Source organism: Lycorma delicatula, chromosome 6, assembly GCF_047948215.1.
Source record: "Lycorma delicatula isolate Av1 chromosome 6, ASM4794821v1, whole genome shotgun sequence".
NCBI lineage: Eukaryota > Metazoa > Arthropoda > Insecta > Hemiptera > Fulgoridae > Lycorma > Lycorma delicatula.
This window is the reverse complement of record NC_134460.1, coordinates 130996452-131068540: the sequence shown is the minus strand read 5'-3', so window position 1 is coordinate 131068540 and position 72089 is coordinate 130996452.

The following is a 72089-nucleotide window of genomic DNA, read 5'->3' as shown; positions in this document are numbered from 1 at the left end:
ACTGCGTATAAAAAATAAACGAGTCGATTCTTCAATGTAACATCAATGAATGTTTGTCAAACATCCATGAGTTCAATTTGTATATGTCTTCAAGAAACACATTTCCGCCTAGATGAAAATATTTCTCTTAAAAAGATATAATATTTCTCGGCAAATTCAACCGCTAAATATAAGAGTTAGAGGTGGAGTAGCCATATTTGCGTCGACTAGAGCTACACCTGAAGCGTTTGAAATAAATACAAAACTGCAAGCAGTCGCAATCAGAGTGAAGCGCCCGCTGTAGATTACTATCCGCAGCATATACTTACCGAATTATGATTAGAAGGAGGATGGCCTAACACGATTAATTTCTCAGCTTTCCCCACTACTGACTTCAACGCACACAATCCTTTTTTGGGGTTGGATTGAGCAGAACCTTGGAGGAGAAAATTGGAAAGGTTCCTTTTAAATTCTAACTTTATTATTTTAAATGATGGCTCCCGAACATTTTTGACGTCAGAGAATGATTGACATCTTTTATAAATTTAACTTTTATAAGTGCTTCGATTGCACCGAAATACTTTTTTGAAATGTTACGAGATATTTACAGAAGAGATCATTTTTCGATGCAAATTACAACTGATGTACAAGAAAATTATATCCCATCTCCAAAATACGGCTGTTTGATAAGTCAAATTGGACGAGCTTCAATGCTAATACGATATTCCCTAAAACAAATGGATTTATCAAAACCGACATCGAAGTTATATCGAATTTGTCTCGACATCAACATATATTCCCAGAACATCCAGAAAACTCAAGAAACCACCCATTCCATGATGGAATGATGAAATAAGTGAAGCTATAAAAAGAAACAAAAAAGCATACAAGATCTTCTGTAAAGCTTTCAAGAAACGTTCAACATTAGAAAATCTGATTGCCTTTAAAAACACATGGCCTATGGAAAAAGACGTATGACAGATAACGATCCTGAAAAAACGATCCTGGAAAAAATACGTGACCATCCATTAACAGAAACACGACTGCATCAGACATTTGGAAGAAAGTGAAAGCTATCTGTGAGCATATAAAGTTTACTCCCATAATTTGCTTTCATTACGAAAATGAAATTATAGATACTCCAAACGAAATTGGTGAATTGCTAGTCAACAAATTCGAAGAAACCAGACAAATGGCTAATTGAGATGAATTTTTTAAAAGTTAAAAAACAGGAGGGTCAGCTAAATTTTGGAACTAAATTGAATTTTTCATATAATGTACCATTCAAAATAGAAGGACTGAAAGCGTTGGAGGATACTGACAATACAATTTCTGGTCCAGATGAAATACGTCATGATCAAACAGCTAAGCACCACTGTAAAATTTGGGTTGTTAGAACTATGTAGTAGTAAGATAATAATCTGACCGATCCTAATAGTTACCGTCCTATTTCCTTGACGTGTGTGCTATGAAAAAAAGTTTTGAAAAAATGATAAGACGATCGACTCGTTTGGGTTTTAGGAAGAGTAGATCTTTTATCCTCGCATCAAGCAGGTTTTGACAGCACACTCAACTACTGACCAAATGATCATTACTTCGTTTTACTAGATATTTATAGTTTTTGTCCAGGTTAATAATAAAATGGATTAAAATATTTTTAAATCGTTATTACATTCTGCAAAGTAAAAAATAAATAATTACGAAAGTTATAACTTCAAAATTCTAAAATTGCGTCTTAATAATTCTTAAATAATTAATGTTTTGGAAATGCTTTTTCTTTAATAAAATTAGGATATTCTGAATAAATACCCAAAGTTATCGTAAAAAATTAATTACGGTTAAAATTAGACAAAAAATTGAATAACGGTGTGAAAAAATATATTGACATTGCAGTGAGTCTACAATAAAATTCCAAATTGAATAATTATTCAATCAGAAGAAATAATTTTTTGCCAGACTTTATTTTTACAATTAAGAAAACAATATTTTTAATAAGTTCATTATCATTTACTAGATATAATATTTTTATCTAAATCTTACACATAGATTTTAAACCGACAAAATTTCATTTATTTAAATAGACAATTTTTTTTAACGAAAGTGTTATTAAAAATTATAATAAAATAAAAAATGTTTTAAAGGTATAATATACATTTTTACTGATATAAAAGATCAATTTATACATTTTTTGGTTATACATTTTTTGGTCATACATTTTTACTGATATAAAAGATCAATTGTTAGCTTAACAGTGAGTGTAGTTTAATAAAAATATATATTTAATATTTATTTATTTAATAAAAAATTTGATCTATCCGAGCACTGCAGCTTGGTAAATTTCAGTTAATCCAGGTATTTTACAAATAAGTTGACAGCAATTATATTTATCTTTCAACTCCTTTGGAGTATTTACTGTTGTGATAAATAATACATATTTGATATTATTTCATAAATAATATTACCCAATAAACAATAATTAGTTTATAAACAATAAATTTTGTAACAGAGGTAATGAAATCTGGGAAAAAATTATTTATATAAATAACGTAATTAATTTTATACGTTATAATATTCTACGTTTTGAAACCTTAGCGTTTATAATAATTTCCTTAAACGCAATTGTTTATCACATTTAACAGTGTAATCACACGCATTGTAATCACATTTGGACAAATAAGATGTAAATTTTTAAAGTATAACGCTTAAGAAATTAATTACAAAGTTAATGTAAAATAATTTTATAAATTTTATTATAATTATTTAAAAATTAAGATAGTCAGAAGGACGTCCTTACCGCAGTCTTTAAGCCTGAGGTTGCTTCGCTATCTCCAAAAACTAGATCTGCCTGCCCGGAAGATCCTTGGAAGGAAATAAGATGCGGCACATTCTTGGTTACGCGCATCTCCGGAGATCGTATATTTACCATCTGGGAGTGGTAAACGGGACCCACGTTTCCAATCTACTAGAGACCAATTTAACAAAATGGCTAATAAGTACAATGGGTACACTCTCATCTAAACAGACAGCTCTGTCTCGGCCGATGGTTGTGGCTATTCCCTGACACAGAGATCTTATAAAAGCTTAATGCCTGTTCCTCTGCGTTCTTTTACAATGCAATTTACTACGCCTTGAAACTTACCGAAACCCGTAGTGATGACAACTTCCTAGTAATTACTAACTCTAAGAGTGTACTTGAGTACTTGAGCTGCAGACGTTCTGAATCCATCGTCCAGATTATTCATGATATCCTTTCAAGGATAAATAAGATTGTAGTATTGGTATGAGTTATTCGTGGCATCATCGGAAACGAACGGGCTGATGAGGCTGCCAAGAAAGCGGCAATAAATGGCCTCCGAGTACAATTGACATGTGAGAGAGACTTCATGAGACCTGTCCGTGTAAAATTGCGAGGTCAGTAGAATAAGTTCTGATTGCTGAGTCCTCCCACGACATTACGTAACATCTGGGAGAATGTGCTTGAGAAACCTCTTTCCCCGAGCAACAGAAGAAACCAAGTCATCTTAAGTCAGTGTACTTGGCTCTCTTCAGCAGATCTGTGAGGCGTGCAAGGACAAATGGTCCGTGTACCATCTGCTCTGTGATTGCCCAGTCTTTGGAACCATCCAACAAAACTTAGACTTAGATTCAGAAATGAAAACTCTACTAAACCGGAAAGAAGGTATAAAACGTCTGTTGCGGTTCCTCTCCTTCAGCGGAATGAATAAAATTTAGTGGTTTTTGACTGATTTATGTATCTTAGTTTGAGCTTGTTGTTTATTTTTTGTTGTTCCTGTTTCTTTATGTGTTATTTTAGTCGCCAATGACTGTATATGTTGATGCAAATTAAAATATAAAGCATTAAATTAAATAAAAGCATTAAAAAACAAAAAACACAGTTGTTATTTTAAATTTAAAAAAAGAAATATTTCCATTTATTTATTTTGTAGAATATCTTGGCTTAAAAATGAATAACAAAATTTTATTAAAAAAACAATCTATTATAACAAAATAAATCTCTAATTAAAACATATAAATAGATAAAAAAATAATATTTCCCGACCTTTTATTAACAATGAGGAACTCTCTAAACAAATACTTCATTCAGATTAGAAATTTACTTATATATTATCAACAAAGAGATTAAAGGAAACTATAGAGACCCTTGATCAGAGAAGCATCACACAGTAAAAAATTACTAATTAATGAAAAACGAAAGGTTAAAATCCACATTAATAAATACATAAAAATAATAATTACAAATAATAATATTAACAATAAAAAAAATTACTCTAATGTAATAAATATCTTATACAACTGTAGTCTTAAAAGAAGACTAAATAGTTATTAGACCACTAAAATGTAATAAACAAAAATTATCAATTCATATAGAATAAAATATTAGTTGTGAAATTAAGTCAATTGAAGATTCATCATCCTTTTTACTGACCTTAAACAAGTCAGCAAAAAAAGCAGGTTTATCTGATTACTCATCAACGGAGTAATATGATTAATTTTGTAAAAGGGAGTAATGCAATTTTTAATTATGTCGGAAGATGTTTTAGATTGTTGGGTAATTTATTAAAAAATCTGACAACAAAGTTGTATACTTTAAGAAATTTTGTACTTAAATCTACTATCATGTTGTCAAGAGATGGTGCTCCTTGGATGGCAACAAAGCAATACCAAACAAGAATAAAAATAAGTTATAAAAAATTCAAAAAATTTATATTTTTAAACCTTGATCGGCTCCCCCACTTCTAATATTGCCCCCAAAGTATTTTTTTTATTGGGACACTTGCACTAAGACTAGCTTAGGAAGACATAAAAAATCGGTTTTGATTTCTGGGAAAGGCGAAGAATTTGGAGGCAATTGTTTTCTTAAATGGTAAGATAAGAATATACGCATTTACTGAGCTTAATGTTATTATGCTGACGAAAAGTTTAGAAAATTGACCTTCCAGATATCTATCTCCACTCCTTGGAGATATTGACCTTCGCCAAAACATTGCCCATTATACATGAGGCTCTGTGCCAAATTTCATCAAATTGATTTATCCAGTCAAAAGTTATTAACCTCCAAACACGTCAACACACCTACATATACGTACGAACATTATCCTCTACTCTTTTTGTTTTTTTGTGGTCCGTGGGTTATGAAACATCACGAAATGAAAAAAACTTATACCCTGCATTTTGACTGAATTCATATTTTCCTTCATAGTTCTACAGCTATAATGCCAGGAAAGTATAATGTAAATGGAACTATATAAGGGATTTGTATTATGTATTTTTTAAGAGAGAAATAGTTCTATTTAATGGAAATGAATTTATTTTAATTTAATTTTTTTACTAATAAATTATTAATTTGTTTATAAAAAAATGGAAGAATTTTTCATTTACTATAAAATACAACAAAGTTTGAAAACCTATTTTTTTTACATAAGCTGTCCTAACTTAGTACCAATTTGTAAAACTAAATTTAGGTATTTCGGGACAATTAGTCACAGATGTATATTATACACATAGTTTAATTAGAATTAAAACGTAATTTTAATTCATTTCATAAAAAAATTAATAAAGTATTTTCGTTACATTTTTTTTTTTTAATTTAGTGGACAAGTTCCAATTAAAATCCTTCGCACATGTCATGTAAATCCATCACATTTCACTAAAAACCCCAAAGACTTAAGTTTACGTAATAATGTACTTATGTAAAAAAATAGATTATTAAAACATTTTGAATAATTTTTGTCGTAACTTTTAAAGATTTAACCGTACTATAGTTATTCATTGAAATAAAAATTAAGTTATGAGATGAATTCAATCCAATTCAACGAGAATAGAGTAATATTTCTATTTAATGAAAAAATAACTTTTAGTATTGTTAAATCATTAAGATATATAAAAATTATTTTTACTCAAAATTTAACTATTTACGAGAAGAATAAGAAAATAAATTAAAATTTAGGTATAATGGAAAATATTATATTCTCAGTATTAATTACTTCATAAACAAATGAAATTTCTTTATTATGGAAGTAAAATAAAAAGAGTTAATAAATGTTTACAACAAGAACTCTTTTAATGAATAAAAGCAACAAGGGTAGTATTAATTCTAAAACTTTTATTAAAAAAAAAAAAGAAAAAACATTCATCAGTTAACAAGAAATAATGAGCGAAGATGTGGAGTAAGAAAAAGGGGGAAAATTTTTCAAGTTTTCTTAAAGAAAAATGAAAGGCTGTTTTATGACACGCATGAAAGACCACAGTCAATTAAACATGTTAAATGCAAATTTCTTGTTACTCCTTACTGCTGCTTTAGTTATAATATTCCCTGGATTCGTAGAAGAACCTTGAATTATTATTAAATTGTATAATTAATTAATTCTAAGGAAAAAAGTGCAGGAAAAACTTTTTACTTGGTAGTTTGTTATACTTTGATAGAAGTTCCTTTTTTTCATATACATCCACTTCGAAAATGGTGTGCAAACTGTAAGTTTAATACAGCTAGCTGCTCATTAAAGTCTCTCTAAAGACGAAAAAAAAAAAATAGAATATAAATAAATAAAAATCAAGAATTTGCATACCGGGTATCAATTACTGAGTCTGGGCTAAAGTTTGTTTTAATTTTTTATAACTCATGCAGAATGTTATTTACATAACTTCTGATTTATGGAATTTTAGACTTGTTAAAACAATTAAATTATATGATACTTTCATTTTTAATTGTACATTAACTCCTACGTTAACAAAAAGCAATTACAAAAATTAATTTTATATACTAAAAAATAAAAAGGCATCTACCAGTTTTACAACTGTTCATCTATGCGTAAGCGACCGAAGTAATTATATATTATTTCGGTTGTTCACATATTCACTTAAAATACTTTTGTTTTTAGGATTCAATTCCCTAATACATGCCATCTGTTGTGGATCCTTCAAGTTCTACCGCATATCGCTTTGTTTATCGATAAACCATGCTATTGAAAAAGTTATCATTTAATTATACTTATCGCTCAACTAAAAGGTTTTTTCTGATATTTCAGCCTAAAAATTTAATCGTTAACAATCTATTTCTTTGTTATCATTCGTTTAAATGTGTTTTTGTACTTTTCTATTCGATTAAGTAATTCAACAATTTTTCAGTCGAAAAAATTGCTAATATTATAAGGAAAGATCAAAAAAACCTCTAACCCAAACCTATAACTCAACAGTTTAAACTGCTACTGTAATCTCTGTTTAAAGATAAATTCTGTTTAAAACTATAACGATGTGAATAACAACACTGGAAAACTTAATCACTCACTCGACTGTTACACAGTTACAATTAAGAGATGTCTTTCACTTAAACCCAACAAATGTTTATTGATAAAAATTATTTAAAATCGTAGTCGAATATTAAGTAATAACAAAAATATTTTTGTATTGACTCATATTAGGGCCAAATATTATATAATCTACATTTTAGTACGAGGGTAAGTCAATGTAGTTATAAATTTTATTGCAATAGAAATACGAAACTTAGATGTACATCATTTTTCAACATAGTCCTCTTGCATTTCAACGCACTTTGGTCCATCGTTGCACAAGCTTCCTGATGCCCATATAAAATAAGGTTTTCGGCTGAGCTGCGAGCCAGGAATATACCGCTTCTTTCACTGTTTCGTCTGAGGTAAATCGACGGCCCCTTAATGCCTCTTTGAGTGGACCAAACAAGGGGTAGTCAGAAGGCGCAAGATCAAGACTATACGGAGGATGAGCCAGTACTTCAAAGTCGAGTTTCTGGAGCGTTTCAGCAGGGTGGACAGCAATATGTGGACGGGCACTGTCATGCAACAACACAACATCTTTCGACAGCAGTCCTCGACGTTTGCTTCGAATTGCAGGCTTCAGCTTGGCAGTAAGCATCTCACTGTAACGCGCACTGTTTATTGTCGTGCCCCTTTCCTCATACTTTTCCAATACCGGGCCTTGTGAGTCCCAAAAAACCGTAAGCATCAGTTTTCCTGCGGATGATTGGGTCTTGAACTTTTTTTTTGCAGGGCGAATTTGGATGTTTCCATTCCATACTCTGCCATTTACTCTCCGGTTCGTAATGATGGATCAATGTTTCGTCACCAATGATGATTCTGTCTAAGAAGATGTCCCGTTTGTTACCGTAGCGATCCAAATGTTTTTGGCAGATGTCCAAGCGAGTTTGTTTTGTGAGACTGTGTGAGTTGTTTTGGGACCCATATTGCACAGACTTTATGAAACCCAAGTCTGTTGTGGATGATTTCGTAGGCAGAACCGTGACTAATTTGCAGACGATGTTCCACTTCATCGATAGTTACTCGTCCGTCTAAGAAAACCATGTCACGTGCACGCTCAAAGTTTTCCTCATTTGTGGCGGTAAACGGTCGTCCGGCTGCTTCGTCGTGCGTAACACTTGTGCGACCGTTTTTGAATTTTTCAATCCATTGGTAAATACTCCGTTGCGGCAACACACTGTTCCCGTACTGTAACGAAAGTCTTCAATGAATTTCAGTCCCTGATACACCTTCCGACTACAAAAAACGGATCATTGAACGTTGCTCTTCTTTAGTGCAAACAGAAAGCGGAGCAGCCATGGTTAACGGCAGGGCAACGGTAATAGAACTAACCTAGCACCATCAAACCTACACAGCAATTATCAAACCTACAACAATTAAACCACGCATGCGTCATCTACGCAACACGACAGTACTACCAACAAATAAAAATATAACTAAATTGCGGATAATAATTGACTTACCCTCGTATATCTTCTTTCTGGGAAACAAGATGTTTTAAGCGTTTGGGAACATATTGGAAGCGGGTGCTTTAGTATTTTTCATAAAATCGTAAGTAACATTTCCAGAATGTTAATAGTATAAAATACTACTTTATGAAAAAAGGCCAGTAGGAAACAAAATAGCTGAAAACATCTGTAAAATTCAACATCATAAGAGAATTTTAGTTTCTGATAACCCCCAATATCTTAAAATATTTTTGATATATTTCATTATTATAAAATAAACCATAAAAATAATTCCAAATTTAATCCCTTTTTTTAAATGAAATAAAAAATAAGAAAATCCTTAATTTTTATTTTTTATTTTTGCTTGATCATATCGCCATATAAACTTGAAAAATGTGCGTAAACGTTTTTTAAACTTGAAAAATTTTATAAGGAAATAAAACTTTGTAGCAAATGAAATTTACCATGTCTGACCGGGATTCGAACCCGGGACCTCTGGATGAAAGGCGAAGACTCTACTATTCAGCCACGGAGATTATAATTTTAAAGAATATTTGCTTTTTCATAGGAAAATTAGTGTGCTGTAAAATTAATCGTTTTAATTGTTTGTTGTTAGGAAGAGTGCTCGAGTATAAAACATGCATCTAAACCCTCCAGAAACGTAAAAAATAAACAAGAATAGTATTGGTTGCGAATTTTTTTAACAGAAAGAAACACAAATGTGTAGTAAAATTGAATTAAAGAATTGAAGAAGTGACCAGTGAAGTGCTATGTTTGCAGTGGATTTTTATATGGATATGAAACCTGGACCCTAAGAAAAAGGGAGAAAAACTCTATTAAATTGACAGGCAGTGAAAAATGACTACGTAATAGCGAGTGAGTGAGTGGGAATAAAAAATTCATCTGAATAATTCAGATTAGGAAAGCAATTAACTGGAACTCATATGAGAGAAGCATTGAATAAAACAGTGGAAGAGAAGAGTAATGCAGATTATCTAAAAGGAAATGGGAGTTAAATAAATTAAAACTTTAGCAGAGAATAGATACAGAAATGGTGCAAGGAACCCGCCGTAGGGTAGATAACCATATCATTATAAAATCTCTCCCACTAAGCTCGGAAAAATATGGGAACATAGACTGTACAAATATGGGAAAGTAGGAGAAAAAACCTTCCTCTATATTTCTATATCATACGGAGAAATATGGGAGAGTTTGCAAAACTTCCAAATATCAAGCCTTTCATAATTTTTTTTTTTATTAAGTTTCCTTCTTTGACAATACAATATACAATACAATATAATATACAAACTGAGACTCAAAATTAAGCTAATCGTGAAATTTTGGTTTCTCAGACTTCCTTTTGCAAAAGAGGGGTTTAGAATTTTGAAAATATAGGAAACATATATTGTCGTGCTGAATTTGAAAGTATAGAAGATAGATTCTAAATTTTTTTAATATATCTAAGGAAAAATTTTAATCACCATGCTAAAGACAAAAATCTTCAGTTAAATCTGTTTTTATATTAAGCGTAAAATGTTTACACTTAACAGTCCTTTTTTCCTGGAAAAACTATCTTACATAAATGAAAACAAATGATCTTTGTAACACGAAATTTTAATCAAATATTTTTGTTAGAAACCACCGGTTTTGATTATTTCTTTATTCCTGCTCACTCCAATAAAATTAGAGATAGATATTACTATAATTTAATATTTCTTTAAATTAATAGGGGTAGCAATTTTATTATTACTATTATTTTTAATATTAATATACATTCTTGATAATTTCAGTAGCATTTTAGAGAAAATATGAAGAAACGAACATTTAAAAAATTAGTGGTTGTTGAAATTTTTCTCTTACTGTCTTTTCCAAAGTGCCTAAATTAGATGATAGAAATAACGAAATGTATGATGAACGACTTATGCTGAATGACTTACAACAACTGGTAATATTTAAAAATTCAGATAGAAAATAAAATATATACCTTTAAAATTTAATAACTCCTAACTAAAATTAGAAACAAAAATAATTGTGTCATCTAGTTCGAAAAACATCTCATTTTTGTTAAAATTAGATTAGAACTGGTTAAAGGAAGATATTTTGTAAAAATAAAAAGTTTAATTTATTGGTTCAACACCGCAATCAAAAATAGTTTTTTCCTTCCTTTACGTAGTTTTTAATAAACAATCTTATTAAAAACCGTTTTAAAAACTTTACTGATTTTTTAATTGTAGCATTATTAGCTCTCAACCATGATTTGTATAAAATAGTAAGACTAAATAAATTTATTAATTTTATATCGCTTAGAAATAAATAAAATAAAAATAATAAGTGAAACAACCTGATTTTATAATCCTCAGAAATAATTTCTTTAAAGGGTCAGTAAAAATAAATTTATTATTAGACATTCTAGAAGTATTAAGATTATTAAAATAATGCGTAAATATTTAAAAATATAACAAAATAATAAAATAAAACTTACAAGGCTGATATTCAACTTGATGGAAACAGTACTTTTTCCAAAAGGCAATACTAGATGGTATGGGATAAAATGTTATCACACCTACAAATATGATTTCTAAAAAAATAATAAAATAGAAAATTATAAATAATGATGTAATAAATACAAAATTTATATATAAGTAGAATACTAAATTAACTGATTGATAGGATAAATCCGTTGACTTCCCTTATCATAACTTATTAAATTTATTTAGAAACATTTTAATGTTTAATAAAATCCTAACGAGAAATTGAATATAAAGCTTGTAATAATATTATCTCCCTGTTGGGTTAGTAATATTATTGGAGAAATTATAGAAATCCTGCATGATGTAGAAGGGATCTGAGTTTGAGAGGGGGAGTAAATTTTTTATGCGTTAACAACCCTCAAGCATAAACCTCAATAACTTAATATAACATGTTATGTTTGTTTAACAAATTGTAATAGTAAATCGATTAATCGAAGGGATATATATATCTACCGATATCCTATACTTTATTGCTAAAGTGAATGAAAATAAACTATAATTTTGAAGAATATGGAAATGTTATCTTTTGTACGTGTTTAAAATAGTGTGCGTCATAAGGAGTATTAAAAATTTAATTAATATACAAATTCCATTCTGAAACCAAAGTCATACTATCATGATTACAGAGATGTTACTTACGTATTATTTAAATAAATTTTCAAAAATACTAATATTTATGATAAAAATTTACTAAACTTTTACGGTAAATAAGAAAATTCTTAGAAAAAAATAAAACTCTGAAAAATACTAAAATGAATATTGTTTACAAATTTAAAAAGCAAGAATACTCAAAAGTAATTATTGTTTTTTATTATCCATAACTTACCTTGACTTCGATACTGTTAAATGTATGCCAAAAATGCAAAAAATAATTTTAAAAAGGAATTTAACTATTAATTTCTACTTTTCAGCTATAAAGTTTGTACGCTGTACAGTAAAACTATAAGGGAAAGTTTACTTATCGGATCAAATTTTGCATGTCAAAAAATTTAGATCTTGACATTTTATGACCTCTCTAACTAAAACCACAATTTTACATTAAAAAATTACGGAAGGGCTTTGTGTTTATGTTGGCTCGTTTTTCTTTTGATATCTCCAGACTAGAAAGAAATTTAATGAAATTTTGAACGATGATTTCTCTATATGAGATTTTGATCCCGTTTAATTTTGGTCAAATCGGTCTAGGAGAAAGGGAGATATGACGGACCTTATAAATCTCCAAATGTCACTGTTTTATTTATAGGGAAAATAAATATTTTCGTATAATTAATGCCCTTAGGGTAGCTAAGACGTGTTTTGATAGTGTTTGATTTTATTCAAACCCTATAACAAGGAAGGGGTAAAAAGATTTTTCGTTGATAGTTTCTGGACTAAAAGAAATACTTGTACTATTTAGATAGGATTCCATTATGTTAATATATCACTTTGATTATATTTTAGCAATTTCATTCAGGAATGTTGCATAATAAGCCAAATATTATGCCTTCTATGGACAGTTTGCTTGATTTCTAATTAACCGATTTTATGAAATTTTGATTTTACGATGACTTCTGAATATGGGTACTGATGCCATTCACGATTGGTCAAGGAGGTGAAAAGGTATGGTCACCTTGATCTCAAGATTTTACTCCAAAGAATAGAAAATATTTTTTTATGTAATTCTTATTTACATATTCGCACACTGTTTACCTTAATTTTCATTTTAAGTATTATTCTATCGAAGGCGAAGCTATCGGTAGCTAGAATTGGTGAAATTTCTCGGTTTGCCGAGAAATTTACATTTACAGATTCACGATTATCTGGATCTTCCATCGGTTCGTGAGATTGCAAAACAGCGTAATGTCAAATACCTGCAGAGGCTTGAGAATCATGTAAACCACTTTGCAATTAATCTACTCGATAACAGCAGAGACGTCCGACGGTCGAAACGAGCCCATGTACTCTACTTAGGGTCTGCTTAATAGTTTGGAATCTAACACCGTCAAGTTCAGTGGTGTCGTATCTAATTTATTGTAACTTCTCTTTCTTTTTTATTTGTTATTAATGTTTTTTTTGTGGATTATATGGTGCTGAAATTAATGGTTTGTTATTTATGACTGAGCTTGAAATTTCTTAGTTGACTTTAAGTTTGCTTGCAACTATTTATTGTGTATTATTTATTTTAGGAGTTCCTTAAGGACCTTCTTATCACGTGCTTTTGTCAGGAAACTTACTTATGGCTCCGCAGGAGAGCCGATTGTAATTATAATTGTTATTAAGCAAAAAAAAAAAAAAATGTACTTATTTACATTTACTCGAATCCGTAATATTATTTGAATTTTAGAAGGGATTAGAAGTGTAGATTTAATCAACAGAACATAAAAAATTCGGTTATAATACAACTATCAAGCAGGAAAAGGAATTTTCAGACGGGTCTACAATCAGCTATTCCACTCTCACCAGACCATTCTAAAGTTGCACTGTCACAATTTCTCATATCCTCTAGATTAACCAAAGGGTAAGTGGTTAGGTTAATAACCACATAATAAAAAAAAGAAGGAAATAGTGCTAATGAAAGAGGAGAATAGTGAGAAAACGCGATCCACCCACAAAAATCTATGATATAAAGCAAAGAACCTAATCCAAAGGATAGCGGGAAGACCTCTCACAGATAACGACCAGCCTCCTATCCCATCGATTTTCACTCGGAAAAACACTCGATCCATTCGGAAAATTTTACAGTTACTTAACGTATCCTAACGCCAACTGATGTTATTTGTGGTACCCTGTTCCTCATTACTCTTCAAAATTTCTTCGGTTTAAACATACTTGATTACGGGTTAAATAAACATGATTACTTTAATAATTACCTCCATGATCCATCTTTGTTAAGTCCAGTCAATAAATTTATTTTTAAGAACGTGACTAGTGGATTGTTTGCAGGAACTTAGCATTGTATTTAAGTGTTTAGAGTGGATAACCGATAGACTTGTATTCTTTTATCTTCTAACTTACCTTATGTTTTATATACTTTTACTTCTAAGAGCTTTCTTTCATAAAATATGATCAAAATTTTCATTAAATTTCATTCACGTCATTAAAACACTATTCTCTATACATTAATCCAAGAAGTAGATTGTCAAAATTGCCGAGTGTCTAATGTCAGTATAAAGCTGATAGAAAAGGATTTATGAGGACTATGAACTACTAGATAGTGGATTATCAAACTTTTACTCGAGTTCGATCTCAGAATTTACTATCTCAGTACTACTTACCCATTTCTTTTTAAAACGTTTTAACTTATTGATAAAAGTTAAAAATCTTTAATCATAGTTGTTTACAGTTTATGTTCATATAATATAAATTGCCTATTTTTTTTAAAATTTATTGTTGAAATTAACCTATGTTGAGGCTTATTACTTTCATAAATAGCATATTTCATGTAATAATAGACTGACAGCTACCCTTCTTAATTACTATTATTATTAATAAAGAATTATTTACTTGATTAAAATTCTAGTTAATTAATGTGGCTAAATTATTATTCACTAATTTAAAAATATATTTTAAGAAATATTAACTATAATAGCTGCATCTTAGTTAAATAGCCCTTTCTATGTGACACGTGTTCTGATCCGACACACATAGTTATAATCAACATAAAGAACTAATCCAAACTAAATAAGCATACCAGATATTTTTGAGACTTCCATAATATCATGTGATTTTTAAGAAGAATTATTTGATTGTAATTTCAGCATCGTTAGAGATTATTATTAAATATTTCGACCTATCATAATTTAAAAAAAAATCCAATAAAGGAAATAAATTAAAAAAATAGCGTAAATTATTCTTTAATTGGTTTTGAAATATAAATGAAACAATTTGATCAGATAAATATCATTATACTAGAATTAAAAATATAAGTTATAAAAAAAAGAATTTAGGATGAAGTAAAACGTCCTGAGGGTTCTCTTATAAAAAAGAGGAAATTCTACAGTTGTAAGAATATTATTCCCTAAAGTAAAAATATTAATATAGACCAAAATAAAAAATGGTTGGGGTTAAAAAGAAAATATAAGCGAGATGGATGCACAGATAGATAATAGATGAAGGGGATAGGTTTGATGGAAGGTACGGAGAATATTTTGATGAGGGTGAGTTATGGATAGAGGGTGGAAACTTGTCATAATATAATCTGTAATAGAGAATAGAGAGCCCGCAAGTGTCTATTGAGGGGGTGAATATTAGGCCACTTAACAAAACAACGCTGATTTTAATTAACTAAAACAAAACATGCGATACGATGGGTGGGGAGGTCATTCTATACTGTATATGAGTGCTATGGCTTCGTAAATTAAGCCTCCCCTTCATACCTCCCCATCATTCACCCTATCCCTCTCACTCTATCAATTCAAACCTACTCCTTCCCCCACTCATTGGTTGCTAGCTTAGCTGGGTGATTTAGCGGCTATTGAAAGGCTTAGTTGGTTTGATTGAATACTATATATCTAAATGAAACGTTCTCCCCTCCCCTCTTCTGCATAATATATATCTATATATATACTTCACTCAACACAAAATAACCTTTTATCTAATAATAGTGTTGGCTTAGTTCTATTGTAATAACTGTATTTATTATTGTCAATATTGTAATAATTTTCAAAATTATTAATATTAATTACAGCCTATAATTCAATTACTGTAATTTATTAATTACAAATATGTAATTCTTATGACGAAATATTTAATTAATGTTAGCACACTTAATTAAAATTTAAAAATAATCAATTAATTACATAATGTTGTACTTCTATATTTTATGTACTAATATACTACATTCATAAACCGTATTGTTCCGTGCAGAACTTGATGTTACGTCTATTATTTTCAAATAGTTAGCACAATATGGTCATTATAATTACATCTATGATGATTATCCAATCAGTATGCAGCTTAATACTTCTATTGCCATTATTATTGTTACCTTTTTTTTTATTCTACGAGGTCTTTCGGATTTATCTATTATCGGATATTATTAATACTTACATAAAATTGTTATGACCTTAAAAAGGAATAAAATATAATAAAAAGTAAGAAATTGCTTTCAAAAAAAAAAAATGATATTAAATTAATGTTTAGGTATAATATTTTAAAAATTACATTTAAAATATATGAAAAAATTATGTAACTGAGTCAAAATTTATTACCAAACATTATGGCACGAAAACGGAGGAATTTTAAATACATTACGAGTAAATACGATGCGGTTCCAGATATAGGTAAAATATTTATTCGTTAATATTTATAAATATGAACTGTAATGAATAGTTTATTCTAAATTCTTGAACTCAATGATGTGAACGTGAACCCTCAATTTCACTAACCTCTCCACCTAGTTTAATTAGAATGATAGAATTAAAACCTTGAATAATATAGGATTTAAAATACTAGATAAGTTTCAATAATATTCAATAAAAAGAATTTTATTTTAAATATATTTCATTCAAAAAATATTTGTTAAAAAAATATTTTCTAACCCCAGTCTTTGTACGCATATATTAAATTTCTTATAGTCACAGATTTACTTTTGCAAAAAGCTAATAATTTCGGTTATTTAGTTTATTCTGTAGTAATTCTTTATAATTAAAAAAAAAAAACATTGTAAATTCTATATTAACACTAGTAACTGATTAATTTATGTCACAATGAACCATTAATTAAATTTTTTTTATATATTATTAGAAATTTTAAATATACATCTTCGACGTTAACGGTGCCTTTCCAAATAACTGCCATCTTAACTAAACATTTTTTCCGTATAAATTAATAAAGATAAACTTGAATGATATTTTTCTAATACGTATGTCCCGCATATTGTTTAGTAGTCACACAAAATTTTATTGCTTAACGTATAATATAATCGACACATAAATTTGACATTGCGTCTCGTAGCAATACCGTTTCTTCACTAAAAAGTAGCCGTAACATAATTTACATGATTATACAAAGTGATTCACGAAGAATTTAAAAATCTTTAATAAAATGTTCTGATAATGAAAATAAAGAAGAAAGTTCATATAATTATAAATTCAGAAAGGCTTCATTAGCTAGTGTCGGCTGGAGAAAGATTTCTCCCAATATTTGCGCCTTTGGTAAAATTAAGCCAACCTGTATTTCTTGGAACTCAAATTAAGGAATATATTTAATGATTTTATATGAAATCTGTCCTAAAATTCAAAAAAATAAATCTCAAAAATATACTTTTAGTAGTTTTTGAGAAATCTGAGGTAAAAGATTAGGGTTGAAAAACAGAGTATTTTATGTTTGGCATAAAATAACTTTGTTAAATGGGTAATAAACACACAAACGTTATAAACAAAATTTGTAGAAAATCTGATTATGATTACAATGATATAAAAAGTCTATCGAAAATAAATAAAAACGTAAGAATTTTGAAGCTTATTATAAACTAAACGTATCAAAATGTGGCAGATTTTACCTAGGTATACACCAAACGAAATTTTCAGTATTACGAAAAAATAAGTTTATTTTATTGTTGGTAAGTTGGTTTTATCTTTGTTATTTTTCTAAAATATTTAATTTTTTGTTTCACGGAAATCTTTTTTGGCACCCGTGAAAATATATCACGAATTAAAATCACCAAGAAAATCGGTTAAAACAAAAAAATTAATGCTACAGCTGAGATAACAGGACATTTACTATTTATTTTCAGTAATATTAAGCTTTGTTTTCGATATACTGCCAGAAACAATAAGTATACCATTTTGACATAAGTGCTAATTGCTGCCTAAGCCAAAATTGTTTTTTGTATGTAATAATAGAAAAATAATATAATAATAAATAATAATGTAAAATAGTCAGACATGATAAGGAAAAGACGAATTATATTTTACTCCCATTTGTTTAGAACGAATAACAGTACACTGACTAAATAAATTTTTGATTTCTTCCAAAGTAAAAAAACTAAATGCAAATGGTTCACACAAGTCCAAGAAAACCTAAACTGAAAACCTAAAGAAAACCTAAGAACTGAAAAAATTATAAGAGAAACAGAAATTTTTAAAGAGAATATTAAAACATGAAAATAAAAGGTTCTAAGAAGTGCAACAAAGCTGAACTTTCTGAAGAATGAAGGAAAGAGACATCAGAAAGAAGAAGAGGTACTGGGCAGATAGGAAAACAAAAAAAAGAAACAACCGCAAATAAATAAATGATTTAACGTGTTGCAAGTTGAATTATTATGAGAAAAAAAGAATAGAAAAATAAATTCCAGTGGTATTTATCTCTAAAACTAAAAATTAATAAAATTTTTCTGATACATTTTTCAGCAATATTATGTTGTTTTTTAAAAATATTTTTAATTTAAAAAAAAATAGATGGTCATTTTTACTACAGCGCGTAAAAAATTCCTTTTTTCTTATTTAAATTTGTAGTGAAATTATTCGATCAATTTGTATTCTCTTTCCATCGGCATTATCAAGATTATGTACGTAATAATGTCACTAGATCAAAATACAGAAAGATTTAAATTTTTAATAAAGGTATTTGGTAAAAACGACCATTCAGTTTGACGATATCAAAATTCGTGTTGATTTTTTGTTGTTAGATAGTGTACTCTTCAAAATCAAAGAATTAATTTATTATTTTCTTAATACTTTATGCAAACATTTTTAGAACATATTTTAAATAAAAAATATAATTAATGAAAAATAAATAAAACATTAATGCAAACAATAAACACACATTGTATAATTATAATACTATAGTACATACTACCAAGAAACATGAAAAACAACGATCCACAAAAATATCTGCATAATTAATATATATACTATATTTAAAGATGTAGATGTATGTTAAAACTGGTTATCCACTTTATGCTTGATAACTAGTTAATGTTTACAGTAAACTTTAAACTTTGCCTGCAGTGAAGTGAACATAAGCAAACGGTGCTTAAAGTTTGTTCGCAGCATTAATATCACTAATACTCTGTCGGAGTCCAAAGTAAAGTAATACAAACGTTGTTAACTATCAAATTATTATTATTTCTGTTGGTTACAATAAATTTTATTACTTTGATAATTCATATATAATTATGACTAAAAACTTATGTTAATGTATGAAGAAAAGATTATCTTTATTTTCTAACTGACCTAAAAAAAGAGATGGTTATCTGTTTGACCTGAATGTAGTTTTTAAATAAATAATTTTTTTTTAGTATATCTTCCATTTATTAATTTTTATTATATGAACTTTTTTTATACAGCATTCTTAAATTTCTTTAGATAACTTAAGTAAGAGATTTAAAAAAACATAGTCAATTTATAATTAATCTACAGTTCTTACGATATAGAGATATGCAAACATATTTTATCTACAGTTATATAGATGTATAGTGTACATACTGTCTATACATCTAATCAGGCATACAGACATATGGCCTTTATTTATTTCATATATTTAAAATATTTTTGGAAAATTAATTGAAAGATTAGTAACTTACTGAGTAATTAAAAAAAGTAATTATACATATTTTTACGCTTTAGAGAGAGCCGGTACTTGTTTAATAATTGTTTGAGAGTTCTTGCTTAATAATACACATTGTTTTATAATAATAATAATACAAATTAGAGCCTATTATTTCAAACTTTTAAGGAAAACAGCCGACTATCTCATAATCCTTGGCTTATTATTTTCTAATGTCTTATAATTGTATCAGTTTATTAAGAGAACATGTTTTAGGTCTCTTAATTTATTTTTATTTGATTTTACACTTAATATTTGTAACGAATCCTTTTAATAAAATTTTAGTTATTTTTCCCCCCATCATTTGCATAAAACTGACTTGCATAAATCATTGTATGTTTAAAATCTTCACCAAACAAAAAATAGTATAGTGAAGTATAGTTCTTTACAAAAGTTTATTTTCAGTCACAGTCTCAACCTTCATATCATCGACCAAATTTTTGAGAAATACATGGCGTTGCAGTTTTTAAATTAAGATTATTCTTTACTTTTTAAGAACCTAATCTGGATTATTTTTCCATAAACTCATTTCCAATCTTATTTTTCCCCCCTGCCTCCCGGAACCAGAACCCCAGTTAAGCATGAACCACACGGCTCCGGGAGGTGTCTGCCTCTAGTCACCAGACGAGGAAAATACCAGCCAGGCCCGGCGATACCGTTCCCGGCCTCCATCACCCAGCAACCGGGACTCGGTCCTTCGTGCTTCGCCTCTAACAGGAACACCCCCGAAGGGACGGCCCCGCTGGGACTAGTCTTTTAGCTCGGGGCTCGAGAGTCCCCACACTTCATCACCAACATCCACCCGTGCAATCATGAGCAAACGGCAGCTCCGTACGGAGCTGTTTCTCATCCCCCTCGCTTATTTGCCCCGATATTTCAGTTGCAATATTCCCTACACAAACCCTTTCACAGTGTCGAGGTCCATCGAATTTCCTAACATCGTTCCAACGATGGTCCCCAACTCGAGATGCTCAGTTCCGGCAGTAGAGTCGCGTTGTTCCTCGTCCCCCCAAGGACACTGGAATATTACGTGCTCCGGCGTGTCTAACTCCCGACAGTAGGTGCAGAAGGGGTCTTCAGCTCTTCTTCGTCCACACAGGTATGAATGAAAGACCCCATGGCTGGTCAGGAATTGTGTCAGCCAGAATCCCAGTTTGCCAAACTTCTCCTCCCGGCACACGGCTCAATGTGCGCGATCAAACGATGCGTCCACCTCCCTTTCGTGGACGCATTCCACCTGGCTTGCCAATTCCTGTAGACAGTTTCTGTGTACAGTTCTCTTGGCATCGTTCTCAGACAAACCCTGATAAATTTGCGCAAATTTCCAATCTTATTAAAAATTTCTTTTTCAACTACTGTCCAAATTTTTACTTAATTTTTTTTAAATTTAAGTACTAATATGAAGATGTTAAAATTGTTTGATGATAAATAAGAAAATTTATTTTTTGAAACCTTAAAAATATACAATCCACTTCACCCTTTGAAACATATTAGTTTGACTTTAAGTTTTACTTACACTGTTTCGATTAAATTTTAATTTAATTTTCTAATTAAATAAATAATTATTACTATTTAATAATATATATTATTTATACAAATAATATAAATATTATATATATTATTAATATAAGTTTTACTGTTTCTTTTATTTTTATATACTTAGAATAAAATTGGTTCAAGATATTTTTTCAGAACTAATTACATAAAAATCTGATGTACTACATGACTTCCTCGTACGCCTATTAAATTACATATACACAATAAAAAGTTCATAATGTTTTATTTCATTAATAACTACTAAATTTTTCATACTTTTTTTATTGTTATTATTGAATTATTATTTATTGCAAAAATATTTTTAAAATCACAGGATAATCATTATTAATAAATCAATATATTTAAATTTAAAAAAAAGAAATTTAAAAAAGGAGATGAAATCGGATTCGAACTGATATGCCTACCCCTTGTAAAATCCAAATATTTCATTAATTAAAATTTTATTTGGCTATATAACTCTGGAACCGATGAAAATAAGTACCAGTTATGATAATATCATTGAAAAGCTCTCAATGAGGGCTTATTACTGCAGTTAAGAAAAACTCCCAAATCCAAAATTTCAACATCCTACGGCTAATCGTTTTTGAGTTATGCGAGATACATACATACGTACATACGTCACGCCGAAACTAATGAAAATGGATTCAGGGATGGTAAAAATAAATATTTCCGTTGAAATCTGAAACCCGAAATTTTTCGGGATTACAATACTTCCTTATAAGGAAGTAAAGATAGTTAAGAGTAAGAAATTTGTTGAACAAGGGATGATAATTTACTTAGTCATGTAATTACAGTTACTATTGATCTAATAAATACATTCATATATACCTACGAACTCGCATTTTTCTAAATATGAACAAACATACATGTAAGTAAAATTATAGTGTGAATTGTAAAGCATAGAAGAAAAAATAAATTTTAAAAGGCATATTCAGTATTTCAAACTATACTGGGATTTATCGCAAACAGCGTAACAACGATGGTGTGCAGTTGATATTTTCATCTCTTTCTCCTATCCGTTGGCTGTACGTTTCCAATCCTCCGACCTCGTCTGCCTCAAATTTCTCCTCACCCACTCCTACCGGAATATCCTATTAATAAAATACAATCAGCGTTCTGCAATAATTTGAATGTTTGTTCTGTCAGTAGGGGGCACGCTGAGGAAAGGCTGCCGCAGATTATTCTATTACAGTGAATCAACATTAGTATGTTTAGTTAGAAAACAGTGTCTCAGAGGCGTGCTGGAAAGAGATAGAGAAGGAGGGGGTGTTCTGTATTGCGATTGTTAACGGCGTGTATGAGAGAAAAAGAGAAAGACAGACCGGGAGTGAAAGGAAAGAGAACACAGGAGCTTGTTTCACAAGTGGATCAAAAATTCAGTTCCGACACACAGCGAGCTGTGTAATCACCCTTCTACTGATCGTTTACTTCCTCATCCGATCCCACACATACATACACACATATTCGCATTATTCTGTTTTCTTCTATGTATTCCTTATTCCACACATCATATTTACCTCCCCACCCACGCTCACATCCACGTATGTAATATATACATCTCACTCCTAAAAACCGAAATCAACCCGCACAATACAGTTACTTCATCACTCATCCCATTGAAACCGATGTTCTACCACCATCAAACGATTAATCGTCTCTATTTGAAAATTAAACTAAACTCTCCTTACCCCTTACCTCTAAACTCTATATAGCGATATATATCTATACCCTTATATCTCACTTATTACTTATAATACCCTAAGGCAGAGTCTGTTAAGGTAACTAACTCATAACTCAATAAAGTTCACTTCATTATGTAAGTGAACGAACTCCTTTAGATGACTTCATACCGCCTGCCAGAAATATCGTATACGTATATCATATAAAGTGGTTTCTTACTATAGGATATAAGTTCATAAAGTTATCGAATGCCTTAAGTCAACATCCTTGAAAATCTTTAACACTTTAATGCCTTATTAAAGAATTACCGATTTTTATTAGTTAACTTTATATATTATATAATCATATTAACACCAATTAAATTAAATTAAAAATAAATCGATTTTTCGCTTTACTCGTCGTGTTATATTAATAATCATTAAAAAATTCGCATCCTTTTTTTGTAATTTAAACAACGGGTTACTTTTATTTTTATTTATTGCTTATATTTCATAAAATGTTCAGGAATTTCATTTCAGTACGTAATCGATTCGTGATGGATCAAATTTTTGTGATTTTTATAATTATCGTTTACTTTTAATTAAGAAACAGTGTCTTAGAGACATGTTGAAATAAAGAAAGAAGAAGAAATAAAGAATAATAAAGGTGTTCTATGTAGCAGTCGTTAATAGTTTGCACGAAAGAAAAAAAGGGTAGATATATATGGAGACTATTACAGGTTTAACGAAAAAGGCTAAATTTAACAGAAACTACTGACAAGTAAAAATGTGTTTATCAGTATATAAACGTTGTTTCTAGCTTGATATGCTTCATAATTAAAAAAGTGGATTTTGAGATATGTCATTCTATCTATTTATGAGATTTCAAAGTTAAATCAAAGAACCAAATCTGATCAAATTTTTTTAATATGTTAATTCTCTACTGCATTCATTCTGTAATTTAGACTAAATTTCTCAGTTTCATCGAATAATTTTTAATTTAGAATAATAATAATTTAGTTTTAGAATAATTTTTTTTTATCAAAATTTCAAATCTTGAATAAACTTTTAACGATTATTTTATTAGCAGTATGTCATAGGGAATATTTCAAGAAAATATTCGTCTGAATATTTAACAATAATCAAACTTTTTATTATACACTAAAGTAAATGAATTTTCGTGAAATATGTCGTAAAATATTATAAAAAATACGTAACTTTACACATCTATTTTTAAACCAACAATGCTAGGAAAAAAGTAAAGTATTTAGATAGGTTTCTGTTTGTTTCTTATGTAACTACAATTACAGTATTAATTTTTATTAAATAGATATCAAAAGATTTATCCCAGTTCATGTGATCCTTGATACAAAACTAATTTAAAAACTCAAAATACCGAGCAATATTCGCAATTTTTTCCAAACCGAAAAATCAGAATTGTTTGCTGCTATTCAACAATTCAAATATTATAAAAATTCCCTTGAAAAGAGGATTTCAACAAACAGGCTACATATATATATATATAAATGTGTGTACGCGCATGTGTAACCTACACATGTTTCTTAGAGTTCTATATTGTAATTATGGAAACAAAATTTAAAAATATGTTTCAATTATTAGGTGCAATTACAGAAATATTTCAGAGAAAAATAAATTAAATATTTTTGAAGACCATTTAATAAAAAAAGTAAAAATTGATGCAGAGAAGTAATTTAAAATAACTTTAAATTGATGGAATTGAAATTACCTCCAAATATTTACGTACATTGAAATTAGTTGTAAAATACTTTAATGAGAAGAATAAGGTAATTGAACTATACTTACAATATATCCAGGTTTAAATCAATAAAAGAATGTGTAGAAAGTAAAAATTATAGAATAAGACAAAGGTGTAAATATATAAAATAAGGTATACAATAAGGTACGAATATATAGATAGTTAATGTTATTAGATTTAGTAATCTAGCTGAAGTAAAAAGATTAGTATAGAAATAAATAAATTATGAATATCATTAAACTAGTCAACTAACTAATAACAAAATTAGATAAAATTAATGGAAAATAAAAAAAATAAATAGATAAATGACACTATTTACACGTTAAATTAATATGATTTGATTTTATATTTTATAAATGTTTTATTTTTAACAATTTAATAATTTTTTTATACTCATTTATGGTATAAAAATCTTTATCAATATCTTCCGATTATTGGTTACGTTTAAACCTCCAAAAATATTATTTTATCAAAAACATCCATAGTCATTTATTATAATTAATAAAAAAATAATAAAATACAATAAATTATTCAAAAAAACTTGAATGATTTCGCTTTTCACGCTATGATTAGAACATATATGAAATTAATATATAATTATATTCTCACAGCTTGTTTCTGTTTTTTTTAAACTATATTAAATAAAAATTTTATTATTTTGTAAATAAAAAAAAAAGTTGATAAACGAATATTTTTACCTCTATAGCGGAACGGTAGCGTCTTTGACTTTTATAAGTAAGGTTTTGAATTAAAATCTCGATCAGGCTTAGAGTTCGAGCAAGCGTATGAAAAATACGCTTTTCCAAAAATTTCATCTTAAGTTGAACGCTAACATCATTATATGCATTTACAGTTTTAGCGTTTCCTTTTCTAGAGCGTAATTTTGGGTTTATAATTTTCTGGAACTGTAAAATTTGTTTTAAATTAAATATATTTGTTCCGGGCAACTTCTTCCGGGTCTAAATGCTCCTTGGTATTCGCCTATCTCTTTTTCTATTATCAGCTGTACTCTATTTAGCAAGGCTTTGGAAAGAATTTTATACAGAATGGTAGAAGTGAGATTCCTTTGAAATTATTAAAATCTGTTTTTTTTTTTTGTTTTTTTTTATGGAGTGGATTATTATACACGTGTCTCCATTCTGTCAGGATTTCCTTTTTTCCCAGATTTCTTTTAGAATTGTTTCCAATTTGAAGCCTAATTTATCGCTCGCATACTTTAGCATTTCTGCTACTATACAATCCTCTCCACAAGTTTCGTTATTCTTTAAAGATTTAATCTCTTAAATTTCTTTTAAATCTGGAGGTTGCGAATTTTAATTTTTAGTTATTTTTAATAAAATTAAAGATTTCTTTTGGAACCAGACAATTTAATAATTTTTTTAAAATAATTGGCTAGTCTTCTTAAATTTCCATCCTTTTAATTATTAGTTTTCTTTCTTCGTTTTTAAAATTTGTGCAGATCGGTTAAAATTGAAAAATTTAAACTTAAAACTTGGTAAAATTCTCTGTTATTTTTAGTAAAATTCTCTTTATTTCACGACATTTTGTTTTTCAAAATCTCTGTTTGTTTTCTAAAGGTTTTAGGGGTTTCCTTTTTAATTTCTATCCAAATTTCAGTGTTAATGCATTTAAATATATTAATACATTTATAAATTAGAAGTATTATTTAGAGCTATAACGTTCATTTATTTCCTTGCTAGACTTTCAGAAAATATATTAAAAAAACAAAAAAAATTCTGTGTATAGTTGCAAACGTTCTTTAACCAGATTTCTTGAATAGAGGCAGTAACAACCTAAGGTCAAATATGTCAATATGTATTCTTAGCGTCTTAGAGAAACAAAATCTTTTTGAAAAAGCATTTCAATCGTAATGAATGTTATTTTAGTTCTTTTTACATTCTTACAAATTTCTTTTGTTTTTATTTTTTACTTATTTTGGTATCATTCATTTTTAGATTGGTTCGCAACAGAAAAAAAAATAATTTCAGATACATGAAATTACGTATTTTTCACTTTATAATGAATTATAAAAGAAATCTGAAAAATCAAGTTTACAGGAAACGTTATTAATGAATTATGCCAGTCGGAAGGTCATGAAGTTTGACGGTTGTTAGGTGCCATTTTTTCAAATTAAAATAGATTAACATTATAAAGTTAACACAACTAAAATAATGTTGGATAATCAGATTTAAAGAAACATATATTACCGGATTAGAATTACATATTACAGAAACTTCCTCACAATGCAGAAAAGAAAAAAATATTCCACTTTTTGTTTTCTTTCTTTTAGAACATTGAAATATTCATATATCAATGAATACTGACTAGAATGTTAAAAAAAAAAAAACAAAATCTTTTACAATTATAGATAAAAAAACATAAAAAATAACTATTAACTTTTTCTTAACTATCTCTCTTTATGATTATGTTAGATTTACAAAGAAATAAATAAAACTATTTTTAGTTAATATTTGTTTCCCTAATACTAAATTTTCGGTGATCAGAACACCATTCTTTGCTTTTTGACATTGATTCCAACAACATATTACGTAGAAAATAGCATAAAAAACGGATAAAATAATAAAAAGAAAAGAAACAAACCTGAAAAAATATAAGTTTTAAAATTAACCATCGAATTACACAGCACATATTATTCGATTAAATATCCCTCGATTCGGATTCGAAGAAAAATATCTCGAATTACCATTAGGTGTACATAAAAATTTAAACTGTTATATTTTGCATTTTAAAATTGTTTGATACTTTATTTAAAAGGGTTTTTAAGGTGTATTTGAAGAATGAGCCTGTTTTTAGGGTTATAACTCCCGGAAACAATAACTACATAGTCTTAAATTTTTGAATTTCGTTTCTAAAGTGTTAAGTGTTTCTTTTTAGTTAAGTGTTGATGTATCTACAAAAATTCTCTTTCTTATTTTTTTTTACATGAAATTAACTAAGTCTAGTGATAACTTGACACCGTTCACTTTCTTTCCTCTACTCGATAACGTAATTATAGATTTTAAAATTTGAAAAATAAAAATAATGTACTGCTCATCAAAACTTTAAGTTGTTTTTCTTATTACAATGAATTTTTAACGAAGTTAATCACGGTGTATTAGTATCTCTACAAGTTGCAGTTGCGAAAATATCATTTCTAGGTAACAGCGTAAAATTATGGAAAAGTATAAAAACTATTGCATGAGAGTTTTCGGATCCATTTTAAACACTGTAATAATTAATTTAAAAAATTTTAAATAGTTTGGTTATTGATTTCCAGTTATAAATCAAAATAAGATCTTTGAAACAATAGCTTTAAAAACGAGTTTTTTTCGGATTCAATTAAAAATAAATGACACAAATTTAAGGCAATTAAACATTACAAACTAAATTTTTATTTATATAAATAAATAAAAATGTAACTGTTTGTTTGTTCAAAATCTTAAATCTTCGAAAGTTCTTTACCGATTGCTCTGAAATTTGACACAACGTTGCATTCGAATACGCGCATGTTTTTAAGAAGTCACACCTGTGACAGGTAAAAACATGTTTTTTTTTTTAAAAACAGTGCTATCTGTTGGACCTAAAATCAACATCAAGCTATACTAAATATTTTACGATTCCATTTCAATGTTTCCGATATGCGTGTCCACTATAGACTAAAAAACTACTGGGCCAATTTACACACGGAAAAAAGGGAGAAAGGGAAATAGAGAAAATCGGTGGAAAAATCGAAAAAGGTAAAAGGGAAAAAGGGAAGAAGAGGAAATCGAAAAAAGAAAAAAATGGGAAAACGAGGAAAAATAAAAACGGGAAAAGGAAATGGAAATGGGAAAGGATAAAAAAGAAAAGGTAAAGGGGAAAGAGGAAAGCAGAAAGAGAAATAAGGGAAAGAGAAATGGGGAAGGAAAGAGAAAGGAGAAAAGGGGAAATTGGGAAAAGGGAAGAAGGAAATGGGGAAAGGGAAAAGGGAAATTTTAAATTTTGTGAAGTTCCGTATGGTCACCTAATTTATATATATATACTCAAATCTAGCAATAGCGAAGCATTGCCGGGTCTGCTAGTATTTTATAAAAATTTGATTCCGAGTATTTATTTTCAAACTCGACCGCACATGATATTTAATCAGATAGTAGATCCAAATTTACGAAATGGCAAAAATAGAAAATTTCATCTTTTAACAGTTCTATAATAAAAAATAAAAAAAAAATTGCATGTCTTTACAATAAATAAAGACATCTGAAAACAGAAACTTTTTCATAAAAAATATAATTTTTCATATTGTTTTGATACTTAAATATATTTTTAACTAAGGGAATAAATTCTATCTGATTTTCTAAAGCCACTATCAGGTATAAATTATATCTTCTTCTTTTATTTCATTATTAATTTACTCACTTAGAACCTAATGTTATATTTTAAATAAGGAAAAGTTGATTTTTCAAAACGTATTGTTAAATATTAGGAAATTACTTTCATTTTAGTTTTACTAATTTTTTAATTAATATACCAAACAATTTTGTTCTTTTAATTAGCATGATGTTTAATTAACTACAACCAAAACATTTTGTGCTCTATTATTCCTTTTATTAAATATTATCTATTTCTTTGAAATCCATCACACCGTTACACTATCTATCAACATTTTGTTTTGATTCAGAACAAATCCTATGTAAATTTTAAAACCAAACTTAATAACTCTAACAGTTATGCACTTAATACGTTTTCTTAATAATTAATATAACATAGAGTTAATAGAAAATAAAAGAAAAACAAAACGTATTTAGTAATAAACCTTTTTGTTTATTGACATTATATAGTTTGTTTGTCAATAATTGAATCGGAGTATAATTTCAACACTAAATTAATACGGCGATAATTAAAACTGCATACTGAATAAACAGATTTGTTTCCTATAGAAATATAGTACAATAATATATGGATAGGTCCTACGTTGAAATTCGAGAAGCATTGAAATCCGATAGATTTCAATGTTATAACCGATAACAATAGTAAAATACTGGTAATAAAACAAACTGAACAGGTATAATAAGCTAAAAACATAATGTAACAAAGGGTTATATATGTTTATAAAGTTAATAATAATAATTAATAATATTACATTAGTTGTCAAAATCAAAGTTATTATATACCCATATTCATGGCAATTTATGCAAAATGAAATGAAACGTCACTACGCAGATCGGTGAAGAGAATTATATAGCCCAGAATTTAAATTCATTATACGGAGAGAACAAATTGTATTAATATTATAACATTACATTACGTAAGCTAATGAAATAATATCCTGCACATTATACAATTAGATCTTTCTACATTAATTATTAGATTCCTGCAAGCCGAATTTAATATTTTACTAATTAATCTAAATTACACGGTACTAAAATGTTAATCTAATACTCCATCTATCTTGTATTTCCAATTTTATATTTAGAGCTATTTTTTTTTCCTTGAAATTAGTAATTTAATAAAACATACTTTTCATTGTTTTCAAAGCTGAAAACAAAGTTGTTATACTTTCCTGATATTGATTATTTATTTTTATATAGTGAAAAATTAACGATACGTGAATAAAGTTTAAAAAATATTTAAAATCTATATTTTTTTATTTTTGTCACACTCCAAATATTGCTCCCAAAGTATTTTTTGGGACCACTTGCACTACTACAATTCTTAGGAACTCATAAAAGAAACTCGGTTAAAAAATATGCAATAAATAAAATGATACTTTTTCAATTTTTGGGGAAAGGGAGAGTATTTGGGAGCAATTTTTTTTAAATAGTAAAATAAGCATGTACGCATGCTTATAAGCATGCACATTATATTATAAGCATGTAGCTTAATATAATGTGGGATTATGTTGGCAAAATTTTGAGAAAATTTATCCGAAAAAAACATTTACCTAACCCCCTGGAAATACTGACCCCAAAGTTTACCCATAAACTCCCCCTATATACACGAATCTCTGTATGAATTTCATTTAGATCGGTTTATCCAGTCAATAGTTATTAAACTTCAAACATTCCAACACAAGTACATACGTGTTTACGCACGAACATTACCATCCCTTTATTTTGTTTATTGTGGTTTCTGAGTCATGAAACGTCGAGAAATGCAAAAAAACCCATACCTTATTTTTTTATTGATTACCATTCTTTCCTTCTTGCAGCATAGCTCTGGAGTTGTAATGCCAGCAAAGGAAAAGTGTAATAATTTGTTTAATTGAATATTAAAAAATCTACAGAACTTTAATTTCATTTAATAAAATTTGAATTTTTAATAATCATAAAAAGTATTCCCTTACTATTATTTTTAGTTGGATTTATTTATTTATTTTAATTCGTAAGTATTAAAATACTTAATAGCATGAAATAAGTTTAACTTCAAAAAAATAATTTTGCAATCATATGAGAAAAAAAAAATAGTACACTAACAATATTCGACGTGAATATCTAATAGTAGTACCGAACTAAATTGAATGACTCTGAACACGATTGACGTTTGTACTTTGGACTAATTAATCAGTAATATTTATGATTTTAACTCAAAACATTATATAATACGACAATTGAAATCATCTGCTTAAGTCTAAATAATTCATAAAATTTATTTATATATGTTGCTATTAAATGTGAATTCATATATAATTAAATCTCAAATAACTTGTTGCGTGTTTACATGCAACATACATAAATTTCTTCCGTATTTGTTATACTTTTTATAGTATCAACCTCATAAAAACAGATTGTGGAAATTATTTTGGTATAAAAACACCAAATTAACAATAGATATAAGACCAACTCTGTTATCTTCCTTACAGTTATGTTCTTTCCAGTAATGTTCAATGTAATATGAAATATTACATTGAGTAATGTAATGTAATCCGCATGTAGTACAATCCTCAATGTAATATCTCATATCTTCTTATCAAAATTCTACGTTTCTTCTTTTCTCGACGATTATAAGGAACATGATGAAGAGATGGGAAATTCAAATGGAAAATTTCTAAGAGACTCTACAAAAATTACAATTTGGAACATAATGGACGAACACATTAACAATTTTCCTATACAAAAAAAGTAATAAAGGTACAGAAAAACAATATTAAAAAGGTTTTAATTGCTATCAAAAATATAAAATTTGATTATTAACATAAAACTGAAAAATAAAATTAAAAAAGGAAATTTGAAATATATTGCTATATTTATTATATTGTAAATGATTGGATATATTAATAAAATAAAGGACCAGATTAAGAGAAGAAAACTAGGGTAAATAAATGTGAAAGGTATTTCCCTTAAAAAAATATAATATTAAAATTAAAACATTTACAAAAAATACAAATATATGAACAAAAATAATAAATTATTTGCAAATACAATATTTTAGGTCAATTTATAAAAAAAATTGAACTATTATTGTTTCATACGGCAAACCATTTTAAATATTATTTTTCTACAACTTAAGAATTAATGAAAAATAAACTTGATTTTATTCACAATGAATTCTGCAAATGAGTCAAGCGCATAAGTAACGGTTAGATTACCAGATAATGGGAGTATTAGAGCATAAATTTGGGGGAATATATATATGTGGGTATGCACGTGAGTAAAACGGTATGAAAAAGATGAAAATTAATTTTTTTTGTTAATTTTGCTTAAAAAATGAATAAATAATAAATTTAATTTACTTTACTACATTATAATTTTAAATTGTGTAACACAGTAAAGGAAAAATAAAGAATAAAATCGTAATTAAATTTTACTCAAATATTCTCTAATAAACTTTTACATAAAAGTATTTTCCTCTGTTCTATTATTTTACTAAACATTTAAATACTTAATTTCCAGTCACTGCAAAGGATATTATTTGGATTGTTAGAATCTAGAAAATTAAATGCGATCGTACACCATGCGTTTGAATAACATTGTAAGTTTTCAACAGTTAAAAAGGATGAGAAGCGATGTGAGCGTATGCGCGTGCTTGTACGTTTGTATATTATGCGCGCGTGTATCATTTTAAAACCCAACAAGAAAGAAATCTAAAATTTACATTGTATCGTTCAGTGAAATTATTTCATTAGTTTATTCCAGCATATGTGTTGCGGATATTCAACACCAGATAATATAAACTTTCATGAAAATACATCACTTTTTAGTAGATTTTTATATTAAATATAAAATTTTAAAAATAATCTAAGATTAGATAATATTGATTTTAATATCATGAAAGTACTGTTTTTATTTAAAAAATAAATGTTTAATAGAACCAAAAACCCTTTTGGTTTTAAATACTCTGAAATTTGTCTTTTTACTTCCTTGTACGAAGTAAAAGAAGTATTGTGATAGTGAAAAATTTCAGTTTTTAGATTTTAACGGAACTATCCATTTTGGCCATCCCTGAATCCATTTTGACTAGTTTCGACGTGACATCTGTACGTACGTATGTATCTTGCATAACTCAAAAACGATTAACAGTAGGATGTTGAAATTTTTTATTTAGGAGTGTTGTAACATCTAGTTGTGCACCTCCCCTTTTGATTGCAATCGAGTGACCAAAAGTGTCCAAAAAAGCACAAAATTAAAAGTTTGGATAAGCGCTCATTGAGAGCTTTTCAACGATATAACATGAGTGGTACTTAATTTCATTGGTTCTAGAGTTATAGTCAAATAAAATTTTAATTAATGAAATATTTGGATCTTATAAAGGGAAGGCACATCGGTTTTAATTCGTCTTCTTTCCCTTTCTTGTTTTTTTAACTTTTTTCTAACTTAAATAAATTGATTTATTAATAATTATTAACCCGTTATTCTAAAAATATTTTTACAATAAATAATAATTCAATAATAACAATAAAAAAAATGAAAATATCATTAGTTATTAATGAAATAGAATTTTATGTACTCTTTTCATTTAAAAAAAAAAGTAAATATAATTTAACAGGCGTACAAGGAAGTCATGTGGTATTCAATCACATTTTTTTAAATAAGTAAAACGATTAAATAAAAATACACTGTGATTATGCAAGGTATGTGATTGTTACTTTTATCATGGAAGAAAAAATATTTCGTAAAGTTTGTAATTGCTTTAATACATCCCATACAATATTAAGCTACGTAGGGTGGATATACAATTAGAGATCAAACCCCCAATCTGAAACTACATACAGATTTCCTTGAAATCTTTTCATAAATTTCACTAGCGGAATCTAAGATAAAAAAGAATGAGATGAAAGTAGAAATACAAAAATTATTTCTAAATATATTTCGCACCGCAGACTTCCAAAGTGAAATGGTTACATATGTTTCATCCGAAAAGTTGGTAGGAGGTTCGAATCCAGGTCATTTGTATATTTTCATATACTAAAAAATTAATTTCTTACCATGAATAAAATACTCTTAGAATGACTGTAACGAGGCGTAGACCTTTAGTTAAAGAGAAAAAGAAGCAAAATATATTTTTAAACAAAATCGTTTACTTAGATTTCTAGCTATAAGATTTATAATATTATTTACAAGTTGATTACTTACAAAGAAGATTAAGATACGAGTCTTAAGACCGTTTTGTATCAATAAATCAAAAAGCGGTAAAAATCAGGTGAGAAATGCAAATAAAAATCTATGAGATGATTTTTATAAACTCACTGATGCATGATTGTGAATTCTGAATAAAAAGAAACGAACGACGCAGAGAGCATATAAATGAAATTGTTTTATCATTCTTCTTTACAAGAGAGGATTAATTGTGAATGAAGAAAAGATTTAGAATTAGATTTTTACGGTAATTATAGAAGTACGTTGGAAACAATGTGGAATAGTTTTAATACGTCAAAGAGACTTGACTTTTATAATCAGAGATTAACGATTTTTTTTAGAAGAAAGTCCTTTAGACAAAGATAAGGATGATGGTGGTCTAATTTAACATGGAACAGGCGAACAGCTTAACGAATAAAAGTACAAAAAAAAAACGTGAAGAGATCCTCTAAATATTACTACTTTGCCAAAAAACGCCTCACACGTTCTTGAAAGCGTGATTTTCGACAATGTAGTATCATATAATTTAAATTATTAGTAAATTACTAAAGATGTGATTGACTTACTTAATTCAAATTAGATAATTACTATATTTTTTCAAGATCTTTTAGATCCATTTTTTCATTAAAAATCTCCTTTTTTTTGCCTGCTTATTTTATTGCTTATGCCAGGAGATTTAAAAAAAAAAAAATTCATCAATTCAATGAAATCTCACGACACTATACTGTTTATTGGATTCTGTTAAAGTTTTGTAAAGGAAATTTAGATAAAAACTCCTTTGTCAAGCCTTCATTGATGATGAAGTATCTGTGTTATCTAAGACAACACAGATACTTCATCATCAAGTAATCAAATATTGCTTGATGATATTCATTATAGATACAAAAAAAATTTGACAGTTGCTTTCTCAAATGATTATCTCCTTAGCTCCTTTTTAATATTGTGTTTTAATGATGCTAATTTAATATTAGTAGTTCGTGGATAAATTTCAGAGGAAGGTCCTACCAAACAGTTTATAAAAAACTGTTCTTTCAATCTTTTAAAATTTTATCTGTTGGTCAACCTGTTATATATAGTTATGACCAAAAGAGTTATTAATTAAAATTCATTATAGAATGCAATTTTTTACACATAGACACATATACATATATAACTTATTCTGTGACAACGCTTACTTAATTTCAATTTCATTCTTGCCGAACTTCATATTAATACAATGGATTCTATTCTCACCCAATTTTCTTTGCATTAATTTTGGGATTTAGCCGTAATTACAATATTATTATACCTCAACAAGATATTAATGATTCCTCGCTGATTAACTAAAAACTAGAATTAACTGATTAGCTGATTAACTATCTATTATAAATACTAGAATTACTTAATTTAATTATGCTAATTGATGAATTTTTCATGGAAAATTTATTTGATTAATAGTAATAATGATAAAAGGTATATAAATTTATGTAAAAACAGAAATTAGTACATTCAAACTAATTAATCTTACTGCAAGAAACGAGTAAAATTTGTTGGTTGCAACTGAAAAAGAAAGGAAAATTAGAAATGATTAATATTATTAATCATACGTTTATTAAATAACCAAGCTGACTTACTTGTGTAAAAATATTATTTTTTATCATTTATTTTTTAATATATTATAAGAGTTAATACTTAAATTATATATAAGATAAAATAAATACATAGGTTACATAATATGTTTATATTATATTATTTCGAGGATGAAAAATTATCTCTTGTTTTAATATTTAAATAGAAAAAAGAAAGATAAAAAAGTGAAAAGAAGAAAAGATTTTAGACGTATAAAACTAATATTTATCAGCAGTGAATAAAAAGAGAAGTTATCGTTATTTTTCTGATATAGATGATTAAAGCGGAATATCTCAATGATGGTGTCTGTGTGTGTGTTGTGTAGGTTGGGTTTGGATAGATTACTGTATAAGTGGAAGAGATGCTCGCTCAATTTGCTCAAACTCAGGGAAACCGAAGAGTGGAGTTTATGACGGAGGTAGAAAGGAGAAGCTTTAGAAGGGGGATGGAATGGTGCTGATACGGGAGGCGGTGTGGAGATGGTATGGAAAACCTCTCTTTGCCTACGATCCAACTTCCCCCGTCTATTCAGTTCGAACCGCCGCCGTTTTCCAACCCCTCCCACCAAACGCACATTGCTTCTCTTTCTATATACTCTGTTCCTTGTTTATTCTCATAATACAAAGACTCTCTGATTTAAATACATAATGGATAAACCGTGTATTCTATTCAGTTCATTGCAGAATGATAACATAACCCACTCGAAAGAAGGAGAAGAAACGGTAAAGATAAGGATGAGGGGGGCCCTTTCTTCTTTCTTTAGCTTCTTTCTTTTTTTCAGTGTCACACAAACATAAAATAATACAAAATATATATATATATATATAGAAACCAAAAAATAATATTCAGTATCCATCTTAAAGTTTAATATTAACTCAAACGCGAAATCCGCTTCGCATTAACTTTTTTTTTGTAAAAAATAATAAACTTTTCCATTTTCCAGATTTATTCTGTTTTTCCTTTCTTGTATTTTATCATTGTTATGCTCTCTATCATTCTTCGTTTATGCTTAAGTTTTTTTATAGTAACATTACAACAAACGGATGAATAAAACTGCTATATTGAATGGTACTGTTTTCCTTTCTTTGTTAAAATAAGAATAAAGCGAAATACTTGACAAAATATCTTGAAACAACTAACTTTCTATTTTTTGCATCATATACATATATATATATATATATATATATATATATATCATAACATTTTATCAAATATAGTATGGTAATAATAACAAAACACAATGGATATCAAACACAAGAGTTATAATTTTAAAGGGTGTTAGAGAGTAGCTGAAACCTTATATCTTCTTAATAAATCGTAATTAATACTATATATATATATATATATATATATATATATATATATATATTATGTATATTTAAGATTAATTATTATTTTTTTTTAATTTAATTAATGAATTTATATGTATACAATTTTTTTTTTTTTAATTATGAAAAAATGCTAAATAAACCACTTACATCTGATCTGTGAAATGACTTATAATGGAGAATAGCGATAGTTTTTTTCAAAAAGATGAAAAAAAAGAAGACTAATAATGAAAACTAATGATGTAGTTGGATTTCAAAGTAAAAGTTGAAGTTTCAGGATAAATCCCTTGAGAACAGCTTGTATGTTTTGTAATTTTTATAGTTCTGAATTACTTTGTATCTCAGAAGTACCAGAGTCAATTTATTTTAACTGACTTTTCAAAAAGTTCTCATTTCTCCGCATGTATTTTGTTGCGAGGAATTTCTTCTGGTACATAAGTAATAATTTTCTTGGGGAAGAGGTAACTTAAGCAAAAGATTTTTAAAACAAAAAATTACATGACATAAATATGAGCAAAAGTTTTCCCTTTTGTACAGATTCTTTTATCATAAATGATAGAATTTGATGTTATTTGGTGTTTAATTTTTTTCTACAAGCTAAATAAAATTTTCAGGAAAACTTAAGGGTAAAAAATACATATTTCTGAATTCCAAAGAGGTGTCTTAGTTGACAATTTTAGTAGTCGTATGTCGTGTAACAGCAATTTTTAATTTAAAACGCAGGATTTCCTTTTATGTTATTTACGAATAGGTTTTATAATTCGGGAAAACGTTTTTATTTTTGGTTTAAGGTATCCATATTCAAAAATAAAACTAAGATTAAAAATTTTTTAATTAAAAGAGTTTGCTAAAAAAAACCAAGCAATCTACATAAATAAAAATGTAAATGTTCGTTTGTTCAAAATCTTAAATCTCCGAAAGTTCTTCACCGATTGCATTGAAATTTTGGCACAACGTTGCATTCGAATACGTGTTTGTTTTTATATACCTACTATTTATATACGTAAGATGTCACACCTGTGACAGGTAAAAATATGCTTTTTTTGAAAAAAAGCGCTGCTATCTGTTGGATGTAAAAGCAACACACGCTATGCTAAATATTTTACGATTCCATTTCAACGTTTTCGATATGTGTGTTCGCTGTAGACTAAAACCTACTGGCCGATTTACGCGCGGGGAAAAGGGAGAAAGTAAAATGTCGGAAAAGGTAAAAATCGAAAAACGTAAAAGGGAAGAATGGGAAAATGGAAAAGGGGAAAAGCAATGGAAAGGGGAAAGAATAAAAAAAGAAAATGGGAAGGGGGAATATAAAGAGGGAAAGGGAAATAAAGAAAAGAAAAACGGGGGAAGGAAAGAGAAATTGGAAAAGGGGGAAATGAGGTTACGGGAAAGGGGAAAATGATGAAAGGGAAAGAGAATATGATAAAAATGAAAATGGGAGAAGGGAAATAGGAATAGGAAAACGGAAAATGGGAGAAAGGGAAAAGGAGAAAGGAAAGAGGTGTGAAAGGGGGATAGGGGAAAAGGAAAGGTTAAATTTTGTGAATTTCCGTAATGTTCATTTTGCTAATGTTTTATCAAACTTTCAATTGTGTTCATTTAACACAATTCTAGCAATAGCGAAGCATTGCCGAGTCTGATGTTATATAATAAAAAATAATACTTTTTAAATTTTAACTTTTTAAGTGAATATAAATTAATGATCAGTTAATATTTTTTCATTTTATTTGACTTAAACATGAAAATGTTTAATTTAAATAAAAGAGTATATTTTAACACAAAATTTTTAAGTCGATTTTCTTAATACATTATTCAGGTTTGTAATAATAGCTTTTAGGGAAATATAAAAAATACGCGATTATTTTTTAGGTTAATCTAGATATTTTTCCTTCTAAAATCAAACCATTTCCTTAGATTCAAACCAGATTAACTGAATATTATTCAAATGTAACTTAATACTTATTTAAAGTTAAAAATTCATATCTTTATTTATAAATTAATTGTTTTTAATTTTCTTAAGTTGCCAGATGTCAATGAATGACATTTGACCAATTATCTTTATCTCTGTTTTTTTAATGCATTCCAATATTATTTTTTAAATTGCATTTTGCTAAGTTTATGATGATTTTTATTTTAATTTAATTTGTTTCATTAGTTAAAAACGCTCATAACATGAATTTCAATAAACTCGAAGCTGATAATGTCACCAATTACTTTTGAGTTGAGCGTATTGCACATGTACTGTCCGTGGAAAAAACTTACCATTACACGGCAACAGTTTAGATTAACATCTCTGTACACAAATATGACTTAAACATTAAATTAAAGGATTAATTAATTATTCAAAATTTCTTGAAACAATTTTTGACAATTACCTTCCTTCTTCTTCAAACAGAATTTTGGTAATATTAATAAAAATTAAGCTGTTGTAACGGAAAGCAAATTTATGCGAGGAAAAAATTGACTATCAAATAGTACACGTATAATTCATACATTATTTGATCTGTTTCTTGTTTTTGTACAGAATGTTGATGTATGATGATGTATTACATAACCTGGTTTTTTCCCAAAACCCCATCATTATTCTGCTTGTTTTTTCTTCTTTCATCCCTCCATTTGAGATTTATTTAAGGTTTTATTTTTTCTTGAGTTCATCAATCAATTTTCTAAAGTATCTCATTCATCGATATCTTTATCGATGAGTTTTGAAGGTTAATAATTTGCTTCATACATGCAATAAAACTCTTCTTATTTTACGTCTCAATCGTTTTTCTGTTAACTTAGGGTACGCATTTTTATTTCATTACAAAAATTTTCAATCGGATAATAGAAGAAAATATTTTTAAAAAAATTAACTCTTTTTATCACTTTTCTCATAACTCTACTTCTCACGCGTGAAACGTTCAAAATAGATTTTCAAAAAACCTGTCCTCATAGCTGCATTAATAAATTAAATTAATAACTAATTTTTTCTTATTATCTTTGTCCTATTTAAACAACTTTAAAACTACATTTTTCTAATTAAACTCAATTTTTTAAAAGATACAGCATAATCAGGATAGTTATTCTTTTTTAAAAAGAGAAAAAACTGGTATGTTCGATCTGAATAATCTTTATAAGAAAAATAATGTACACTAATTAATAAGATGCGGATGAAATGGTTTTGAAAAAAAATATTTTTAAATAACTTCTGCGTAAAGGAATGGACTTTAACAATCACGTTATCATGTTCTTACAATTATTTTGTTCGCCATACGCCCGTAAGACAAGGCGCTGGCTAGTCATTTCTTAACATAACTTAAATATCACCCATTTTATGAGCGAAATATCGATTAACGTCTCATTAAGGTTTTTTAAATAATTATTCATATTTTTCTATTCAGCTAATCAAAGCTGGGAAAATATATTTTTTTTCTAATTTTTAAAAATATACTGACGAAATATTCATCACGTGAATGGCAACGCCTCAGCCTTTCATCCGGAAAGACTGTATCCCCCGATCAGGCATTGCATTTTTCATACGCAACAAAAATCCCTACGTACAAGCTTTTCTTTAAGTTTCTATGTTGAATTAATTCAAGAAAAACGAAAAAAAAGAAAAAGTATTCATAAAAAAAATTACGGTCAGTAATTGAAATAACCCAATGTCTAAATTTATTTGTTCGTTCAGGTCGTACTTGAACCACGTTTACATAATCTGGTTTTTTCCCAAAACTCCATCATTATTCTGCTTGTTTTTTCTTTTTTCTTCCCTTCATTTGAGATTTATTTAAGGTTTTATTTTTCCTTGAAACTAAGGTTCATCAATCAATTTTCTAATGTATCTGATTCATATATAAAATTTTTATTTAGTCTCTCGAGGTCTTTTCTGATCTATTTTTACCAGTTGGTTTTGGTACTTTTTTCATTAATAAAATTAAAAAGGTTTTTTGTCAGTCTGTTATGATTCATCATTCTATATAAATGTCTGTAGAATCTGATCCCTTCTTTTCCTGATAGTTGAATTAATATTTTCTATTTCTTGATATAAATTTTCTGCTTTTCTTAGTTAGTACATTCCATCCTTACATTTCAGACCATTAATTTTTCTGAGGATTCTTTTTTCAACTCTGTTTATGTTTTTGCTAGAGAATGTTTGTAATGCTTCTGAACCATATAACACTTCTGGAAGGATTACTGTTTTATAGCGTCTTAATTCGGCTTTTGTTGATACGGATTTTTTATTGTACAAATTTTCAATCAAATGATACGCTATTTCCATTTTCTCTACTCTAGATTTCATTTCTTCTTTTTCTTCTCTGGTCTTGTTGGGATTAATACTTCTAAATATTAGAAAATAAAATTTTAAATAAAAATTAAATTTTTATTTAAAATTTAAAAACTTTTTCTTGTACGCATGATTATAATGCATAACAATACACTTTAAATTAATTACGTTTGTATTTGATTCAATTCAAAATTTTTCAGTCGAGCAGTCAAGAGAAAGTGCCATTAATTGAAAACCCAACAAAAACCAATTAATAAAAAATTGGTTATTTATTTCTATAAAAAAATTATTTGAAATCTTAGTATTCTAATGTTATATATGTGTTTATCAGGGATTGTAATTCATAAAACTTTTCGGTTATGAAAAATAGATTTTATGAAGAGAAGTGTAATTAATTAAGTGATGGAATAATCATAGTAAATTATTTTGGTATAATGAACGTGTTCCTTGGCACATATTAAAGAATATTATTGAAAAATAAAATTGCCAGTATTGTTTTTATTGGGTTCGATTTCATTTATGAGTCGTATTTCGTTACATATTATGCCGTGCCAAATGTTTCGAAAGTTTAAAAATCCGACGATTAAAAAATAAATATGATGAGATGAATATGATATTTTATGTTAAAATTTATTGAGTTACATAGTAATGACGATGATAATACGTGTAGGGTATTGAAATCACATCATCTCTATTTTTGAGTTTATTAAAAAACACGTTTGTTGATTTGAAATGTTGAATAATAACGAAATAAGTATTTCATGCAGATATGTACGGCAGATCAGTTACTATAATGATGAAATAAAATACCCTTTTAGTTGTATGTCGAATGCGATACGTATTAAATGAGTGTTTTGGTTTGTAACCATAGTAACAGCAGTATCTGATTGGCTACAATCAGAATTGAAACTGACTGATTGGTTGAGTAATTAGAAGCCGACCCTACTCGTGGCAATTTTTTACATTTGACCGGAGATGAAAAGGGAAATTGTAATTTTGTAGATAGATGATTAGTGAATAACCGATAGATATAGTCAAACAAAAACTCATATGGACATACAAAACACACACATACAAAAAATCCATACATACATATAAAATTACGTAACCTGTTTTATATCGCTAATTACTTCAGCTTGTCAAAACCTATAACCCTAAACCCCTGTATTAAAATCATCACTGTAGCTATAACTCACTTGTTATTTGTCACCACAACTAGTTATATACAGTAACTAACCTCATACACAGTAACTATACCTCTAACAGTAAACCAAAATTATTGCTACAAGTTTTAAAACATATTCATTCAATAAGGAAAAACACCTGAATTTAATATATTTCAGTAAAAAAAGTAAATAAAATCTACTAAATAAATTTACATTATCAAATTTATATACTGAATTAAAATTTATATATATATTAAAAAATTATAGTTAACTGTATGTTTTGTATTTCCTTCAATTAAAAAAAAAATAAACAAATACATTTTCAAATCAACAAAGAAAGAAACCAAGATTATTGCTACAAATCTTAAAATGTATTCATTAAAAAACAATTTATTTCATATATTTCAGTAAAAAATGTAAATAAAGTTTAATAAATATTATTACCACACACACATACACACACACACACAGACACACACACACACACACACACACACACACACAGAGAGAGAGAGAGAGAGAGAGAGAGAGAGAGACAGAGAGAGAGAGAGAGAGAGAGTGAGAGAGAGAGAGAGAGAGAGAGAGAGAGACCACACATACACATACACATACACACGCACATATATATATATATATATACGCAGGCGCGCACACACACACACACAAATACGTAAATAACAATAAGTAACAGTTGCAAGAAGATAATAAACATAGAAAAAATGTGCTCATAGAATCCCGTTGCCAGTGAATTAGCTGCATCATAGATTTTACCCAGAACATGCAATTGTAGATCAAATAATGTAAAAAATATTTAATGAAATTTTCCTTCACTGAGCAGCAATATAACATATATTTTAAATAAATCATAATGATCTCTAATGAAAGCTTTATAACATGCCGAAAAAATCCTAAAAATGGTTTAAGACATAGGGCATACAACTTAGGCGTGAACTCAATTACAAAAAAACATTATGATATTTAGGAGATTCCAGTCAAAGAGAGTTTGCCAGAAAAAAATCATCCTGTTAGATAATAAACACATTGAGATATGAATTCCTACAATTCATGAAAGAACTAAAACTTCTGAATTATATTCAAAAGAACGAAAATTGGAATAAATTAAGAAACTATAAACCTCCTTGATAATGAAATGTCTATACCGAAAAACTTATTTCAACAACTATACAACCGTAATTCATTGATAGACAACCATTAGATGGTGACTAATATTTTTTAAATGTTAACAATGAATACCTTTTAAATGAAAACAAGAAAAATTTAATATGTCCATTGCTATAGGAAAAGATATTTTCCTATATATAATATATATATATATATAACATTGTTAAAAGAAAATTTATCAACTAAACTCAGTTCAGTATGAAACTGAACTTATACGTTAATAAAACCGTATAAAAGTTCTCATGAATATTATTAATAATTAGATAATTTCGGTGGTTTTAAACCTCTGTAATTAGATTCAAAACTATTATTGAAGCAAAGCAAAAACCAGCATTATTTTCCAACAATAGTTTACAAAAAAATTATAAAAAATTTATAGAAAAATTTTGCTAAAAATAAATAAAAACAGAGAAATAATAATAAATCATATTACACACCACATAATCAATAAATACGAAATACTTTATAACCACTATCTTAAGCCAGGATTTTGGAATAAGAAACACAAATAAATGTTATTCTTCAACCTCGTTAGATAATGTATGTTTAATTTAAAAATATCTAAAACACTTAAACCTTTCATTTAGAATGGCTGCAAAATCTAATGCTCGTGTCTAGATAAAACTATCTCGTTAGTAGAAAAAACTTATCTCAAAAAGATAGAAACAGAATCCTGAACCAATCAACAAGATAATTAAGTATTTGGATAAAATTTTAAATGATGGGGTAACTGTTTCATGTTCTAATGATTGAAAACTTTCAGAAAAGGATTTTTAACAAATTTAAACTTCAAACACGCTAATGGATATCGGTCCCTTATCGGAATGGCAAGTGTGTTGGAGAATGTTTATCTCCCTACTAACCGCAGAACATCGACATTTCTGCCTTATTTATAATTATACGGCGGGTATTTGATTTTTTTATTGACGGTATAGATCAAGTTTGTTTTGTTTTCTTTTTCTTTGGACGGAGTTTGGGAATGATCGTTTTTACATTTTCTTCTGGGATTATTAGTTAGTAGAGTTGCAAATTTTGCTATTGCCTTTCAAGCTAGCAGGAATACGCGTGATCCCCTGTTCAACAATAAAGTTTATGCTTCAGTACTAATAAAGTAAGTTGCCCAACTATCCAGTTTCAGTTTATTAAGTACATTTTTTAAAATCATACTTTTTAATAAATTAATTATACGACTAGTTTCCAGGCAATACGGGGCTACAACCAGTTTCCCTGATCCTCGTTCCTTCAGGTTGGTAATGTTTATAAAAAGTAAAATTCTTCTTTTTCTAATTTAAAATTTTCTTTTGATTAGAACTACTTATACTAAATTCACAAATAAATTTAAAAAATTTCCGCTTTCAATCGGATTTTATTTTATTTTTTGGGTTTCCGAGAATGTTTAAGTTATTTTAAAATATTTTTTACCATTTAGGATACACTGAAAGCAATGAAACATTTTATTATTCCTTTCTTTGATATTTCTTTCTATTGTTTCTAAAATTGTTTTACTATATTTGTTAATATATTTTGCGGATTTTCTTTTCTATGTTGTATGTAATCTTAGCAGTAAAATTAAAGTACTCGTTACAATAAATTTTATTGTAATGCAGATATGTTAATAATTTTAACAAAATAAAAATAACTTTTTATTAATAACTATAGGTAATTTCTAAAAAGGAGTCGTATTCAAAATTATACGTTATTCTAACTTATTTATCAAATATCTTCCGGAGCTGACACCCTAGCAACAACACTTAAATTTAGCATGAAATATCTTATCTGGAATAAGCTGAAAGATGTAATCGGAAAACTATTTTCCCACCTGTAATTCGAAGAACTAATTCAACATTTGTTTTCCATTTTCGAATTTTATTAATATAATTACCCAGTCAGGGCTCGCTTCACTGGCTCTTCCCGCCTACACAGAACCCCCGATACATCCGATATCTTTTACTTTAATATCTCTCCTCCTTGACGTAGAAGCCCTTGACGAATACGATCCCTTCTAGTTTGGGCATAGCGTTTTCGGTCAACAGCTTCTTTCTTTCTTTTTCTGTTTAGCCTTCAAAACCACTGTAAGGTATTACTTCAGACAATGAATGAGGATGATGTATGAATGTAAATGAAGTGTAGTCTTGTTCAGCCTCAGATCGATCGTTCCTGAGATATGTGGTTAATTGAAACCCAACTACCAAAGAATAGCGGTATCCATGATCTAGTATTGAAATTCGGTCAACAATAAACCGAAAATCACGCACTTCAGCTGTTTCGGAGGGCCGAGATACTTTCATTCTTTAGCAGACTGAATAATAAAATAGATTACTTCTCTTTCTTGAAGGCATATTTTTTAACTTTTGACAATCCAGTATCGGCAGCCAAAATAAACAATTAAATCCCATACAAGTTAGATAAAAATTCTAATTTAAGCTATTACAATAGTAATAATAATAATAATTAATAAAATATTACCATATTTAAAATATTTTACAGATATTCATTAAAGTTCCGTGGTGAAGTGGTAGCGTTTCGGGCCTTTCATCCGGAGGTTCCCGGTTCAAATCCCGATCAGACGTGTGGTATTTTTCATACGCTATACATTTTTACATTCCTACGTACAAGCATCTTTGTAGACTCCTGTGGGGATTAAAAATTCATACAAATAAAAAAAAAAATAATTCTTTCACCATGAAATTAAGTAAAATAATTATTATTTTTTCTTTAATATCTTAAATTACATTAGGAATATTGTGATAATTCTAATTGAAGTTGATGACCGCCTCAGAAGTATAAATCTGCAAAGTTTTATTGAAATCTCTCCCGAACGTTTTGCGTGATTCGCGCACAGGGATGACCCTAGTTATTTTATTATATACAGAATATGTATAGATTATCATTATCAATCTGATGCAATAAGAGGTTGTTTCTTTAGAAACAAATGCTGATCGGTTTGTCCGTCTAATACTGATTTTCTCAAATTTATCTGGTAGTTTAATTGCTATCCTCTAAAATAAAGCATCTTGAATAATTATTACATTCTCTTGTTAAACTGTTTGTTGTAGCCTTTATTTGTTTAATTATTACTGCTTTTAATTAAATCTTTAGGATATTTTTTTTAAGTTAAACGAGATAAACATAAATTATCTATTTAAACGAATAATTATTATAACGATTCAATAAGCAAATTGCGTGCGTTGTTTTTTTTCGCTTAAAGTCATGTATTTAAAAATAAAATATAATTATATCATAGTAATCGAAAAATAATATTTAATTTAAATTTATCGGTCGTCAAATAAATAATTTTTCCAATGTTTTTATGTTTTGTTTTCTTATTTTATTTATTAACTAGTAACTTTTTTTGTCCACCTGTGTTAAAATTAAGTTAGGCAAAAAACAAAAAGAGAGAAGTTATTTATTTATTTATTCATATATTTATTTATTTTTAATTTTCTCATTACTTTTAATATTAAATAATACAATAAAATATGAAATGAACTGTGAGAAATAATATTATGTTATATTTAAATGAATCATTTTAAATCGTGTTTTGCAAATGCGGTGAAATGAGTGACGACTCTATATAGATGGAAGTAACGTGGATCGGGGGTCCGTAGTTTACATTTTATGGGACGCGTGGATGTAACAGCAGTTGACGCGTCAGTCAGTCACAATGTTTAGTCTTATTGCAATATTATTTTTGGTACAACGTTGTATAAATTACAAATAACAAGTGGTTATTTTAACAACAGTGTTTTTAACGAAAATAAAAAACGGTTACAAAAACATGTTTTCTAATTTTAGGTAAATGAAATATTTATTAAAATACGCGAATTTTAGTACGTGTCTGTCCTATGATAAAATGACTTTAAAATAAACTAACTATGCTAAATAAACGTTTATATGTTTTTACAATAAATTTGACAAACATTTTTTTAATTTAATTGTAATAATTTTATTTATTTATTTTATGAACAATTTATTATTTTTATTTTATTTTTTTAATTAATTTAATTTAATTTTGTTATAAATTATAACAATGATTTTTTATAATGATATTTACTTTAGTTATTGCTCTATAAAATATTTTACATAAAATTTAAAAACCTGTAAAATTATTTTTATTATGTTTTTAATTGCCAGCTACAATATTTAAATTTAATTAAATTCTATTTTTAATATTTTATTACATTCAGAAAATAAATAAATAAAATATTTATAGTATATAATTTTCTGTTACGTGCGTGTTATATTATTCATATATTTGTGTGCACATTTGTATAATAGCGTACTGACCAGCAGGTTGGTGATATAATTCTACATTGACTGGTCGGATAGAAATATTTATTTTTTACAAGCTACAAAACTTTTATTTTATATTCTACTGTAGAATCTTCGAGCTTATATGGTGAATTAAACCAAATAAATAAATAAGCTGCTTCACAAAATGCCTCATAAAGAAGAAAAAAACATTTAAAATAAATTTTTCTAATACTGTACTGCAGACAATAATCTAAGTAAACAAAAAATAAAGATCGATACTATTTTTAAAGTAATAAAATTAAAATATTTAAAAAAAATTAATTTTATGACTAAAATTAATTTTTTTTAAATATTTCAATTTTAGTCATAATGAAGCATAAAAATGTATAATCTAAACACCGATAATAATATTATTGAACTTAATGACGAAACGTGATAGTATTTTTAAATTATTAAAAGAGTTAATCATTTTTATTAATTTGAAAAGAACAAAGAAAAGTTATTACAAAACGTCTATTTAAATTTAAAAACTTTTTTGGTTAAAATGTCTGCAAATTAGATGAATATTTCGATGGTTAAAAAATCATTAGCACCATATACTGAGGAAATAATGTATATAAAATGAAGAAGAAAGACTGGAGAAAGGGTGTAAAATAAATAGCATATTGTATTCAATATACCAAAAAGGTAAAAAGTATTTTTTTTTTAAATCACAACTTTACTGTTAACATGGCTACTTCTGAGAAACTAGACTCTGCGTTCGGAAATTCTAAAAAAAATGCTAAACCCAATGCAGAAGCTACGAGCTTATATGGTGAATTAATTAAGAATAAATAAATTTTTAAACTGCTTCCCAATAAGTCTCATAAAGAATAAAGGTTATTACGATAAATGTTTGTTACGAGTATGCTAATATTGTATTTTCAGACAGTAATCTAGGTGTCGATAAACAGAAAAGTATAGTAGAAATCAATGTTACTTTTAAAGGATCAAAAATAAAATATAAAGTGGGCATTTATAAACTGATCTGCGAAGGTAGTAAAAAAAGAATTGCAAACTAGAGTAAAGGAATTTTTAATTCATTATAAACATAAAACAGCAGAAAAATCGTTAATAGTCCTATATTACTTGGAAATTTATCATAAAATTAGTTTATTAGAAATAATAATTTAGAAAAAGAACAGTAAAAAACAGAAATTAAATAATCGGAAAATCTATTATATTATTAATTAATAATGATGCAGAAATTTTATCCTTGAATAACAATTAAAAAAAACTAAAATGGTGAGATGTAGAATGTATTAACAGTACGAATATTGCTGTAAGGGTGCTTGGTCTTGATACTTATACCAGAGTTGATCCTTGACTATAGAGAATTAAATGAAAACTTTCATTTGGCAAGATAGAATATGTTGTCCTTTTAATTTTAAGAGTCGTGCAAACAGTACAATAAATAATTTGTTAAGTCTTGAAATCAATTAACTGCAGCTGTATTGCTTTTAGTAATCCGGCCGAGTGTTTCTAAATCAAGTTATAAATATATTTTTTATTATTAATAATTAAAAAACCCACTTATCAACAATTCTTTTATATATATGTTCAAGCGCTTTCAGAATAAAATTATCATCAGGAACTTAAAAAATGTGTGTTATAATCTTAATAAACTAAAACTTCTTCGTCATCTAAAATTTGTTTATGTAACATAATATCATATAACAGTGGTCATCAAATGTTTAAAATTATGTCGACTTAACGTCTTGTCATTATGTTTCCACCGTGATCTATTACATCGGTGAAGACATTCGTAATGACAGGACGTTAAGTCGACATAATTTTAAACATTTGACGTCCACTGTTATATTATATTACGTTACATAACCAGATATATGACGAAGAAGTTTTAGTTTTATTAAGATTATAACATACATTTTTTAAGTTCCTGATGATGTAATTTTACTCTGAAAGCGCTTGAACGTATTTATAAAAGAATTGTTGGTAAGTGGGTTGTCTATTTATTAATTATACAATCATAGAACGGGCCCTGTTTGATAAAGTTAATATGTTTTATTGCTAGAAAAATTATCGGGTTTTTAAAAAATATATTCGCTGTGTTCTAAACGTATATTGTTAAGGTATATTTTTAATGAAATTGTTCAATATGTATAAGGTCATACTCGTAAAAAAATATTTTCGAAAAAATGAATTCAAAACTCTCAATAATACAATTACCTTTTTTTTTGTCACAGACCTTCGCTATGTCAAGAGATAAACATTCTCAGCATTTTACAGTGAGCTAAAATTTCTAAGTAATTTTAGAAGTAATTTTTTTTTTTAGACTTTTTGGATAATATTTGGAAAATTTGTGATGAGGAGGCTTTTTGACTTTGAAAATATTTATTAAATAATTAGAAAATAGTATTTTAACGTTAGAAAAGCAACGAAATAAATAATTATATACAACATTATTGCTCGTTTTCAGCCACAGGATTTTGTTTCCGGTATTCCTTGTTCTGGTAGTCCATGTTCTGTTTTCAGAAACTGAAACATTCAACGCACTGATGATAGCGTCGAGAAGGGCGCTTCAGCCAAAAGATTGGAATAGTCCCGAATAGTATTGCAGCATTTTTAAGTGTACTTATACTTATCTACATATAAAATCCCAGTTTTTTTCAGAAATTACAGCACAAGATTACGAGTATCAACTACACTTTATGGTTAATTTTCAAGTTTATGGGTGGTGAATTTTGAAACAAGTATAACTGAATTTCCAGCTCGATCTGCATCTTTAACAGCGATTAACCATTCTTGTAATGTGGTAGTTATTTAATAGGAAAGATGATACCGAAATCAAATCTGAACCTTTCAGTAATTAAAGAATCTAAATTCGAACGTTACAGTGACAGATTGAAAGAATTGTTGTTACCTTCATTATTCTTCACTGGAATAGTTACGTGAAGTTGAGAATTGAAAAAATCTACGTGACGTTAGATTTTAAACATGATATTAAATGTCTTCATTTTTTTGTGCAATTAAAATTTAAAAAAGTTTATGTACAATGGAGTTATTATTAGAATATGCAGTAATTTATGATCCTTTCTGGTAGTAGTTATAATTAATTTAACTTTACTTTTGTTATTTTAAATAACATTACCACATTTTCTAAATAAATGATTCCTTTGTTAGGAATTACTGGTAAGTAATTATAACTTTAAATAGATTAACCAAACTGGTAAAAGTAAACAATAAAATTTTTACTGTATTTTATTAACAGATAAATTTAATGATAACCGATAATCACTTTCTTTTTTTTACACGACTGAGTAAATTTTTGTTCACTTTACTAAAAAAATCCATTACTTTTGTAGGTAAATATCAGAAAAATTACTAATGAAATCGTAGGGTACAATGCAGTAATTTTATTAACCTTATCGAGTTTTACAAATAATATTATGATATAAAAGAAATGAAAAATCTGTAATTTTTAACCCCGGTTTTACAGAAACAATATAAAGGTACGTTTTTTGATTATATTTTATGTAAACTATAAGCTACATTAGAGTCTATAAAATTAATTTATTTTGTTTACAAAAAGCTTGTCCACTTCTAATATTTACGGCTGGGTTTTTAAATCACAAGTAATTTAGTAAGAGAATTTTTTTTTATTCGTAAAAACTGTTTTTGTTTTTATATTGTTTAATCACCACAGCATCTAAGATGTTAACACAAAAATATGATGACCAATATTACACTTCTTGTTTCGTAAAAAGGCCGCATTCTCAATAATAAAACCTGAAAAACCAACTGTGAAAATTACTATTCTAAATAAAAACAAGTGTAAAGTGGAATACTACTGTCTTTGATAACATTTGATTTTATAACAATTCTTTCTAGAAGAAATGTTATAAATTAGTTCAAATTAACATAATCAAGGTAAAGAAATTGAATGAATATACCTAGGAAACGTTTTGAGATCAGAAAAAGGTTTGTCAGAGAAGTTTCTTTTGTATTATAAATAAAATTTTTTTCTTGAATTAAGAATAATTTTTGTTCTTAAACTCATTTCATCTAGCAACTGGGGTGCGGATAAATTCAACATGCTGAACACGTGCAGAAGCATTGTTCTTTCGAAGTTAGAATACGGGTTTGAACTATACGACTCTGCGAAAGAGATAATTAAGGGCATGCTTGACCCCTTGTACAACACCTGCATTCGCATGTCAATAGGGGAGTTTGCCACTTCTCCTATACCAAGCTTACTGGTAGAATCTGATGAACTCCATTGCATTACAGAAGGAAATACCAGACTATCAAATACGCAATCAACAACCCACGGCAAGACACGGTCGCACTTCGCTACTTGAAAGAAGGACGTCCTTACCGCAGTCTTTCTGCTTCAGGCTGCTTCGCTATCTCCGAAGCCGTAAACGGGACCCACGTTTCCAGTCTGCTAAAGACCAATTTAACAAAATGGCTAAAAAGTACAACGGGTACACTATCATCTACATAGACGGGTCTGTCTCGGCCGACGGATGTGGCTGACTATTGTACTCCCTGACACCGAGATATTATATAAGCTTAATGCCTGTTTCTCTGCGTTGTTTTCCAAGGCCTGTGCAATTTACTCTGCCTTGAAAGTTATTGAAACCCATAGTGAAGACAGCTTCCTAATAATTACCGACTCTAGAAGTGTATTTGAGAGCTTGAGCTGCAGACGTTCTGAATCCATCGTTCATATTATTCATCACATCCTTTCAAGGAATAAATAAGACTATGGTATTGGTATGGGTCCCTGGCCATTGTGAAATCCTCGGGGAAAAAACGGGCTGATGAGGCTGACAAGAAAGCGGCAATAAATGGCCTCCATTTATTGCCGCTTACAGTAGAATTGACATATGATAGATATGTCTGTGTAAAATTTTGAGGTCAATGGAATAAGTTCTGACTGCTGAGTTCTCCCACGGCATAAGAAACCTCTTTCTCCGAGCAACAGAAGACACCAAGTCATCTTAACTCGGCTAAGGACTGGACTCACCAGACTTTTTTTTTTTTTTACCTCCGGGACCACCGTTATGTGTTGCTTCAGAGAATAAGATGAATGTTTTTTAGGGTGTGAAAATCCCATGCTTAACCGGGAATCGAACCCAGGACCTTCGGATGAAATGCAAAGACACTACCACTCGCGCCACGGAGGCCGGCCACATTAGGCTTACCCACGCTGATTTATTTAGCCTTCCTCAACTTATCTGTGAGGCGTACAAGGTCAAATGGTCCAAACACAATCTGCTCTCTGATTGTCCAGTCTTTGGAACCACCCGACAAAACTTAGACCTGGTTCAGATATGAAATAACCGGAAAGACGGTATGAAACGTCTGTTGCGGTTCCTCTCCTACAGTGAAATGAAGAATACAATTTAGTGGTTTTTGTCTGATTTATGTATTTTAGTTTGTGTTTGTTGTTACTTGTCTTTGTTTATTTTTTATTTTTCCTGTTCCTTTATTGCTTATTTTTGTTATTTATGATCGTGCAGTGTTATTTTCGTCGCTAATAACTACAATTATTGATGCGACTGTAAATAAAAGCATTAAAAAAAGAAGAATTTTTTACATCAATTTTGAATGAATAAGTAAACTACAAATGATAATTGAAATGAAAAATTTTCATTAATAATGGAATACGAGTATATTGAATATTAAATTTTTATAACAAGGGACCGTTGGTAAAATACAATTATTATATGTCATATAAACTTCTTACCAATATATTATTTGTTTCTCTCGAGCGCTTTCGGCTACTCTGCCATCTTCAGGAGGAATAATCATTTATGATTAAAATATATAAAATTATAAAACTTACATTATTAAATTATATACATAACAATTGATCGTCATTTTGTTAAAGTTTGTCAAAACTTAAATTTTTAAGTTAAAGTGACTACTTCCGTATCATAATAGTATGACAGTACTGCCAATAATATTGTGATGTTATTATATCACAATACAAATACCGTATATTATATATAATATTGTATTTCTTCTGTACCTTTTTTGATCTTCTGTCAGAAGTAGTGACCACCGTTTAAATAGTTCCAAATGTAGTAAGCGTAGACACATTAGTTCTATTGTGTATATTTATGCTTCGGGAAAAAAGAAGAAATAATCAAATAATATGGCTAGTATTCTATTAAATTTCTGTAGCATCCAGTTCGAATCTTTTCATAACGTAAAGGAAAAAATTATTCCATTTATCAAAATTAATACAGATTTTCCGCGCAACTTATAATTTATAAATTGTAAAAGTACGATAAAAAATATAGATAAGAAAATTAAATGGAAAAAGTGTACAGACAAAGAATATCGGGTAAAAACATCGGGGTTAAGTTGAAAAATTAGCATATTAGAAGAGAGAATGTGAAAGTACCTTAGGGTCGGTAGCTAGATGCAGTAGTCGGATATTTTAGAAGTAATTGTTGGTGTTGATGATTTAATATAAATGCCAAGTGCAGGCACGATATACTAAAGCGTACCGCCGATGGAGGCGCGTCGAGACGCCGGCGTCCTCTTCACGTCTTTGTCCGTTTAAAGTCAAGAGGCAATCTCGGCTATTTCATTGTTTGCAATCACCAGTTGTTCACTACAACTCTTGTTTATTGGCTTCACACCCCTTAATAGGCTTTATTATGCTTTAACTAAATTCGTTTCTGGCAACCCCCTTCCTTTTAAAAACAACCCGACACCCTCTATTTTCTATTGTTCACCATTCAACAACAATGAAAATAAAGCCATATCTATAATACTATCTCGATTATATGGAATAACGAATAAATTAATAAATAAATTTTTCGTATAAATGATTTTGAAGAATTAAATTTCAATTTATCAAAAAATTGTTTTGTACCACGAATGAAAACAAATTTCTTTAGCATTTTAACAATACAGTACTAAATAAATAATATTTCTTAATAAAAAAAAATAAACAAGTCGGTTTTGTTGTAATCATGGAAATGGCAATGAAAACTTATACAAAATTAACTGAAAATGAAGGTTTTTTCTTAAAAACTATAACAAAATGTTTATAGTCTAAATTATTTACCCAGAAAAATATTTAGATTAAAAAAAATTAATTAAGTTGTAAGTTTAAATTTAAATAAAATATATTTATTATTTTTAGAATAAAGTATTTTTAAATTTATTTTTCAGGATAAAATTATTTAGCGTCTATTTAAGTCGGACCAAAAAATAAATAATTTAAGTTTAAAACTGAATTTTAACATAAAAAGGACGATTTCACTTTTTACCTTTTATTAATGATTTTATAAATCCTTTTACTGTATTTTCTTAGTATACTTCAGTAATAAACAGCCTCCTTTAATCTAATACAATTTTTTATTAGATTAAACACCAAGACTTGTATTCAAAATATTCTTAACTCTGTTCAAAAAGTGATTAACAATCTTCTGAATATAATTTACAATAAATAAAACCCAAAAATTTGTTAATTTTCTTGTTACTAATATTGAAATTATATTAATCACTTGTCTCTGGCTAAATAGTCAATCAATATATTCGTTCCCTTATGATGTTTAATTAAGCAAAATCACTTAATATTTAAATTACTTAAGTAAACTGATTAATCTTGTATTTGTTTACATACTTTTAATTTCATATATATATATATATATATATATATATATACATGTGAAATTGTAATCAAATGGAAATACGGGTAGCGTTACAAAGAATTTGCGTATTAAATTGTTTCTTAATTAAAAATCATCGAAAAGCTTAAGCAATGACCAAACAGTTTAATTAAGCAATAATCACCTTTTTTTGGACACCAATATCTACAATATGTTCCTACGGAATAATAGACATGTTGAACGTCTGTAATTGACTTGATCGAGAGACACAGAAATAGGGCTTAAAACAACTCTTCTATATCATATTTTAATCTGGTTGGCACCTTGAAACGCAGCTGCCAATAACGAAATTAATTTTTTTTGTAGCGTGTGAAAAAATATCATGACTGTCGGGACTCCAAACAGAAACTCCGGATGAAAATCAGAGACGTTACTATTTCGCCAAGGAGTGGTAACGTTAAAATCTCTTTAAAATGATTTTTATAAATTGATATTTGCGACATTAATTCTAATGATAACATAATTTTTCATAAACCTGATTAATTGAAAATATTTTATTATTTATTATTTTCTAATTAACTTTATATTTTTATTTTAATTAATTTGTTATCCACATAAGCATAAAGCTTATGTCTGGGAATATTTTTTGAAATATTTTAGCGTATGACCATTAATCAAACCGCCGGGAATTTAAATTCGATGAATGACATAAAAGTTATCATTCTACCACCTAGGTCGAAATATTTACGGCTTAAAGTTCTTGTATTAAGATGATAAAAAATTGTACTATAAAAACAGTGGCCCGTTGCTTTTCCGCATAGTTATTATTACAAAGTAATATCATATATATTTTTTTTAAATCGCCTAAAAAACCGTTACAACACGTCACACCACCAATCCCCTTGTTCTTTCTGTCCTTTCCTACCAAAGGTAAAATGGACTGATTTTTTTATTCTGCTCAGTATGGTATATCTGCCATGAAATATCATTGTTGATATATCTGCAGATTAATATATTTGGCACAATATCCACCGGGTAGTCTAGTGCTAAAATCATCGTCTCAAATCAGCCGTTTAACAGCTGTTAAATATATATAAATATATTATGATAATGTATTTTAATTAGAATAAAAAAAAAACTTAATTTTGTCAATATTATTTTTTAAATATACTTTATTTAGATCATTGTATTATTTTTATAATATATTATATTTTATACTTATCATACATAATTACCAACGATTTTCTGAAAAATTGCTTAAATTAATATTAATTAATTTAATCATTTATAAAGGAATATATTAAAATATTTGTAATCTTTTTTATATCCTTTTAGTGATTAAAATAATCACTAAAAGGATACTTTTATATATAAAAGTAATACTTTTATATATAACAATTTAAAAATGTAATAAAAAAAATTAATTTAAAATAATTAAAAATCTCATCTTCATTCTATATTTTGAAGAAGGAGAATTTTATTTACAAGAATGGATTAATGATAACACTAAATTTCGACAAATCCCTTATTTTTAGATGAAAAATATAGTTTCAATTAGTTGTACTATATAAATTTAATTTACACGTAAATCTTTTATAATAATTTTATGCAAATAGTAATAAAACTAACGGAAATAAAAAGTGAATCTTAACCGTAAAAATTAACATTTTTTATACCAGACATTTAATATTAAAATTAAAATGCCTTTAAACAGTCAAAATAACGAATTAATATTTTGTGTATTTGTCGGAAGTATTTTTTTTTAAATTTAAGTTTTAAATCCCGAAGACACCTCAGTCAAGTCATCTGTAATTCAAATCTACTGAAGGGGGAATCAAAGGTGATTGATAAAATGAACGCCACTCATATCCCCTCTCATAGTCTCCTACCATTGACTGCAAAAGGGAGTAGAACTCCACCTGCTTTACCCCCGTAACAGCTCAAAGGGAGGAGCGTTTAGTTCAAATAGTAATGATAAATTTGGATTTGAATGATAAAACTCAGACCAAGAAAGTTTTTTTTGAAAATCCTAAGACTATTTCAAAAAACAGTTTTTAAACTTTACATTTTTGTGTGTGTTTAATTTACTAACTTGGTGTAAAATTTATGTAAGAAAATATAATATTTTTGTACTATATATAGATATTTATTTTTACAGGTTTGGTTTAAAAACAGAAGAGCAAAGTGGCGAAAACAAAAACGAGATGAACAAGAAAGATTAAGGAAATTACAAGAAGAACAATCTGGTATAGGGAGAAGCCTAGGAACAACAGCTGATGTAACGACGCATCATCATCACAGTGATACCGAAGAAGATCTCGAAGTAGCGTAAAATACCCGCAAATATTTAATAATAATTGCGGTAAAATATCGATAACAGTGAATAAATAACTTAAAAGTGAAAATGAATTAACTGCCTCGTATAAATAATAGTTATTCAAATATAAAAGTTTTTTCTTTTCTAAATAGAGTTCTGCGACTAATATTTATCGAAATATAGCAGCCTACAAGGTTAGATTACAAAATAATCGAGAATTGATAATAATGCCCTTCAAAAAAATTATGTTTTAATACGATTAAAAATTAACTTTGTAAAATACATTTTATGATAATTTTCTGGTTTAAGATTTTATATTCATTCACAAAAGCTACATTATTTAAATGAGAAGAACAGTATTTTTTACATTAGTAAAAAATAATAATGAACTTTTGTAAAATAATTAGTTGAAAACATATGTTTAATCTATTTTACTTAATTTTCTTAAAGAATTTAATTTAAGATAGATATTTATTTAAAAATATAATGTTAGTCGCTTGGAAATTATTTCAAATAATGATTTCTGTTATTCATAACGTGAAATTTTCGGTTGACTTCTGTTAGTAGGTAAATTCTCGTGAGAAAATCAAATTATTTGTCTTTTACAGAGTTAAACTATTTTTTTTTCTTTGAGAGGTATTAAAAAAAATTACTAAAAATTGTAATTCGATCTATTATATTCCGGTTTAAAATATAATACCTTTTCTTGGAACTCCTTCAAAAACTCAGAAAGAGTTTAAGATTAAAAATAGATGATCAAGTATTATTAAAAGTCCCAAAATATGAATCGGGTTGTTCGATATTTTGTTATTTAAAATATATAAATTATTTATGGATTTATAATTAATTATGAATGTACTGTTAAAAAAAAAAATATTTACTTAACAAAAAATCCACTTCAACCAAACCAAGCAACAGACCTGATTTCGTGAATCTTAGCACAATATTTTAGATATAGAACGGCAAAAGGTTTCCTTCCGGTGCCGTTTTTAATAAACCGATGACTATTTAAAAAAAAAAGGTATTCTTACCAATTCAATTAAAAAAACTTTACTTTCAAAAATTGCAAAATTTAGTTTAAAAAAAAAAAATTCTTTGATGAAGTATATTAATACTTCAAAATAAAACTAATATTTGCAATTTTTATACAAAATTCAAGATCCAGGAATTGCTAGGTTTTTAATTTAATAATGAATGACAGGTCAATATTAGAACAATTCTTTTAGATACATTTCCCGTACCAATTATAAAAAGATTCTGTTTTTTGTTTATCAAAGTTCATATAAAATTTTGATATCCTTAATATTGGTACCTGTTAGTTTATGTACACGTAACTAATTGTAAACAATAAACCTGCTAAGAAAAATAAATTCCAAAGAATATCGATGTGTTCCGATTCTAGAAACAAGTTTATGCTACAATTATTTGATTTTTTTTAGTAATTCACCATATAATAAACTTGAAACTTGTTCATGAAGTTTTATAGTTTATAGAATAATTGGAATTTTACGGATTGGGACATTTTGTAAAACTGTAGTGATCAAAACAAAAAATAATAATTTAATTTTTGTTTTCTGAGTATTAATACTAACTGTTCAAAGTATTTTCTCCAAAATTAGAAGATTTGGCTAATACGCAGGGATTTTATGTTTTAGCCAATCTTCGGAAGGTTTTTCTGATCTTTGGTTGCGTTTTCTTTAAAATGCATTAACATGTTTTTAAATAGACAAATTGATAAAAAAAAGTTCTTGGGTAATAAAAACATTACTGTTAGCATTTATATAAATTACCCCAATCTTTCAGTTAATAATATTAGGTCTGTAGAAGTCGAATTGATTATGCTTTTAAACGAATTGATTGTTTTATAATGAAATTCTTTTGAAACCAGTTCTTTGCAGACATATTTTGTTATTTACAAACAGTTTAGATTAGAAATACATAAAAAAATAAAAATCGAACATATAAAATCTTCCCAAATTTACACCCTGTTTTGGGTCTACCAAGGTATCGGATGTACTCATATTAATTACGGATCTGATTTGAATTGGAAACTCATTATGGTTTACAAGTTGCATTCATTTGCTTAAAGGTTATATAAAGGAATTGGTCAGACTAGCAAATTTCTTACAGCGTTTAAACATATTATAGTCTAACCTAATGGGCAGATATATTCATTTTTCTATTGCTTTTGCGCATTTTTTATTGCTTGGTTTTCAGTTTGTAGGATAAAATATAACTCGAAAATTCTGGTGAAAATATAACAGGTGAAATAATTTTCTCATTCTTTTACATTATTATACGTGATCGACTGACGGTTAACAAACTTCTTTTTATTACAGATACTTATTTTTCTTTTTGTTTTAATAAAAAAAAAGAATCAATATAAAATCTTACATAAATTAGTCTTGTTTTTTAACAATCGTTTCTTTTCTTAACAACTGAGTGTAAAATTTATTAGCTAATTACCGAAAACATAAAACATAATTAAAACCAGTAGTTTAATATTACAATTAAAAATTAAAACGAATTTAAAATTTAAAATTATAACGAAACAAAAAAAGCAGAAATGAAGTACATCACTATTTTTTTTTTTTTTTTAAATTTATATATCTTTTAATAAAATAATTTAAAATTAAGCATTTAGCATTTATAATAAATAAATTTACCCAGAATATAATATATTTTATATTATTAATAAAAATCTCCATTCTAGTTTATTAGTTTATATATGTTGTTCAATTTCCTTTTTAATGTCACTTTAACACGATATAATGTTATTTTAAGATAATTGATGAAAAAAATTTTACCAATTCTAAACATTAAAAACGGGAGGCGGACTGAAATTAGTGAATTCTTTTTTTTTATAATAACAATATAAAAATTATTTTTTATATCTATCTTAAATTATATTAAATTTTCACGGAATAAATTCAGTGAAAATCATATTAGATCACAGTAAGAATATGAAATCACAGTAAGAATCATATTAGCTATTTAGAGTAAGAAAAAATTTGACGAATTGATTAGGAAATATATCAAAAGAAAAAAAAAACAAAATATAACATTGTATATAGGCCAAATGTGAGGAAAATCTACTTAAAATAATTTTTAATAATAAATCGTATTATTCAGGGAATAAGCAAATGTAATAATAGGCTAATAATAATTGTAATTATTATAATTTTATGTTTTTATCTATCTAGTCAATAAAATAATGTAAAAAAATATAAAAGAACATTACTAATAATTTTAATGTTTTTAATATTATTATTTGTACATTAGATTATTTTAGAATTTAATATTTAAGAATTTTGTAAATAATTATACGTATAAATAAATAAAAATTAATTTGTTCCTGTTGTCAATATATTTGTTACTCGGCAATGATGTCAGTCAATAGTTATCTAACATCTTAAAAAAAATTCGAAACGTTTAGATCAAATTCAATTTTTTTTTTTAATTTATCAAAAGTTATTATTTTTAAATTTTTTTTAATTTCAAAATTTATCTTAATATCGGTAAATCATATTAATAAATAAATGTAAACCAGCTCATCCACCTTTATCTGCTACGTATTGTACTTTTTGATTTCACTAAAAAGTTGAAATTTCATTTTACATACACAATCTTTAAAAAAAATTAAATAATTAGAGAAAAATTTATTACAATCGTAAATATGAATATCTTAAAAAAATATTCAATATATTTACTGTTCCGTAAATATGCTTTTATGTTCGTAATATTATTTTTTATAGAAATTTGTATAGCGCAGCTGATTTGATCCGAAAACAGAACACACTGTAGAATGACTAAGTAGTATTAGGCACTTCCAAACTTAGTCTGTGTTAAGTAAAGTGAAACGTAACCTAAAATGGATCGACGTTTGTAAATTTACCTAAATGTGTTTTTAATAAATATCAAGGCTATCTGAGGGTATAAATTTTGACAGGCATTGCCGAGGACAAATGGAGTAAGTTCAATAAAGATGTTTTTAATTTTAAATATATATATATATATTTATATTATTTATATATAAAATATAAATCCCACAATTTACATTAAAAAAAATTGTTAAAATTATTAACGTATTTCTATTCGGATTTAATAATACATTTTATTCTAAAACCGAATATATGTAAACCAAATATGAATTTTATAAATTTAATTGTATTCAAAAATAAATTAAAAATACAAATTATAATTTTAATTAATGTTAATATAAATTTTTAATTTTAGATTTTTAATTATTATTAATTAATAATAAATTATTCCTGATACACACATATTTATATATATATATATATATATATATATATAATATTTCCAATTATAATACAATTTAATTGATAGAAATTTTAAATTGATATTTTACATGTTAGCTGTTGTTCGTAAAAATGATTTTTAAGAAATGTTTCCTTACACGATGTGAGTATGTCGTATTAAATAAATTATCAAAAAATATGGATACCAAATAAATTAGTATTATTAATTAATAAAATATGAATATGTAAAAATTGTAAATACACAGTATAGTAATAATATCGTAATATCTGTAAATTTTATTTATTGATTTAAATAAATTGTCAAACATTTTTTAAATGAAGTTTTATTTAGTTCCTTTATTATTTTATAGTAAATCTATATCATCCTTATCTTGTGTTGTTTAAAAATAATTGTATATCTGTCTGAGATTATCCTTAATAGCTCATCAGTTTTTAATGTTAATTCGTAGGTCCATCCATTCTTAATCCTACTAATATAGTATACATAGATCCTAAAGTATACCTACGGATATTGGCCCTCATTTTTACAAATACAACTTGATGATATTACTTATTCGTTTGTCATTTTAATAAATAAATTTCATTTCAATAAAATTTTGAACAACTTATGTTGTTTTTAATTTTTTTTATTTTTTAATACATCAACATTTTTTAAAGAATTGTTATTCTGGCTACGACTAGAAAATTTTGCTTGTTAAGAGAAATATTACGGATTATATCTGAAAGTAAGAAATTTGTTGCAATCGAGTTGATTATTCGTATCTGAATGAATGAAATTTCAGAAAGATTATTTATAACGGATTTTAAAATTAAGTAACGGTAAAAAATAAGTAAGATAATTTTTTTTTAATTATAATTTTTTAGTTTTTTACATTATGAATCCTTAACTATCACAAACCTTCAAGTTATTTATATTTTTATATCATAAATGATTTTGTTAAAAAAATATATATAATTTGTAATATTTTCAACATAAAGATTGTAAAATATACTAATCTTATTTGTCAGATGACTAATACCTTTCTACAGCTTTTTTACAGGAGCATAATTTAAAGGTTACTTTCAAAATGTATCTAATAATAACTCACTAACCACCGGATTGGTCTAGTAGCGAGCGCGTCTTCCCAAATCATCTGATTTGGATGTCGAGAGTTCCAGCGTCCAAATCCTAGTAAAGTCAGTTATTTTTACATGGATTTGAATATCAGATCGTGGATACCGGTGTTCCTTGGTGGTTCGGTTTCAATTAACCAGACATCTTAGGAATGGTCGAACTGCGACTATACAAAACTACACTTCATTTACACTCATACTTATCATCCTCATTCATCGTATGAAGTATTATCTGAACGGTAATTACCGGAGGCTAAACAGGAAAAAGATCTTAACAATAACTCACTAGATGTGTCAATTAGATGAAGTAGGTTATGAGCTAAAAAAAAAAAAAAAATCGAGGAACAGGGAGGCAGCCCCCATGACTAGGATGCCTCGGAATGCCCACACTCAAGAATGGGTGAGTCCAGGTGCTTCTGATGATGTTATGGAGGACCCTCATGGTGCCCCTCATGATCCTCATGGGCGCGTTACGAAGGTCATGTGAAACATATGTCCGGAGCATCAGTTTAGGGCCGGAAAGCGCAGCTCCTTCGTGGAGGGGTGCCTGGGCTTTCCTGAATAGGCGTTTCGGGTATTCCGGTGATGTGAAGGGGACCCCGACGGGTGAGTCCCTAAGTAGATGATTAGACAGGGTGGGCGGGTAGTCATCTGCCATGACATGCGAAGGCGACTAAAATCGCCCTACGGCGATTATTGGTTGACTCCGTATGTTAAAAAAATATAAAATGTTATGAGCATGGCTGAAAAAACATGTTCAATATTACTGTTATTTTTTTTTTTCCTGAATTTTTATGGGCATCGACTGCTAAGGTCATTAGCCCTCGCACAATCTTTAAAAGAAACTACTATCACCATCTGGATCGTCATATGTAAGGGTGTAAAGGTCCCTTACATTTTATTTAAAAACACAAACTACACAAAACATTTAAGACATAAAGACAAGGACAATCACAAAACACTTATGGGGTGTAAAGAGCCCCAATATTAAAATTTGAGATAGGTTCCCAAAAGACCATTAAATTAAAATTAAAATTAAAACTTATCCTACCATATCTTTCTTTCTTTCTTCTACGAGTCTCATTTATAGTTTGTTTAAGCACCCTCGGGGCGACCAGAACCGCCGTTGAGCAGTATATCAGTCGCGCCAGGGTGCCGTGGCAGTTGAATTCTTCTTATAAACAGGCTATAGGCATGCACAGCGTACACCCACAGCCTCGCGCCCTCAATCCACCCTTGAGGGTCCCCCATGCCATCATCGGACACACCCCGACTCACTGCTCTTGAATGCAGGTGAGCCAAAATGGCCTAGGCAAGAGGGCTACCTCCCGTCACTATACGTGCCACGTTTCGAGACTCCCTTATGTATATATGCATACATTTAAAATTAAAATTAAACTTATCAATACCATTTTTTCTTTATATATATATATATATATATATATATATATATATATATATAAGCTACCGCTTAGAGTTTCTTTTGTCACAGCTTTAAACTTTCATTTTTATAGACTTTTAAGAAGTCCACTGGCGTGTAAAAATGCAACTATATTTTCTTCATTTCCATTATCCAGATCAGCAATAATATTATTTCTAAAACGGAACCTCTTTCTGAGGTCCTCATATATGGTACACTCTTCTATAAGATGCTTGATTGTCAGTGTTTTATTACAAACACCGCACATTGGTCTCACTTCACAGGTTAACAAATATAAATTTGTTAATCGCGTATGACCGATTCTAAGTCTGGTCACCGCTACTTGTTCACGGCGAGTCAACTTATAGTCGCTTTTCCATTTATTTTTTATTTTTTTTTTTTGTCTTCAGTCATTTGACTGGTTTGATGCAGCTCTCCAAGATTCCCTATCTAGTGCTAGTCGTTTCATTTCAGTATACCCTCTACATCCTACATCCCTAACAATTTGTTTTACATATTCCAAACGTGGCCTGCCTACACAATTTTTCCCTTCTACCTGTCCTTCCAAAATTAAAGCGACTATTCCAGGATGCCTTAGTATGTGGCCTATAAGTCTGTCTCTTCTTTTAACTATATTTTTCCAAATGCTTCTTTCTTCATCTATTTGCCGCAATACCTCCTCATTTGTCACTTTATCCACCCATCTGATTTTTAACATTCTCCTATAGCACCACATTTCAAAAGCTTCTAACCTTTTCTTCTCAGATACTCCGATTGTCCAAGTTTCACTTCCATATAAAGCGACACTCCAAACATACACTTTCAAAAATCTTTTCCTGACATTTAAATTAATTTTTGATGTAAACAACTTATATTTCTTACTGAAGGCTCGTTTAGCTTGTGCTATTCGGCATTTTATATCGCTCCTGCTTCGTCCATCTTTAGTAATTCTACTTCCCAAATAACAAAATTCTTCTACCTCCATAATCTTTTCTCCTCCAATTTCACATTCAGTGGTCCATCTTTGTTATTTCTACTACATTTCATTACTTTTGTTTTGTTCTTGTTTATTTTCATGCGATAGTTCTTGCGTAGGACTTCATCTATGCCGTTCATTGTTTCTTCTAAATCCTTTTTATTCTCGGCTAGAATTACTATATCATCAGCAAATCGTAGCATCTTTATCTTTTCACCTTGTACTGTTACTCCGAATCTAAATTGTTCTTTAACATCATTAACTGCTAGTTCCATGTAAAGATTAAAAAGTAACGGAGATAGAGAACATCCTTGTCGGACTCCCTTTCTTATTATGGCTTCTTTCTTATGTTCTTCAATTGCTACTGTTGCTGTTTGGTTCCTGTACATGTTAGCAATTGTTCTTCTATCTCTGTATTTGAACCCTAATTTTTTTAAAATGCTGAACATTTTATTCCAGTCTACGTTATCGAATGCCTTTTCTAGGTCTATAAACGCCAAGTATGTTGGTTTGTTTTTGAGTATTTAATTTTTGAGTATTTGTAATACAATAAATCCTCGGTTATCTCTTTTATATAATCTTTATCTCCATCTAAAGTTTTTTTATCTACAAACCCCTTTCCTACGAAATTTACTGAAAATGCCTACTTAATATAACATTGTAGTTTGTTGGTATGCAAGATTATTTGTAGATAATCGTTAAATATTTGACATTTTTTTTTAATATTTTTAAAAAGTAATTCAATAAAACATCGAAAATAAGCTGGTGCATTTTTATTTTTCATCAGAAAATTAATTGATCAAAAGACGAAATATTTCTGAGACCGTATTGCCTTTGAATAAGTAGTAACCTCAATCATAATTCGACAACTCGACCTTGTACCTTCTCACTCTGTTTACTCTAGAAAAATTGATGGTGAGCTTTAATGAGGAGATAAAAAGTTTTTTTTTTTTAATGAAAAACAGTCGAATAGTTTTTTGACAGAATACTATAAATATATAGAAAACATATATATAATAAACACAGAATAACTTGCAAAGCTAAAAATTACCGTTATTCACATACGACCTATTTTTGAAGCTTTGAAAAGTTGCGAGAAAATTTTAGAAGCAACGTATTAAAATTAAAACAAGTCGAATTATTAAGAATTCATTACGTTAAAAGAATTAATAAAAACTTTAATGAGTAACACTGTAGTTAAAATTAACTTCCGGAACCACCGTTAGGTATTACATTAGAGGATGAGATATATAAAAAAATTTGTAGCATGTGAAAATGCCATGCCTGACCGGGATTCGAACCCGGGAACTCCGGATGAAAAGCCGAGACGTTATCACTTGTGCCATGGAGGCTAGAGTTAAAATTAGGCTTGGATTGAAAAAAATACATTGAAATATTTTTATAAATGAAACTCAAAATAATCATACTTAACTTTTGTTTTTATTTATTTATTTATTTATTCTTTTTTTTATTTTTTATTTTTTTATTATAACGACACAACAACTTAACAATCTGTTCATAGAACAAAATGTAAATAAGATGTATTTGAATTAACATTAAGTTGCCACAAACCCAGCGGCTTGTGAATTAAAAATGAAATAGAAGAGCATTCCGTACGACTAGACCATAGTCACCTGACAAAATCAATTGTAGCGATAAGGCAAACCAAGAATGTTGTTCCTCAGCAATATTGAAAAATCAGTGATCTTGTTATCTAATAAATTGACCGCCAAATAATTTCGGTGCCGATCCAAACGATTTTGACACCGTAGACTGACCTTTATAGGTTATTATAGGCTGACCTTTATATAGAGAGATTTCCTGTCGAACGTTTCGCAACTTAAGGTCATTATATTTAAGGGTATTACTTATGTACCAGGCTATGTTGAGAATTTTCCGCAGTGGTTTTGTCTGGAAGCGTTTCTAGTAAGTCAATACTGTATTTCCACGCTGTATCCCACAATTCAAGCCCGTAAGTCCATACAGGCTTCAAAAAGGATTTATAAATCAATAATTTACTTCTTGCTGAAAGCGGAGATCTATGTCCTATCAGTCAGTACATGTTTTTATACTTGAGATCCAACTGTTTCCGTTTAGAAGTGAAATGTTTCGCCCAAGTAAACCGTCGATCAAGATGAAAACCCAAATATTTACAGGCTTGAGATCTCGGAATCGGAACATTGAATTATTATATTTAAATTTATTATATAAATTTAAATTTATTATTAAGTGCTAATAGCATATTACTTAAGAAACAAGGGGCCGATTGCTAAATAAAGGAATATTGTTATTAGTGTGGATCTGTATACAAAGAGAGTGATAATAAAGCATGGAAATTTTTTTTTATATCTCAATACTGAGGGATACTAGAAGGTAGAAATAAGGCGGATCTACATAGCTACAAAATTACTAATACTTCATGGTGTGTTTGAAATATTTGTTCATCATCTTGGATTCCTCACATTGAATCAATCTTTTTTTTTTAAATAGCAAAGTGAACGTATTTTTAATGTAAAAGTTTAGGAGAAAACCGATGGCGCAAACCGTTTCCGGACAAACGTCTTTGTTTTCGATTTATAAGCAATCAAAGTTGAAAAAAAAAATCAGGGTAGTAATAAAGCGAGGCAAACCGTCCCGTAGTAACTTTTTTATTTCTATTGCCGTCAGTATTAAATTCTTCAGTAACAAACTTTGAACAGTTAATAATGGAATTAATGGCCTAAATACTAATAACATCATTTAAAATATTAAGTAACGTTGATAATAATAATAATAATAATAATAATAACAATTTTCAACATTACTACAAATAAGTGGCTAGGTCAACTAATATTTTATTTACATTATCAAATACTTAAAAAAAAAATTATATAAATATCTTCGGTTCCAAATTACTTAAGAATAAATATAGAATAAATATATATATATATATATATATATATATATATATATACATACACACACATATTTGTGTGTGTGTGCGTGCGTGCGTGTGCGTGTGCGCGCGCGCGCGTGTGTGTGTATGTGTATGTGTGTACAAAACTACTATTTTAATTAAATTAGTAATCATTTTTAACAACGAATTATTTAAAAATTAGCAATAAGTTTATAAGTCATGTGACTTGAATGAAAATAATGAAATTATATTGGACTTTTCAAAATATTTTTACAGGTCAAATACGTTCACCTCAATTTCATGAAAGAAAAATATACAACTTACTCGTATATAGTTAAGAAAAATAAATATTTTTATTCCTTATTTTAAACGTATAAAAAATGGAAAACGAATTTGTTATATTTTTCCCTGAATTATTTTTCTGTATGTGAAGGTTATTTTCGAAATATTTTTAAAAACCATCTAATGATAGTTTACCTTGACTAAAAGCTTGTGTTCTAAATATATTTAAAAAATTATCTAATAACGTTTTAAAAATAAACTGAAAATACAGTTATGAAGCTAGTAGAATTATTAAACCCCTCCAACATTAATAAAATACATTATTCAATTTGTTTTCAACACTTTAACCATCTAATGCACTGAAATTCCTCGTACGTCTGCGTATTTTTGCGATTTTTTAGTTAGGCAATTGTGCTTGGACTGTTGCGATATGCTGCTTCTTTTGCTGCCTCCTATAGAAAATAATCGGGGGGGAATCATATCGAGCGATCGTGCAGCCCACAGACCCCTCGAAATGATTCGTTCACCAAAGACATTTAGTAAAAAAGTCATTGACCTGTTTTGTTAGCTGTGTGCGCTGTGATGCCATCTTGTTGCAACTAACCGTGATTGATTTCTATTTCTGTTAAATGACTAATGAAATTTGTTAAAACAGCACACCGATCCAGACCCCAATTTTCGCGTCGTGTAAATAAGGGTAAGGATTGTTCGTGTAATAAGGGTTAGTTATCGACCACAATCATGTATTTTGTGAATTATTATACCCTCCCAGATGAAACCACGCTTCATCTGTAAAAAACGTAATGTCGAGAATACCTATGGAATTTTGGTCGATAAAAAGTTTAAACCGTTGACAATAATTTGGTCTTTTCAGTTCTTGAACGCGCATTACTTTGCAGGGGAAAAGTTTCAATTCTTTTTTTACAGATTTATGTGCAGTATCAAGTCCGATATCTTGTTGCTGGGCTAACTTAGGCATTGACCTGATGGACTTTCGATCAAAGTATCCGAAATATCAAGCAGCTTCTGTTCGTTTAGTTTAGGTGGTCTTCCACTACGATCAGCGTTTTCAACAGATCCTGCTGCCGGAAACTTTTCGGTAGGAGTTTGAGAAATTCATTGCGGTGAGGAACAGAAGTATTTGAAAACTTTTCAGAAAACTTGTGCTTCACTAAATCAGTATACTTGTCACCTTCACGAAGGACGTGTTCAACGAGAAAACGATGTTCCTCTACAGAAGTAACCATTACGTTTCTCGCAATTATTGATTCCGATAAACGAAACAAAGCACGTACAATCATAACTCAACAACTAACGTCTTGGTTTATTACTGAGCAACATTCATTGAACCCACAGGGCAACCAACCTAACGCCGAAAGAACAGAATGCATCGCATAATTCTAAGCATACTGGACAGTGACTTCCCGAACCCACTGCATAATTAACTAATTATTTTACATAGTAGATTAACATTTTATACACTTCTCGGTGTTTTAGTTTTCTCTATGATTAATTTTTTCATGTTTCTCAAAGCAAAGAGAACATGAAATCTGGTAAACATTTCAATTACGAGTTTTAGTTATCTAATTTATTATTTATTTAAGATAAATTTATTTATTTAATATTTATTAACACATTTTGGTTAAAAAGTAAACATAATTTAGTTATTTATCTTAATATTCTTGTTACTCCTTTTCCCATTAGACGTATAAATTATCTCCAGAGAAATTAACATTTCCGTTTTTCTTTTGTTAACATCTTTTACTTTTCATTACAAACTCTTCATTTTTTACTACGACAAAATACTACAAAATTTTTGTCTTAAGAGTTGGAACTTCTAATTAAGTATATTTTCTCTTTTAGCTACAGAATAAAAATTTACAATCGGCTGCTCATGACGAAACCGTAACTAAATAATATAATAAAATATCACATGAGAGACGGCCATCCGATGATGACCCCCTCCCCCAAGAAAAAAGTGATGATAGTCCTTATGAAATAACGAGTTTTTACTGGATCCTAGTTGTTACTATAAGTATATTTATTAACATGGACGTTTACTGTTATTATAATTAAGTACATTAAAAAAAGAATTCACCTAAATCTAATGAAATTATGGTATATTGCAAGTACAATTACTTAACTGTTATTTTTATTTAGGTATAGGAGTTAACATTTAATGTTGCACGTACTACACTCACCGGGATGGTTTAGTAGTGAACGTGTCTTCCCAAATCAGCTGATTTGGATGTCGAGAGTTTCAGCGTTTATGTCCTAGTAAAGACAGTTATTTTTATACGGATTTGAATACTAGATCGTGCATGATACTGGTGTTCTTTGGTGGTTGGGTTTCAATTAACTACACATCTCAGGAATGGTCGAACTGAGACTGTACAAGACTGAACTTCATTTACACTTATACATATCATCCTCATTCATCCTCTGCTTAACGGTAATTACCGGAGGCTAAACAGAAAAAAGGAAAGGTACTACACTCAATTCGGCTGAAATTTTATAATATATATATTTTTTAATAATAATATTTGCTATGAATATATATACATTTTTCCCCCTTAAAGGTATAATTTTTGTAGTATTGTGACTTTTAGGACAATCATTAAGTCCTGGACATCCCAGCCAACGACTCAAAAACATTTGACCCAATTAGGTACGTAAAGTGAGAAGATGCTCCTTCTTACATAGAAATAAGCTCATCGATGTTTTTCTCAGCCAAGTACAATTGGCCACACGTATTTTTTACCGCATGTGAAAGTAGAGGTTAGCATTCAAACCACCGTTCTCCTCACATCATGATGTGGAAGGGCGGCAATTTTTTCTTGCGACTAAAACCAAAACTGTGGTCAAAGCGTTAAATAAAGGTCCTTGATTGTCTCTGTAAGAATAGTAAGTAGCATTTTTTCTTTTCATCGCATATATACAGCAATCACTGAATTCACATCAGTTTCATCTGAATTCCACAGCTCGTAGGTGTGCAGTAATCTGCATTTGCTCCTTAACAG